The following is a 69596-nucleotide window of genomic DNA, read 5'->3' as shown; positions in this document are numbered from 1 at the left end:
TTGGTTTAAAATCTGCCTTCAGCTCTGCACTGAAAAGATAAACATCTGTGGCAAATTTTTTAAAATGTAAGTTAGGCTAATATTCGTTTCTTGGACGCAAATTTAAAATTTGTAAATTGAAAAATCATTAAAAATTTCAGCTACTTTGCTTGAATTTTATATTTTAAGCAGATAGACTCACTCTTTTTCTCAAATGGAGAAATTAGCGTTCTACCTCACTGATATTCACTTTAAAAGCATCTTAGAAAAAAGAGGAATTATTAGGAGAAATTTTAAAAGTCTCTCTATATTTATTTACAATATATATTAACAATGAGTCCCCTGATTTAAATAACCCTCCTTTTGTTCGTAAAATTATACTACGTAACATTTTGAAAAAAATTCGAATTTTACAATTTAATGGACAAAACCATTTCGAAGTTTGTACAAAACGGGGCATGATATATTTTAATAGAATACGTGGTTGCAAAAGATGCACTTATAACTTTATTTGCAAAACTGAACTATTACAACTTATTATTACAAAACTGAACGGTACAGAAGAGAATATCGAACATTTAAATTATTCAAAAGCCAATCGATGCACACAAAAATAACATATCAAAATGTTAACACATCACACAAATGTTATCACATTAACATATCAAAATGTTTTGTTAAATGTAAAGTCCTCAAAAAAGAAAAAAAAAAAAAAAAGAAATCACCCTGAATAACTTTCTTTCTAATGATCGGATTTTCACGAACTAAGTGTCAATCTTAATGGTTCCTGGGGGTAACCTCAAATATACTAATTAATTAGTGCTAACTATTAATTAAGTTACGAAATCAGACACAAAAACCTACTTTCTCTGAATAAACATACATTTTTTTTTTTTACATATTTGGAATCTAGGCACTTGAATCAGACAAAATTTTAAAAAAATTGGGTCGTAAATTCGGTCGCAATAAAGGTTTATATATTTGGCGATAGTCCAGAAAACCTCCAAAAAAATTCGCCAGCACAAATGAATATTTTAAGGTAACCTATTGACTAATTCAGAAGAGGAATACTTAATTTTACTAGGTTGCTAGGCAACCAAGCTCTGGTTGTAAAAAAATTGAAATAATGTTCTGTGATTGCTCGGAGAGGTTTAATTAATTGTTAATAGAAAATATCTCAAAGTTTCTAGGCAATAGACAATTTTTAAGCTGATTTCTGTCCAAAAAGCAAAAACAAAAAACTTTTTTAATCTCCTTTGAAAAGAAAATTTGAATCGATTTATAAATTATTTATGATTTTCTAAGCTTTTAGAATTTATATACATGAACTTTTTATCTGATATTATTTAGATTATGTTGTTTTTGCTATATCTATTCGAGGATTTCATACTAAAATCAAATTAACATAACTTATTATAGCTATATACAAAATTTTAGGGATAATCATTTTTACAGCTTTAATCGAGTCTTCTAGGCAAGAAAGTTTAAAGGAAAAAAAAGTGCTTGAAAAATAGAATGTAGATTGTATAGTAATTCTAATGCACATTCACAAGGTTTTCTATAATTTACGATATTTCTTTTTTCTATAACTCAAGGAATTGCTGACTGTTTAGAGGCATTTTAAAAACATTGAAATATGTTATGTTTAAGAAAAAGATATTGAAATAATATCTTGCATATTGTATGATTGATTGTTCAAAAAATCGCTTCATTCTGCTAGATATTTAGGTTGCATGGTTTTCTTTGGATAAAGATGATTAGCACAAATAGCATTCTCATATTTCGATACATTCTGAAACTTACGTTCGCAAATTCGCCATAAAATGTCGCACAGCATATTCTTCAATTACAATGAGCTACATTTACCACCAACTACGGGCCGGGATAGCCTGGTCGGTAGGGTGCTGGGCCCATGTCCAACAGTTCGTGGGTTCGAACCCCGCCTACCGAAGACTCTCCGTGTAGAAAAGTGACTGATGCACGTAAAATCTGTCGAATCACAAAATTACTCCATGTTCCCATAACAAATCATTACCTCTGGGGGGTACAGGATTAGAGATCGATCGTTCTCTGATTCAGGTCAAAATTACGATCGGTGGATGGATGTATGAATGGGTCCGCCCTATAAACGGGTGCGACGTATTGGTATGGCAGAAGTCGAATTCTTGGCCATAGATGGCGCCACTGAAAAACAAGAACAATCGCACCCCCTCTGCCTAAACAGGCATACGTCAACAACAACAACAACGACCAAATACTGCTACTATGATTATTTTTGTTTTCTTATATATACCTGATACTCTCTTTTTAAACAGAGCTCGTAAGATCCTAAAGATACTGAAATGGGGGCACTAAAAGATAAAATATTTAATTTCATTAACTCAAATTATCTGGTCTCAAAGTTTTAATTTTTAAGTTAAATATAACTTTTACAATATTGATGCTCAATATTGATGTTTTTAGAGACCACATGAATCCTGTTAAAATATTAAAATGCATACGTTGACTTTAACGAGTGTAAAATCCTTATCAAAATAAAGATCAAGACCCAAATGTAAAACAGTATAATTGACGATAAAAACCCAACTGGCTTCAAAACATATGAAGAGGGAAGTAAAAGTCGACTTGTTTCGAGCGTTCAAATATAATCGCGCATTCTCAAGACTTGTTAGGCTTGAATGACTTGTGACTTTTATTATTGGACGCTCAAAACGTGTCTATTTTTATTATCATCTATTATTTTTTTAAATCAATTAAGTTTTCATGTTTTCGATTCAGTTTCTTGGGATTATCCATTTAGTTACACAACATATTAAATTATTTCACTCGATATTAAAATAAGTTTTACATAAGTTATAGGCACAGGTTCTTAGATTGAAAAAAATAATAATTCACTACTTTGTAAAAAAATAAATGCAGTGAAATTTTTTGAATTTTTTTATAAGTGAATTACAAAGGCGTAATTTTTTTTTTTGTATTTTATTTTGTAACCGTCGCTGAACAGCCGTCCCAATTTTTGGGTTTACGACTACCAATGTTCAATTCCGCAGCCTTGCAATTTTGAACCAATCCAGAAGACAAGGAAACTCCTGGATCAGTACACCCAGAGGTATGACTTGTTATGGGACCATGGAGGACTTTGTGACTCGACAGACTTAACGTGCATCAGTCACCATTTACTACACGGGGAGTTTTCGGTCGGCAGAGATCGAACCCACGAACTCTTATACATGGGCCCAGTGCCCTACCAACCAGGCTATCCCGGCCAAGGGTGAAACAATTTTTTCATTTTTTATTATAACCGTCATTGAACAGCAAACCCAATTTTTGGGTTTACGACTTCTAATGTTCAACTCTGTAGCCTTTTACTTTTGAACTCAATATAGAAAGCAAAGGAGCTCTTGTATCAAGTATCGGGAGAAATTCTGCATTCGTGGAGTACTTTTTCAGTGGAACTAACCCGCATTATATTACATGGATATGAAGGCCACGAGAGCCTCCCACGGTTAGTCTGACGGCAAAGGGACTCTCACCCATGATCCGTCTACTACTGAGGATATTTCACGTCAGCACTGTGGTCTGTGCAAGGCCGGATGCAGATTCGTATTGACCAGCCATTGAATTCGAACCCGGTTCACCTCATTGGAAGGCGAACGCTCTATCCCCTGAGCCATCGCGGCTAGGGTATAGCAATTAAAAAAATTCAAAAGGTATGAATTGTTTCGTCAAACAATTAAAAAGTCAGTTATTATAATATTAATATTTAAGCATCTTTCAATGCACATCAAACATAACAAGTTTAAAAGTTGCCGTCGAATGATTCGAAAAACTTTCAATTATTACTTTAATTAACTATAAATTCTAAACAGAGTTGGTTGTCAAGCATATTTAGTTGTTGTTATAGTTCATTTACGTCACACTGGAGCTGCACAACGGCTATTGGCGACGGTCTGGGTCGAAGACATGCCATCACAATTTTGATCCTCTGATGAGGAGATGGCACCCTTACTTCGGTAGCCCAATGACCTGCACGCGAAGTCGAGCACTTTACGGTACAACAGTTTAACGAGGACCCATACCGCACATCTTCGGTCCCTACGCAGACTGATCCAAGTGGTTACCCGTCCTCACACTGACCGTAGCCAGTGATGCTTGACTTCGGTGATCTCAAGCATATTCAGAGATATTATCACTTAAGGAGTTGAGCACCTAAAAACTTCATTTTAATGAAGAAAAATAGATTTCGGCTGACTTTTTATTTTTCCTACTGATAAACTATTCAAACTATTGGTGTTTGCATGGTAATCAATCACTATTCTTAGAAAAAAATGCGCACTTCTTACACTATTATATATCCCAGAAAGCATGCAACCTTACGGTTACCTTCTGTCAGAATTTTCTTCTCATTGTCGAACGAAAGTGTTGGTACTAAAAACCTTTTTCTAATAAGGCAAAAATATTGCAGTTTATAAACCTTTCATCCTAAAAGGATTATAAATTATTTTTTAAGACTTTTTTTTTAAAATAAGTGTTGTCACTTAAGTAAAATGGTCACTTAGATCCATAATGACGGTTTAGCTGACGTTACACTAACTATAGGATCAAACTGCATTGCTCATTAAAATTTCATGACAAGGTGGGTTTTAGCTGAGCATGCAAGACTTTGTGAAAAGAAACCTTATAATTGCCTAGGTTTAAGAGTATTTCACTTGGTTAAAGGATTTTTTTCACGTTTGAAAACTCTAAGTCATCCTCGATTTAAGGTTTTTATATAGAAGGTTGTTTTCCAAGGTCTTGGACTAGGGTTATGTGCGTAGAATAGAGCAGATTGTCACAGATCTCGTTTTAAGGTTAGAAGATTTACACGTAAGCCGTATAACCAAACCTTTTTAGGTTTACATTGAAAGGTTTTTGCTGAGTGAAAATAAACCATATTTTACTATTTGGGATTTATTTTAAAAATTTTATAATGCAAAGTTGTTTATTCTTAGTTTTTTTTTAATACAATTTATAAAAAGTAAGATTCTCAAGGGCACCCTGAGAGTCTGGGGCCCCTGGGCACTGCCCGGGTGTGCCCATGCGTAAAGACGGTAGAGGTTGGGACGACATTTAAGATACTGAGATATTTTAAAACGCTTAGAAATTTTGGCTACGTATTCGACAGCTTCTTATATTCGGTATCTTATACTTATACTTATAAAACATCAACACTATTTTAGATAATCTATGTTGAAGTCACAAGAAACAAAACAAAAAAAAAAAAATAAACAAAAAAAAAAGACAATCAATAATTTATATTCTTTTTTCGAAAAAAATAGTATGCTTAGTATATAATCAGCTGGTTTGCATTAAATAATTTTAAACAGCGGAATGTTTCTAATTTCTTAACAAGGTTTTATTCTTAGCTAGCAGAAAATAATTCTTTTTTAAAAAAAAATTTGACTATAATTTAAAAAGGAACTTTACTTTAAAGAAAACCTAAATTAAAGTACTAAAAAATTTATTAGTATATTAATGAAGAAATAATAAACGTAAAAGGGTAAAGAATAATACTTTTAAAAATGTTAAAATTTAATTAAATAGTTGGTAAAATAGTTCTGCGAAGCACTTCCGGAAATTTCTTTTAAGATTAAGACGATATAGGGTAAGCCTACCAGTGAAGGAACATTTAATAAATATTTTTTTAAACTAAGATTTTAAACGTTTTAAATTAGATTGATTGATAACAGTAGCTTACTACCCAACAATAGGAAGTCATTTAATAATGCAGTGATTTACCTGGTCTTAGAGTCTTCTGTTGAAAAAGTTTTGAATTTGTTAGTATCTGTTCAACGCCTTGTTTCTTTGACAAAATTATAAGGTCAGTGTTTGTAGTTATCCGTTTAAAGTACAATTAATTGCATGTAATAATGCTTTTTTTTCTCATTGTGAAAAAGAGAATTCAAAATATGGTTATTGAAGTTACGTTTTATTTATTTTAAGCATCATAACATAAGCAAGTACTGAGATTAGGGGAGTGTTTATTAGGTGGATTACCAAACGATGAGAACCCAATGAATGAACAAGTGTTCCTTTACTGGAATTTTTTCAAATTAATGAAAATAAAAGAAATTTTTTAATTTTCGTGTAATTTTAGTTATTCGTGCAATTTTAGTCATAATCTACATCAAAATTATGTTAAAAATACAAAAAAAAAACCTTCTAACCAGTGAAGGAACAGGTATTTTCCTTCACTCGGAATAGATTTCTCAGTGAATGAACAGTATGTGTGAAATATGATTTTTCAAGGATAATTAGTAATTCTGTGATATAGAGGGCACCGAAAAATCAGTTAAATGTTGTATGAATAGTTCCTATAACAATTTCATTTCAGATGCAAATTTAATTGCTAAATTTATTTAAAGAATGATAATAATAATTTATTTATTATTTATCTTTATAAATGTAGTCATTTGTTATTACATCATACCTTAGACACCTTAATAAACTATGTTTACTGATAAAATATAACAACGAATTATAATAATAAAAGCTTGAATAGAAAATTTCTTTGCGGACTTTTGTGACAATAATTAGCTAAATTATTATCTTTTTGCGGTCTTTAACGTCCTGACTGGAACTGGTAGGAAAAATCCATTTAAAGACAATCATCCAGGTGAAAAATGGGTGAAGTTATTTTTTAAGGCGACATCCACCGTTACCTCAGTGCAATGTGAAGATAATTTCAAAAGACAAAGCTTCCCTTAGAGAATAATATTCGAAATACTGGTTTTAAGAACTTTAAAAAAATCTTTAGGACGGAGGTAGCCCTGGCATCCTTTTAGAAAGTGATTGCATTTACAATGCGAACGAAACAAGAGTTGAATACTGCCCTTAAACGGGGAAAAATTTTTGGCCCTAAAAATTATAAGGATTTATATTCTAAAGAACCTAGGAAAGAAAAAGTACCTCCATTGATTGTTTTTCCTTACTGAAGAATTCTTCGAGATATTACAAAATCAACCCCTGCTATATATTTCATTGGAGAAAGCAATTCATGAAATGAAACGATGACCGCAGCAACATTTTACAAATATATTGCAAATGTTTCTACCCATGGCTAATTAAAAATGCTCTCAAATTCCCTATTTTGCTTCTTCTGGATAGGTATAAATCTCATATCGATTTAAAACTGAGCAAGTTTTGTTCATCAAAGCAAAATTTTCTGGTTTAGTTTTCTACCTAATTCATGGAAATCTCCCGTTAGATCTTGAAAACAAAAAAATTGTAAAATAATATGTCGAGAAAATTTTACATCATTTTACAAGTTTTGAGGCATCAACTGATGAAGTTAAAATGCTTTTATGAAATGCGATATTTTTCCATTCGATGTAGAAAACGTTAACAAATGCATGCAAAACAGGCACCAAGACAGCTTATCAACAAAATACATGCCTCGAGAGTAACGATGCACTATTTCTTCAGAAGCTTGAGAAGGAAATCTCACAAGTTATGTTGCAAATTTTTAAAGAAGCATTGACAGAAAAGTTTAATCTCCCAAATATTCAATAGCCTGTGCTTTTCTCAATATGGAAGAATTTATTTCAAAAGAACATTTGGTTAATTAAATTTTGGCACTGAAGCTGATACAACTAACATTGATAATGAAAGTATCTTGAAAACTGATTTTGAGATAATTCCTCTTGAGGCATTGTTAGTTGCATTAACAAAAGTACTGCTGAAGACCCACTAGATATAAGTCAATGAGAGATGGATTTTACTCAAACTTCGAAACTCCTTTTTCTCATTTATTATCCAGTGAGGAATTCTAGAAATGGTACTGGAAAATCAAAAGAAATTTCGAAGATACATTTACATTGGCCAAAAATTTGGAAAAAAGAGGAAGGTTAAATCAAAAGAAATAAATTACTTTTTTGCATTAACTTCAGAAAAAGAACGAAAATTTAAAGAGATTGAAAGAGCTGAAAAAAAAGTTAAAGCAGAAAGTATGACGAAGAGAGAAAAAAAATACTTAAAAAGATTTAAAAAAAAGCTTCAAAAAATATGGGGAAAAGAATAAACAAAAAAGCGATTTAATTATAATAATAATAAAAACATCATCGGATTACACAATGATAAACATTCATAATTTGGAGACTGTGAGAAAAAAAATGAAAAACATTTTTTTTTAAATTATGTATTCAAACGTATTTTACTTTCCATTCCATGACTGAAAAAAAGTAACATTTTCCACGTTAAATGTGGTTATGTGATGTAATTCCAAGAAAAATCTTGTTTTTAGACATTTGTGTGGCCTATGGATTCCTAACGAGCATCAAACATTCTCAAAATTAAGTGCTCATTCACTGGAAAATTTAGTGATTATTCACTGGTAAGAACTGTTCCTTCACTTGGTTATCTTACTACTTATTATTTAAACCACCAAAAGCTTAAAACAATATTATGTAAATTATCTAAATTTCTTTTGCATAATTTAATAACAAATATGTCGACACCATCATTTAGCTAAAATTTCAAATTTTGAAATTTTTTTGATTTTTTTTAAAGGCAAGCTAAGCTTAAGTGTTCCTTCACTGGTTAGTTTACCCTATAAGATGTTGAGAAATTTGCGATGATGTGAAATATGCTTAAATATGTTGACTACGTATTTTTATTAATATTTGTAAAAAATATATTCAAGAAATTGATAAATATTTTATCCCAAATTTATTCATACGTATGTATATAATTGAAATTGTATCAGTTATTGAGAAATAAAAATTAAAATTAATCACATTAAATCAGCACAATCCGTGGTATAATCATATTCTATGAGAAACATGCTTTTATAAAACTCGACATTTATTGAATAATATGTTTTTTATTCAATAAAATGTTTTATTCAAAATTCTTTGCTAAATTGTAAATAGATTTTTAGACGACTAAAAAGAAAACTTCGTATTTTATAGTTTTAAAAAAATAAAAAGATTAGCAAACGATTATTAGTGAAAAAAATATGAATGAAATTTTACGCTGCGCGAGCTAAGTCAAGTTCCTCGTAAGTTTATAACATTTTAATATTAATCGCCCCATTTAATCATTTCTTCATTGTTACCAAATTATTTTTTTTTACATAATTAATTTTAATTTTTCTACTCTTCTAATAAATAAAAACAATTGCAACTTTAGATTTTTCATTTGAAAAATATGTAGATTAATTAGGCTTAAAAAAATCCATTCCTTGTAATTCAAAATTTTTTCATTCTCACTTTAATTAAATAGTAAAAAAAAATAAATAATTATTAAAAATTATTTTTTTCATGAAATTATCTTTGGGTAAATGAGTTTTATGAGTGGGTGCAATTTTTTTTTTTGAATTGCTTCATTAGTTTTTAAAATATGACTGAAAATGCAAAAAGCAAAATTAACATTAAGGGGTCCAAACCTTGAATCGCTCTCCTGACCAAACTATGGAGACCACATTTCCCAGATTGCGGCTACCTCTTATATTTTGAAGATAAGGAATCCAAATATACAAAAAAAAATATATGTTTATTCAGAGAAAGTACATTTATGCGTCTGATTTCGTAACTTAATTAATAGTTAGCACTAATTAATTAGCATGTTTGAGGTCACCCCCAGGAACCATTTAGATTGACGCTTAGTTCGTGAAAATCCGATCATTAGAACGAAAGTGGTATTTTTTTTTTTTTTTTGCTGACTGTACATATGTTAAATTTCAAATCTTTATTATGGAATAATTTTTTGTGTTATAGCGGGTAAGAAGCGGGGAAATTTTTTGCGCTGACTGCGACAACAATTTTTCTTTATTACAGAAGTAATTTTTAAGCTTACGGAAAATTGCACCATAAACTACAAAATAACAGAAAACAAAATGCGATTTACATTAAAATGAATCTGCACATTATGGTATCAAAATTAGTGATTTGGAAAAACTTCAATGGGAAGTCCTACCCCACCCGCCGTATTTACCAAACCTTGCCTCTTCAGATTATCATCTATTCTGGCACATGGTCTGTCTGAGCAGAAATTTACATCATTTGAAGAAAGCAAGGAATGGGTCGATTCGTGGATATTCTTGAAAGATGAAGAGTTCTTCCGACTTGGTATCCGAATGCTCCGAGAAAGAAGGGAAAAAAGTAGTGTCTAGTAATGGAGAATACTTTCAATAAAAGGTTAAGTACCGTTTTTTCTTAATAAACTGCTCATTTTTGATAGAAAACTTTATACTCCCAATAAAAATCACCTGATAATCTTTTCTTAGGTTTAGAAATTCGTTCGGTACTGATACCGGCTAGGTCTCCACAAGGTACCAATTGAGAGCTACTATTGGCTGAAACGGTCGAGATTTTCGATCCATCAGCTAGCTGATTTGCTAAAACTTTCTGGGCTTTCGGAGATTTGATTTTTTCCTCCGTCAACTTTCGGATCCATTGATAGTATGGGGATGTTAGAGGAATTATTGTTTTCAATGAGAATATCATTTAATCTTTGATATTTATTGGACAGAATTAAAACATTTGGAAATCCTCTCCCTTAGGAGCTGCATTTGTTTCGTTTGCATTAGATAGCGTCGTTTGCATTAGATTTGATGTTAAAACTTTTTAAATCATTATAGATTTCATATGAAATACTATTAGCAATCTCAACTTGGTTATTAATGTCAGGGCGAGAGAAGTTTAGACTTCTCATTAAGAAAGCATATCTATTTTGCTTATTTTCTAGTGAATTAATGACATCATGTTGCATACCTGAGAGTAGCAACATTTCTTATTCTAATGCTCTGTATTCTGTTAGAGCGGGCTGCAATCTGGCGATGCATCCAAATAATACATTTTCTGACTCATAGATTTCGTTATTAATCAAGAATTTAAAACCAAACTACCCAGTTGGACTTCTATTTAACGAACTTCCATTTTGCGAATTTCTCCATATTGCAAATTTTTTCGAGGAACTAAGAACATTTGGAAATTTCTTCGTAAAATAACTTTCAACTAGCAAAGTAAATTTTTCTTTTAAGAACTTTTCTTTGAGAACGACTTTCCCAAAATATTTCAAACTTGTTAAAGCATTTTACGGGGGAAATGACCTTGAATTGATTTTCGAAGCCACTTAACTTTTAGAGAAAGCAGTAAAATCCCTTTCTGTTTGCATTTTAAACGAAAAACTCAGACAAAATTAACAGATTTTATGAGTAGCAATTAAACTTAAGAACGCATGCGGTAATGTATGTTTAAAATTACTTTTATAATAAATGCAACTATAATTTAATGTATAAATGTAGCTTTTTTTTTAGTAGAAAATATATGTAGCGTGATAGCGTAACAATGGATAATGTTTTGCTCTATTCTTGCTTTCCATGAAGATTTCTTTTATGATTAATAAAGCTGTATCGATTGCTATTTCAATTATGTCTAGTGTTCATGAATTTAAAACCTATTTTGTGTTGTTTAAGTATTTGAAAAGATGATTTTCTACTTAACGAATTTTCTCTATGACGAACTTATTATCGGGATTTAGCAACTTCGTTAAATAGAGGTCCGATTGTATATATAATTGCAACAAGAATAGGGATACTCTAAATGGGGCAGAGAAATTATCTAACCAAAGCAATTCACCTATTGGGAATTTCTTATGTAACCGAAATTCCTCCGTGTTTAATGAGATAAAATACAATTAAAAGTAGAGAAACAGCACCAAGATGACTGTAGACAATTAGCAGATACTTAGCTGAAATGAAATTCCACTCCAAAAACATCCAAGATGTGTTGAGAAGACTCACTGGCTGAATTATCAGAATGCAGTCTAAACTAGGGAATTTAGTTACGTAAAAATTGTCATTTGAAGAAAGAATCGTTATACTTACTTTGTTAACAATGTACCAACTTCGAAACCTAAATGATAATTTGTAAATGAACTAATCTCGCAGCTCAAAAAATATGCTAAAACTAACGTATGATGGTGCACGACTTGCACCAAGAACAAACAGTAATAAATAAATAAAAAGAAGTCAAATTAGAACTACCAAAAAAGCGAGTTCCTTCTAAATCTAGCAACCATTTCATCTCGTTTAACAATATATCTCTAAATAACTAAAACAAATTTTTACTTCAAACTCACCAGAATTACTTAATATCATTAATATCTTATGAAATACAGGAGATTTGAGCTTAGAAATTATTTCTTTCTTTCATTCAAAACAAAATTATCCGTTTGAAAATATCGCCTCGCCAAATAAGCTGTAGTAAGCAGCTGATGATTTATCTCCCTGTTGATTAGGCAATGCTCAGTTCGCTAGCTCAGGTGATCGAAAATTCGCACTATTCATAAATTGTGAGTGATATTATCCAGACTTTTAATTGAAATAAAATTTTATTATTAGGAGGGGGAAGACACAGAAAGTAATCTCAAGCAAAAATACTACATTTCTTGGCACAAATTTTTTTTATTGAATTATACAACTAATTGAGAAATAAACAATAACTACACACATATTTATTAAATTTTCATGTTGAAGTATTTTTTTCAAATATTGTCTTAGGAACAAAATATTTCGTTTTCAAACTCTTAGAGGTTGCACTACTGTTTTCCATTTCTTGTAATTGCCTTTCAAGCCTTTCTTCTTCAAAGCTTAATTTTTTAGTAGGTGTATATTTATCTGATATTAGTCCCTCAATATTATATCCAATTACTCCAATAATGATTGATACAGGCAAAGTTATATAAGGAGCATAACTCCTCATAAGAGCATAAATTACTGGTAACATCTTCAGCACAACTTGCACCAAGAAAAAACTAAAATGATGAAATAGAAATTTATTTAATTCAAAAAACATAAAACTGCAATTTTAAACTAAATTCAGTAATTTTGTCTCAGGATAAATAATAAGGAAGGATACAAAAGAGTTATAGAATGCAAAACAGTTAGGATTTTCTTTCAGGGTTGGCTAATTTAAAAGTTTTTTTTTTTTTTTTTTTAAAACTAAGCCTGTTTCGTTCTCAGTTTTTCTTTTTTTAATATTTCATATGATTAAATTTTTTATTGTTTATAAAAATTCTTTCAGTTTGATAGTAACAAATCTGCAATTTTTAAATGTTTATGCAGAAATGGTTCCTCTCAAAAATATTTATGTTAAACAGGGTTGGTATTTCATCCAGTTAAAACTTATTTTACTCAGAACATGGAAGAAACTGGAAAAAATCAGAAGAAACTAAAAACGACCAATACAATAGTCTAACGTTAATTGTCATATTATAAGAATTACTCAAATTTAAAGTAATAAAATTTAATATAGTAATAGAAAGCTTAAAGTATTTTATTAACTTTTTTTAATTATTTATTTATTAGTTTTTTGGAAAATTTTGCAAAATACATATCGTATTATTTAAGAGTTGATTATAAAAATCAGTACGCTATTTGTAATTAAGAATTCAATATGTGTTTTTAGTAGCATGTGATTTGAAAATTTAATAATTTAGAAAGTTTGAAAAACAAATCAGGTAAAAAATGAAGAATTTTAAAAATATGCATGTTAGCAAAACAGCACTTCATCAGGGGACACACTGTCTGCCAGGGTTAAAGCTGAGTCTAAAAATTCATTAGCGAAAAAGCTAAAATCTGAAAAAAAGTTTTAGCAAAATGCTAAAATGTCATTAGGCTTATAAAATTACTTTATATCAAACAAGTACTGTAAGTTATCTGACAAAGAATAGCTTAATGTACAAGAATATCAAAAAGAATACCTATAACAAAAAAAAAAAAAAAACATTTATTATTTATCAAAACATTTTGGTTTATAATTAACAATCTTCCTTTCTTTCATGTTTGCCCATTTTACAAATGCTTCTTGAAAGTTAAATGCACTTTCAGAGCCCTCAATATTAATCATTAACAAATTGTTTACATGGTTGATTAACAACCTGTTTCGAATATTAGTTTTAATCAAATTAAGGCAGCTAAAGCTCCTTTCCAAGTCAACAGTGTGCATTGGTATTCTTGCACAATACTCTATAACACGTTTCACGATCACGTTTGATCACGTTTTTTTCGTGAACGCTAGCGTCATGGTTCTTCTTGCGAAAGATATTTAGATTTTTTCTCCTTGTTCGATCAAGTTTTTTTCATGGATGTTAGCGTCATGGTTTTTCGCGGAAGCTTTTTTTTTAAATGGAATTTAGTAAAATCCTTTAGCAAAAATGCGAAAATGCTTTGTTGAATTTTAGCATTTTTTAGGGGTTTTTTCGCATTTTGCGAAAAAAGCTACCGTAGCGGAAACCCTGCTGTCTGCCAACATACAGGAGCCTTTCTGTCGGCAATGGTAATACCAAAATCTGACTGTGCCCCAAGGCCCCATAATGGATTAACAAAATACGAACAAGCATTTAAAAATCAAAAATTGAAATGTAAATGCAATGAAAAATTAATAAAATACAAACACAATTCAAAAGTACATAGAGTCTTTATTTTTCTTATAAGTGGGTATTTCATCATTAGGTCTTACTCTATGTACTTGTATGTATGTATATATTTCTATACATATATATATATATATATATATATATATATATATATATATATATATATATATATATATATATATATATATATATATATATATATATATATATATTGTTTGTGTGCATTGCATTGGTTAATATATTTTGACAAGCATGAAAGTAATTTTAAAGAGGAAAACATTGTTTCAGTTTAACATTTTTTAAGGACATTTATAGGGACTTTTAATTCGGCTCTAATTGTATGTTTATAATGAGTTTGAAATAACTAGACTTCCGCTATTGCTCCATTTTTTATTTTAGGGAAATACACATTTTTTCCATTTAACAGAGCAATGTTATACGAAAAATAACAAAATGAAAAACCTTTTTTTCGTATTTCTAGCCTATCAATACAGAAAAATGAAAAACAGACATAATTTTCTTTTATTATCAAAAAATCCCTTATATCCTTTAAAAATTTCCTTTTATTATCCAGTGTAAGAGCTCTAATTTTATGTTTATAATTGTTGAGGATCAAATTCAGTTATTACATGATATTACACATTTTGATAAATTTTTACTGTGTTATGTGAACTCTTTCAAAACACAAAGGGCCCTTTTCTGTGAGGAAGCATCCTGCCCTTTTTTATTCCTTGGGAGAACTCTGCTAACGTCGACATTGACCTTCCCCATGCTTTGAACTATCTGTATGGCAAACTTCATTGCTTTTAGTTGGATGGTTTAGAATAAAGGGCAAGGCTGGAAAATTTATCTGGTGGCCACTGGCCTCTAGAGGTAAATTCAACAGTGCCCACTTTCTTGTGTTTTAAGTACCTTAATGATTCTGCTTCTAAATTGTTATAAAAGAAGTATTTCTATTAGTTTAAAAAGCTTTTTATAAATATAAGATATTATTATAAAAAATATTATATTATATATGTTACGGTAAATGTGATTAATCCAGTGATTACATATAATGACCGGTAATTATGTATAATCATCACGAAATTTGGTAACTATGATAAATTTTTGAAAATTTATCAAATTAACCGGTTTGTTTGCATAATTGCCAATTCGTGATGGTAAATGTGATAAAAGTCCCTAACTTTACAAAAATTCGTTCAGTTTGTGCAACTGCTTGGCTTGTGAAGAAAATGGAATTTAATAAAATGTAAAAGAATTTGTGAAGAAAAATTTATTTTGCTTGAGGATGTTTCAGATCTAGCAATATCACTTCTAGAATGCGTTAGAAAGACAGCTCTTTTTGGAAGTCAGATACATCAGCGATGTGTTTGTAAGGGACAATGTAAGTCTGATAAGTGCAAATGTAAAAAATCTGTCAAACTTGGTAATTCTAAATGTCATAACAGTCTAATATGCTTAAATAAGTAAACTTAAAATATTTAGTAATTAATAGTAATAGCATTTAACGCTATTCGAAAAAAAAAAAATTCCTACTAGAATATGGGCTTGGTTTGTTTTTTTAATATGTAACTGCAGTTTTTTTTTATGTGCAACTGTTTTGTACAAGTTTATGTAAATTGTATTTTTTTCATTTCACTACAACTGTCAGTCCCTTATTCAAATTTCGTTCAGGCTAAATAAATGTATGTGACTTCAAATAACCATTTATTGACTTTTTAATAGTAAAATATAAATATTGTAATTCGTGGTCTCTTACACCGTAGTGTCCAACAAAAAAAAAATCTTTCTGAGTAGTAACTACTAAAAAAAAACTGCACTCTATTCTACTGGTCCAATCAGTCATGATATTTATCACATTTACCATTACGAGTCGGGAATTATGCAAACAAACTGGTTAATCTGAGAAAATTTTCAAAAATTTTTCTTATTTACCAAATTTAGTGGTGATTATGCATAATTACTGGTTATTAAATATAATCACCAGCTTATTACTTATACCGTAACATATATAATAATATTGTAACATATCATGTTTTAAGGAAAAATAATAACTAAAAAGAAAACGGAAAAAGAATATATGATAGGTTCTATTTTAGACTTCTCATAATCAATTTTAAACTTCTGTATCAGAATGAAATATAATAACCAACTCTGGAAAATTAAACCTCTTAATTAAACATGAAATATTAAGGATAGAATTTCTGCTACTGCTGCTCTCAGCATTATATATACCCGTATCCTTTCATTGTTCATTATTTCTTTAATATTTTTTAATTTTACTTTTGACTTGCCTTTTTTCATTTCTACTTTTTCAGATAAATCTTATCTTTCAATCATTGCCATTTTTTTAATTTCATTTTAGAAATTTTTTGTTTGTTTGGAAATATTACTTTTATATGCTATTTTTATCATTCCCTTTCCCACTTTATTTTCATTGGGCAAAGGTGAGCTAAAGACAAATAGTGCACACGCCTCATTATTCCTGATTCATCTTTTAGCAAAGAAACAAAATTGAGGTGTTTCTATTTGTCAATAATTAATTCTACTTTATGGTCTCAATAAAAAACAAGTTTAGCCATATCAAAAAGAAGGTGAAACAAACTGTGAATAAAAAGGGGTAGAAAAAGAGAAAGAATAATATAGCAGATGATAATGAAGAAATGAAATCCATTCATTAAAATAGATTTAAAATAAAAATCAGTATCCAATCTAACTTAGTACAATATTTTCAATTTCTAAATCTATTTATTTTCAAAAAGGTTAATTAAACATTTTAATGCACAGTAAAATATTAGAAAGATAAAATATAGAAATATGAAATATAGATATTTCAATGTACAGAGTTTGTATTTTATTTTGAAATAAACTAATTAACTAGAGCTGATTTGTTAATAATAAAATGAAATTATGGTAAAACCTATTTGGGTTTTTTCAGATTGAGATATACCACCTTGATACTCAGATTGAGACATACATATCAATCCTGCTTAACATTTAGGAATGCTTCTTTTTTTTAATGGAAAACTAAAGTACAGACCAAAAGAATGCTCTTTTTGTTGACCACATATTTTGACATCTTATTATTGAAATCAATATCCAGTATTATAAATGACATGAAAAACTATAGAACACTCGAATCATTAGAATAATCTAGTCATAATATTAAATAAGTGTATTTGCTTATAACAACAAGCTCATTATGCCCTTAATTTATCTGCTATTAAGCTATTATGAATTGCCACTATAACATTGCTGTGAACTCACCATACTGTGATCTTGTGATATTACATCCATTTTTGTTCACATAACAGGAGTTCCAACAATATTATTCATCTGTATACTTCAAATATATTCCACACAAAAAAATACACGTTATTAAAAGAAAAAAGTATAACACTAAGTTTCTATCATATTATAGGACTAATAAATTTATTTAGAATAAGAAGCCTTATTTTAAAAATACAGAGAACACATAAAAACTCAGGAAAAAAAATTCCTTGAATTTTTCATGCTGATTTTATCAAATTTTCAGTCATGTCTTATTCTTATACATAAAATATATTAAAAAACAATTATTTAAAGTATGAAATCAGTAATTCTTTTTTTAAGAATTATTTAGATCCATTTTTTTTTTTTTTTTGGAAAAAATATTGGAAAAAACTCGAAAGAATTCTTTTTTTCTGATTTGTTTTAGTATTTTCTTTCTTCCTTTTTCCAAACATAAAAAATTCTCTAACTTTTCTCAGTTCAACATTGAATAGGACAGATCATTTAGCTAAGATTGTGTTTACGAGATAAAGGCAAAAAAAATATGAAGATTAGATTTTTATCAAAAGAAAATTTGGATATGACTGTTGTTTTATTTAAAAGCAAAAGGCACTCATATTTTAAAACAGCATACAATTTAAGAGAAGATGTCAGTATTGGTCAAAAAAAAGTTGCCAAATTTAGGAGTCAACCAGATAATGGCAAGCAAAAAAAACAAAATATCACAGAAAGGGATCAATTCGTAGGGTATAACACATAGCTTACCTTGGAGAATCACGATAAACATGTATTATTTTAATAATTGTTGCAACTACAATACTGTATGTGGCATCTTAGGGATATTTCCATATTGTGATCTGCCACGCCAACTACAATCACCAATCTGATTTTATACAGGAATAGTTTAAAAAAAAAATAATAATAAGTAAATGTTTGCCTAAGGGTGACTATGAGTTGGTCCCTTTCTGTAATTTCTTTTTAGTCTCATGGGGGCAGTTGCCCAGAATTTGGGGAGATTTCCGTGTCATGATATGTGGCAGAATAATCGTTAAGTCTTGGCAACTTTTTGGCAGCGGCCCGCAAGAAACTAAAGAAAAAACATCGCAGAAAGGGACCAACTCAAAAATTATAACTCGTAGCCAGCCCCGGGCAAACATCTACAAGTTTTTTTTTTTTTTAAATGTGCAAGTTTAAAATCTATTTGGCACCTTAGTGATTGTAGTTGGCGTGACAGATCATGATAAGGAAATATTCCCGGAAGTTGCCAAGACCTAGAAATTATTCTGCCACAGATCACGATATCGAAATCTCCCCAGCATCTTGGCGATGATAGTTGGCATGAAATTGAAAATATCCTGAAATCAAAATTCCTACAAAGTAGCGAATTACCATGCAAAGAGGATCTTAAACAAAAAAGAAGTGCAAAATTATTGACACATTAATGAAAAACGTATAAGGGTTCGCATTTTAATAGGATGCGCTATAAAAAAAATTTAAGCATATTATGATTTGAATCAACTCATCAACAGTATCTGTGGATTGAATTATCTCATCAACAACAAGCCATATTCTTGTTCACTTTACAAGCTGGTTCATAACAGGTGTGATAAATAATTATTTTTTTAAAATAGTTGGATTAGATAATTTTTACTCCTTCATTTAATTAATTGAGCAAACTAAATCCCCATAGGCTAATTCTTTCAGAAATGTTAAATTAATAAATCAGTTTTAATGCATTGAGGTAAGTAGTGAATTGACAGTAAATTTTTGTATTATTTTATAGTTGGAGTATAAAAAAATTACCTCTCAACTGAAAATGAACAGAAATGAGCAAACTTTCCTAATTTTCTCCAAAGGTTAAAATCATCAAACATGAATTTTAATTGTATTTAATAAATTTAGAAAATATGTCCGGCATAAACATAAAACGACTGGTTTGTTGATTTTTTGAACATTTTTCGGATGAATTATTGATAGAGGGAAGTTGACTATTTCTGTGCAAGTCAAGAACTTTGTCACGTTAGTCCTATGCATATCTATTTACGAACGGCAATAAGCCTCCTTCATGTTTATTAATTGTTCTGATTACTTATATTTTTGGCAACATCATGAGGAATTGAAATTTGTTTCCGGTTTATTATTTTGCTTTTGTAATTTGATAAATGTATTTAAATATATGAGATTTTATTCGTTTTGCTAGAAGTTTACCTGAAGAAAAATCATAGGAAACAACTTCAAACTTTAGCTCAATGGCGGTCTTGCCTCGGCGGATAATTAAGGTAATTTGCTTGTTTGTTTCAAGTTGTGTGATAAACTTTTTAATTCCAGAAGTATATTGTTCTTAATCTGTATGATTTAATAGGACATCAAGAAACTAATTGTTTTTCGTGAGAATTTTTATTCGATTTTGGTATGATTCTATAAAGCGGCATAAATCAGGTTGAGAAAAAGACGGGCTAAGTATCTATTTAATCGGGAAGAATTATCAGCAAAAAAGAATTTTCATATATATTGAAGTTCACTCTAAGTTATAAAAGTTATTTTATTGTGTCTAAGTGAATATGACGCAGAATGATTTCCTTCTTGACTTTATAGCAAATCCGAAACAGGATGCAGAGATTTTGTAAAGACTCTTAAATCCCCTTAATCTCTTGAACTTTGAGCAACCATCTCTTGAGAGCCTATTCCTTCAAGACAGTAAGATCTTAATCTTTTTGACCACCTATGCCTTATAACTTGGGCTTGGATGTGTACATGTATAACACTTTTTGGCAGAATAAATATTTAACAAAATGCCTGATTATTCTTTCAAAAATATTTTTCTATATTTTCTTAAATGTTCATATCAGAAATAAAAATTTAATCCTGAGAAATTAAATTTTATGAAAGTCGTGCATTTAAAATTGGATTTCTTAGGTATGATTTCTTTGAAATTTTGATTTTCGTAAAAGTAATTCTTCTAAATTTTATTTCTGTAAAATTTTGTTATTGAAGAAAAATATAAAATTATTGTTTTTAAATAGATGAAAAAAATTGTATACCTTGCAATTCTAATTTTTTTTTTTACTTGACTGTTACTGGATAAAGTAATAATCAGAAGTTATTTTTGGGGGGAGATTTCTGAAGCGTGATCCGTGGCAGGATAATCGCCAAATCTTGGCAACTTCCTAGCAGGGGCTCACGAGAAACTAAAAAAACATCACAGAAAGGGACCAAGTTGAAAGGTATAACTCAGTCGTTCCCAGAGAAACATCTACATGTTTTTTTTCCTTACGAAAATTTGCAAGTTTAAAATCTATTTGGCGCCTTGTCGATTGTAGTTTGTGCAATGACAGATCGCGATATGGAAATATCCCATTTTTTGCTTGAACAGTCTTTTGATAAGCGAATTTTACAAAGTCCAAATTTTCGATCACTCTCCTATCCTAACTATTGGGACAATATTTTCCATATTGCAGCTACATCCTTTACTTTTAGGGTCCGAAATCTAATGCGTGAGAAAAAAATATATATTTATGTAGAAAAAGTATGTTTTGTGTCTGATTTTGCTATATAAAATATTTTCTGCTTCTGCAGTAAATAATTAGCATTTTTGAGGTCATCTATTTAAACCATTAATCCTTGTTGACACTGACCTAATGTGAAAAATCTAATCCCGAAACCCCAGTTCAAAGTATTGACCACAAGTTGAAGAGTGATATCTTCATAAATTTTTCTTTATCTTTTTTATTGTGCTTTATTGCACCAGCTATTAATTTACACTCTGGTGTGAGATTTTTACAATGTTTTCATAATTCATTCAACCACAATCTATTTAGGCATTCCGTCAGTCCATAGCGTATGAAAGCCCCAATCATTTTACATGTTTCATGAAGTACTTGCGAATCCACATGTGCGTCAACTGGGCTGGTTCCGGTGAGATTATTACACTCTCATATGCAACTTGCTGCATTTATCAAGGTATTCTCAATTTCTGGCTCCATTTTCCACCCTCTGATATTGAACTGAAAAATCTCTCGAGCGTTTTATAATGGCTAATATAATCAAGAATAGAGTTCTTTGTCGGAAACTAGTTATTTTATCATGATCGTGTAAAGTCTTTGAAAATTATTTTGAATTTTGTTAATGTAAATAGTGCTTGAAAAATTTTTTTGAGTGCTTTAAAAGTACTTAAAAGGTGCTTATTTTTTGTTGAAAGATTTGGCCACGCACCCTGTTTTGTTATGTTTTATGAGAAGTAATTAATTAAATGTGTGATTAGAAACTATTGTAATCAAAAAAATGGAATTGTCAAAAAATGGGGGGGGGGGGACATGCTTAAATTTGCTATGAAATCAACATGAATAATGAAATGTAGAGCAATGACTGCCTAAAAAAATGGTTGAAAAATAACTTATTACATTGAGATTAGTATTAACAAAGCACATCAAAAAGTGATTATATTAATGTGTGATTTAAAACTCTCGCATATTAATAATTGGAGGATTCCAGGATTTTAAAATCATGTTGAAAAGCATAGAAATAATTGCCTTAAAAAATAATTTAAATTTATTATAAAATTGGTATGAAAAAAGTAGGTCTAAAAGTGATAAATTAAATGCATTCACGAATCATAATATGATATTAAATGTATGTTAAAATCAGGTTTATAAAAACCGTGTAGAAATTGGTAGTTATAACTGCAAAAGAATTTATCGCAAAAATGATTCTATTTATAATGAAATCGGCAAAAATAATGCAAGTCAAAAAGTGATTACTCAAACTTAAAATGCATATATCATATAAAAATTTTGTATTTTTTAAAATTCATGCAGAATTCAACAGTAATTACTACAAAAAAAAGCTTTTGATAAACAACATAGATATACTATAGAATCTGTGCAAAAGTCACGTGTGACCAGGTTGTGCACCCCTTATTTATTTGACATGAATTAACTAGTTACCTTAGTCTGGAATACTCCCCCAGTACATATCTGGTACTCTGGGGATAAGCTGGGTCGTGCTTTGATCTTCAAGGGTAATAGAGGCGATCAGACCGCATTCACTAGATTCATCAGTGGTCACATAAAGTGCATGAGGTACGAACAACAGCGAAAAGTCTATCCCACCTGCAACAAATGTTTCTCCTGTGCAGCCAGCCCGGCCCACCTCCTTAGCTGTGTGGATTTTATAAAGGAGGATTTTCTGCGCGACCCGGTATTGTTTTGTTATTTCCTGAGGGTGAATGGACTCATGGACCTGGTCTAGCTCCACTAGACCAGTGGGGATGAGAAACAACAACAACAACAGCAGTTACCTTAGTGATCACTTGACCTCTTTGAACAATAAGACAAAAACAACCAATCATCAAAAAAGTTGTGAAAGAAAATGTAAAGAAATTATGCATCCGTGGTTCTTTTAACTCTGGTTCCACGCGGCACACATTTATATTCATGATGAATTTAAATTTTGAAATCTAATCTGGTGTTGCTCCCATAAAACCTATTTTAAACTGCAACACACTGTTAGTTTCCATCTTGAATTCAAGCGTAAGCCTCATGGCTATATCTTGTTCAAATTTTCAAATGTTAATAAAATATTTTTTCAATAAAGTTAATTCAATAAAGAATGGTCCATGTCACCAAATTTATACTTTTATAGTTGTCTGATACCACATGCCTTTTTCCAATTCCTAATATTAGTTCACACTCTCCCTATATATATTTATATATCTTGTTCAAATTTTCAGGTGTTAATAAAATAGTTTTTATTCATCCACTCAAGTTCAATTACATTTTTTTAAACTTTTAGTGAATGACACTTGATGTTAATACAGTTTTTTTTCTTCAAATATTCATTAATTAATTAAACTTAATTAATTTTACTTTTATGTGGACATTTTTAATTATTTAATAAAAAAGTAAGTAAAATAAAAAATTTCTTTTTTGACCTAAGTAGGAAACTTTTTTTATATTATACTTGTTTCTTTTAAATCTTGTTTTGAGTGTAATTATAATTTCTAACCTAATGTACATCAAACAAATTGAAGATGCATTTGTGAAGAAGGATTTAAAGGATACATAAATAAGACCCTAAGAAACAAAATTTCAAAATTTAGCTTAATTTTTGCTTGAGTTCTATTTTCAAGGAAATTAAATTTTTGACATAGTAGGCTTTAATTTTTTAACACATCACTGATGTCCAAACAAATATTATGTTTATTTTTTTCATACTGTAATTAATTTCATACTGTAGTTAATTTATTGACAATGCAATATATATTTAATAACATTTTCAGGAAACTCAACGTTTAATGGCTGAACCTGTTCCTGGAATCAGCGCTATTCCTGATGAAAGCAATGCTCGTTATTTCCATGTTGTTGTTGCGGGGCCTGAAGAAGTATGTACCTTGTTAATTGTTTGTTTTAACCTATTCTAACACCTTTAAGAATTTCGGTGCAAATTTGTTTTAGCATTTTGTCCTTTTTTTAGTTGAAGTATGCCATCCCTTTTTGCCTTAAGAATCAAATGATTCGTTGATCTGAAGCCACTCAGACCATGAAAAAGTAATTCTTATTATCCACAAACATGCAAAATTGTTACTAACCATCTGTGAATGTGCTCACTATTCACCTCTCTTAAATAGCTAAAAAATTTAATTTTTAACCAATGAAATATGCCCATAGAAATTACACTAAAGCACCACTTTTTTGTTATTAATCCGTAATATTTATTTTTTTGAATCTTCATTATTTTTATATGAAAGCTCAGTGGTTGGGCACTTTGTGAAGAACTGGGGGATTTGATTCCCAGCTTCAGATCGATGTATCCCAGCTTGTCCAGGAAGTAAAGGTAGTCCATGCTACATGCTGACCACATTTCCATCATCTGCCATTGATTGTGAAATTATGGAGTCTTGTCTTCTATGACCCCATGGTCTATATGGAGCTGTTACCAAAATGTTTTACGTTTATTATTTTTCTACACCAGATTAATTATAAACAGGGTGCATATCTTTTTTAAAAAGTGCTTATTTTTGATTTACGTTTTTTAAGAGCTCTTAAAGGTGCTTTTTTTATTCAGGGTTTCTATAAAGTGCTTAATTTTTTATCTTTTAGAAGGAGAATTTTTTTTTTTTTTTTTTTTTGCTGTGTTGATTGCCATTTTAAATTACAAAAACTGTATAATTTTCACAATTTTCTCTGCTATATTTTTCAGAAACAAGCTATTTTATCATGATATGTAAAGTTCTTGAAAATGTTTTTTAATTTTATTGATTTTGTGTTTTTAAATGATTGGAAAAAATAATTTTTATTACTGCAGAGATCCTTATTATGATTTTTTTTTTTTTTTTGGAAAGTGATTAAAAATAGTTTTTTGTGCTTAAAATGTACTTAAAAGATGCTTATTTTTTCTTGAAAAATCTGGCTATGCACCCTGATAAATATTGAAGTTTGCTTCAGAGGGAACAACCCAGTAGAAAAGTAAGAACATTGTGATGATTTTTTTTTTATATCCGTTGTTGAACAGCTGACCCTATTTTTTGGGTTTACGACTACTTATGTTCAACTCCGTAGCCTTGTAATTTTGAACCAATCCAGAAGACAAGGAAACTCCTGGATCAGTACCCCCAGAGATATTGATTTGTTATGGAAATATGGAAGACTTTGTGACTCAACAGATTTAACCTGCATCAGTCACCATTTAATACATGGGGAGTCTTCGGCCGATGGGGATTGAACCCACGATCTCTTGGCCACGTCACGGTCCCAGTGCCCTACCAACCAGACTATCCCGGCACATTGCAATGATTGTAATTAACTTAATAAATTTTATTTTATTGTACATATTTTAATCTTCATTTTTTTATGTTGCAAATACAAGAATTTAAAAAAGTACCACTTATATAATGCAATTTTTATCACTTATCTCTTAAATTACCCTTACCTTGCTATATTTAGAAGTTTAAAAAAAAATCATCCAACTTTGATTCTGCTTCATTTTTTTTTTTTAAATGCATGAATGTAGTTTTCATTGCACATAGGATTTTTAGATAATAATTTTTTTCACAAAATGGCTATGTCTTGAAAAAACTTTAAAAAAGGACATAAATAAGTTATAATTTCATAACACCCAATTAAATAAATCCCTATGTGCAAAGAAAATCATGTTTATTGTGAACGTTGTGTCAAAATTTGAAGTAAATCAGTTGAAAATTGTACTAGTTAGAGATACAGCATAGTTTTGAGTTAATCGCATTTAAATTTTTGTGATCAATAATCTATGTAGACACATAAAATTTTGCTACTATTTATGTTTAAATACCATTAATTCTTTTTCTTACATAATTTAAACAAATTTCATTAAAATAGTTTAAATAATAATTTTCTAAAATGTTTTGATAGGAGTGAGCAAATCTATTGATCAACATAGCTCACTAGTTCACTTGATCATGCTTGTCACAGTATGTCTTGCGTGATGCACTTTACTCAACAATTATTGATCTTATATTTTTAAGGAAATCAATTCAATATTTTGATACAATAATCTTAACCTTTTCACGTGAGCTCAAAAATTAGAAATCTAGATCCTCTGGTGGGCTCTTTCTGAGACTGGGGGATGAACTCATGAAAGGGAACCACTAATCCTTAAGGCAAGTCAAGTGATGAGTGTTAAACATCCCCGAGAGTTTTATTCTCCCTTTGTTATTCTAAACGTCATTTGCTATCTTTTACACCACCACAGTGTGGGATAATAGAAATACCAATGGTGGAGGATTCTCATTTTTTTTTTAAGACAACTGAAAAAGCGCGGGAAAACTTCTTTGGTAGTTTTGTACGATTCAGTACAAAAAACTACATACTGACACACTGACATGCTGACTATTTATAGTGTTTTACAAACATTCAGAATTAGTGTGGTGTGTCACAATTTCCTCATTTTATTTATTTTTTTAAAATTCTATATTTTCTTCTTTTTTTTATTTAACGGCTGGTACTGAACTTTCGTTCTTCACCTCGGAAGATGCCGAAAGTGTTGCTCATGTAACGTTACACTCAGTGGGCACCTGTGAACCTAAGTCATGAAGGCGAGCAACATTACCCACGCCACACTGCCACAAATAACCGTTCATAGGGTTGGCCACATCACACACAACAGAGGACACATAAGGAGAAACATCCACACCCATAGCGGGATTCGAACCTGCAGTCAGGCATGCTAACATTCTATTTTAAATTCTATAAACAACACATAATCCTAACCATAGTTTCGAAAAACTATTCATTACGCTAGCTATTAAAAATTATGCACGCACAAATAAAAAAAAAAAAGAAAACTATAGATTACAATGACAATATCTATTCTAAACTATATTAACAATTAAAATCTTCATCATGTGAGTAATTTTATTGAATTTTTTATCCTTCTCACATTTGATTTCTATTAAAGATTATTTAAAAAGTTTTTTTTTTCTCAATCTATCGTCATCATCTATCATATCGTATTTTTCATTATATATTTAATTTAAAATTATTGTAATTGTGGTATGTCCTTGCTCACTGTTTTACATTAATACTTTCAATGTATTATTATGAAACATTTAAACTTTTTACTGTTTAAAATGTAGAAATATTATTGCACAATTGAGGAATAGTTAAAAAAAACTTTGTTCTTTGGGATATTGTTTCAACAGGTAATTTAGTTTTTGAAAATCTCAGTTTGGTTTCACGATCGATATTTATATCAGTTATTAAAGTTATATCTATTTTTATAAGCTTTTTGATGCCATATTAAAACGATTGGTTATTTATATGTTTCCACAAAAAATAAAAAAGCTAATGAGGTGTACAGTGATCATAAACAATCTTTTATTGATTTAAAAAACGTCAGAAATTTCGAAGATCAAAGGGGAAAGCTCGGTTTATATCCATTTTTCACATAAATAACGCATAGATTGTCCTCTCTTGCATTTTGAGGATTACTATGTTTTAAGTGTGAAATCAGTTCTTCTTGAGAGTTATTATGCATTGAAATTGGATCATAATGTGGAAAAACCCTTTTGTTCGTGAGTAAAATCGATTTTTCTTTGAATAAATTTTTATATGCATAAAGAGTTATTTTTCGTGGTCTTAATTTAGTTAATTATAAATATCTATATTATATATTATAATTATCAATATTTTACATTATAAATATTTGTAACATCGCTGAAAATTTAACATCTCATCGAAAGATTATACATATTGGGAAAGATCATAATTAGTTATTATGTCTTATTTTTGTAGACAGCTCTCTTGAGGGCATTTCACAGATACACAACATTAGCATAACAATTTCTTTCTCAAAATTTTATTGTAAGTTTTTATATTATCTTCAAAATGTAATTTGGTGTATTTAACGCAAATGTGAAATATAACAAAGCAGGATATTAAGTTTCATCAAAGTTTTGAGAAACAAATATTTAGTTTTATGTTTCGCACAACTTTGTTTTAAATTTGCTTTCAATAAATTTCTTTATTCTTTGAAAAGCTTTTTTTTTTTTTAGAATATATCTGACTTTCTAGTGTCTAACTTCTAATGGCTATTAAGCTTATGTTATAAAGAAAAATCATGTTAAGTCACCAAGACCAACGAAAAAAATATAATTTTGAGGCGAGAATCTAAGGGCACTGAATTATGAACAACCCGTATAACAAGAATTATGTTGCAAATCTTACAAAACAAATATAAGAGTATCGAAAATTCAAAAGTATTCTCAAAAATATTGATGAACATTACATTAAAAAAAAAAACAATACTTCTTCCTTCATTAATAATTTTAAAGTAACAATGACTTCGTTATTCAAAACAGAAATTGAAATCAAAGTTTTAAAAAAGTTCCTATTTATTTAGAAGATAGGTGGGAAATGTAAAGAAACTTTTCGAAGGTAGGTGGGAAAAGTAAAGAAACTTTTCTTCCCTTAACTTAAAAAGGAGAGACCTCCCGTAGTGACTGAAACAATAAAACACACACCCCTGTAACTTGATCCTTTCTCTTAGCTGTGGAGGAGATTCCTTCCCCTATTCTACTCTGAAAGTGTCACATGCCCACCGGAGGACCCCAAGGTCAGATGTGACAACTGCTGTCACAGCCCACGGGAAAAGGTTAAAAGGATAAATTTTCAAAAACATTCTATACTTTTGTTTTAAAAAAATTTCTGTGTTGTTCCCTTTTAAACCATTAAAATGAAGTCTGTATATTAACCTAATTTTATTATGCGTATTTGAAAATAAATCTCTTGCGTTGACCCTATTTCCATTAAGACTTCAATAACAGTTCTTAAATTGCAAAATTTTGATATATTGAATTGATGGACAGTTAAAAAATTATTCAAAAGTGATTAAAGTACAGCTATTTTATCTATTCTACTCATTTTCATGAGTAATCTTATGAAGAAAAAGGAACTTGATCTAAATTTTTTATAATTACATTTGCTAAGTGCCATATTTTATTATTTATTTACTATTTTAAATTAAATGAAATTTTGTATGATGGAGATAAGTTGTTAAAAAATTTTTTTAGTTGCTCAAAAATCTGGATTGTTCTGGGGTTTAAAAAGTTTGGAGAATTGTAGATTTTAGGTATTTAAGTTATTTGTGAAGTTGAAGTTATAGACCCAAAACTATTTTATAAAAAATGCACAACTCTATCCTAAACCAAATTGGCCTATAGCTTGTTTTTTCAGAAGTTGTTTTACCAATTTCCACATGGTTTTTAAAGTTTTGATATTTCAATCCATTATTACGACCCGTGAATATCAAGAAGTGCTATTAAGTAATTTTTTTTCTGACAATTAAATTTTCAATTCGCTTTGTTTTGTCATTAACTTTTTTTATAATCATTATGACAAATTTCTATTTGGTTTTTAAATTGTTGATATTTTTAATAGAATTCTATAACAACATGTGAAATTTGAATCATGCCAGGGCTCGAAAAACTGCCCGTCCTCGGCGGTCAAAAATTCCCTGCGGACAACAATTTCTCTAATCTGACGTCCGCGCGGACGGCCATTTTCCCGTTTATGTTCGTGATACATTTTCAATTTTTGTTATCTTACAAGAGTTTAGCGCCTCACATCTAAAATGACCCTCTAATCTAGAAATACAGCAACATACTGCGTATGGTAGAATTGATGTTTTCTCTGTCTGGGAGTACTGTAGCGGTTGAAAGGGGATTTTCAGCAATGAACTTACAAAAAAACACATTACGTACAGGTCTTAAACAAGAGGCATTAAACGCAATTTTGAACATCTACCTAAATGCATAACCCCTTTCAGATTTCTGTGCAAAAACCTCTGTAAATCATTGGCTTGATTGTGGAACTGGCAAACGTCATATTTAATTCATTTAAAAAAAACGCAGTACCCTCAGATAAATTGACTTTTGTCATTTAAATTATTTCATAGAAATAAATACTAGGTTACTATTAGTAAACTAGTATTTCTCTTATTACTGTATAATGTAATCCTAGTAACTACTAATTCATTCTGCAATTTATATAAATGTTTGTAATAAATAAGAGGAAATTATGTTTTTATTTATTCAGAAGAAACGGGTTAGTTTCAAAAGAGGACGGATACATTGTTGGACATGCCGTCCTCGGGGACAGGTAAAATTTCTGAGTTTTTTGGAGCCCTGAATCATGCACTTCAATACTTGACATACTCAATATTTCAAAATTTTTAAATACATAATTACTGGATTTTGAATCACACAGTTAAGTCATTTCTTTCTTAAGAGGCGCTATATTCTGGAAGATTTTTCCGTAAATTCATGTTGTCTTATCAACATCAATTTACTTTAGCTAAAATATTATAAATATTTACTCTACATGAGATCTCACATAACTGAAGAATCTTGCTGGCAATGTGTCAGCAGAAGAAAGAAAAAATTATCAAATGAAATTTTTGTAGATCAACTAAAATCAGTGATTACAAAAATGACTGATTTTTCAGCTCCTGAGAGTAACAAAAAATTCTCAATATTTCCTATATTCTAACCATTGTTAAATATCTTTGAACTTCAAAAAAATGTAGCACTATGTCACCCCATTTTATTCAATGCCTCCCAATTCACAAATCTGTATTTATGCCAAACATTTTAAAATTGGCTAATTTTTTTATAAAACTCTAATAGATTTATTGTGTGTCTTATGAAAAATATTTGTTTATTTTTTAGTCTCCTTTTGAAGGTGGAGTTTTTAAATTAGAATTATTTTTACCTGAGGAATATCCTATGTCAGCTCCGAAAGTAAGGTTTATGACCAAAATATATCATCCTAATATTGATAAATTAGGCCGTATATGTCTAGATATTTTAAAAGGTAAGATTTAGAAGGTAATGTTTATTTTAATAATAAAAACTATGTGAACACTTTTTGTATTAAATTATAAACATGTATGTGCACAGTCAAATCCTGATATCTCAAACTTGAAAGGAGAGAAAAAAATTCAAAATATATAAAATTCAAGCTCTCGAAAGACATTATTAACAGTAAGATAAAGATAATTATTTTTTTACATACCTTTTTAAGAAGTAATATATTTGTTTTAAAAAAATATATACACTACGCACAAAGAAATAGTATTGGGAAAAAGGATTCCAAAGTTGTTAGCTTTAGAGAAGATGTTATTTCATCAATTATACTTAAGTGAACAATTGCTTTAAATTTGTTCTCTGATTGTATTTTGATCAATAGTATATGTATTTAAATTTTGTTTGTTAGTCACTATGAGCAGATGGCTCTTAAAAATTTCCACTTTTACAAATGTTTTAGAATAATTTAGGACATTTTCAGTAATGATTTAAGATAACTCAATTGCAAAACAGTACTGGCATACTTCCGCATTTCGTTTCATTGTTCTCTTGTTGCAATAGTAAAGATTAGAAATTATTTTTTCGAAGCCACTCAAGATCGATCCCTTTTTACCAATATTTTATCAATCAATTTAAATCTACTCGCCTTATTCTGATTCTTACCTTAATTTTCTCTTTGTTCAAGCCCAATCACCCTAAAACATCAGTGATTCCATTTAAATGCTATGGCTTGACAAATATGCCAAAGATCATGAGCTGAACACTTCAACACTTAAGAAAAGTTATAACCTGTCCCCCGGAATGGGTAATTTTTCTTCACAAAAATAAAAAATGAGAGTCAGCAATCTTAAATTGTCTTGTTAATAAAGAGCTATTTCATTTTCACTAAGTTTCAATTGTCTCGCAGTGGATTGTAAAGGCTTGGTTCCCAGTAGAACACCGAAGTCAAGCATCACTGACTGCCGACAGTAAACGGGTGGGTGACAACTTTGATCAGCCTGCGTATGGACTGAGGATGTGCAGTATTGGCCCACCTTATACCAGGGTTTGAAAAAACCAGGATATTTTAGAAGAAACCTAACCCGCCTGGGTTTTATTTAAAAAACCCGGTTGAAATCGGGTTTTATTTGATAAACTCAGGGGAAATTGGGTTTTTCATTTAGTGGTCATAAACTTTAAGTTTTACTGTGTAAATATTTTTATTTATTAAAAAGTTTAGTATAAGCTTGGAAATAGAAATAAATCTAAAATGTTATTTTAATTTTGTTTTATGTATTTTATATTAAGTTTAAATAATGCATTATCACTAATACGTATTTGAATCTTTATTGTTAAATACATAACGTTTCACAATTTTTAACCCAAGCATTACAAAATATAAATGCAGTAATATAAAAGGAACAACTTTATTAATCTTTTTTTTTTCACACACATTTATTTACTACATTTATTAAACATATATATATATATATATATATATATATATATATATATATATATATATATATATATATATATATATATATATATATATATATATATCAGGGTTCATTCTAGACTAAAAAAAGGGCAGGGTGCTAAAAATTGAAAAGGGCACTATACTTTTAAAAAAAAGGGCAGCAAGTTCAAAAAAGGACATTGTATTTTATAAAAAGGGCAAATATCTTACCCTTCTTTGCATAGTTAAAATGAATAATTGTATATAAGTTTATTTTTATCACTAATCACAATTATAATTATCAAATGTATAACTACAATTTTCCAAGGAAAAAAGGCTACAGTTTGAATTGAAAAATTTAAAAAAAAATTCAAACGAGGTTTTTTTCCTTTATCTCAATATTTCTTAGTTCACTAAAAATATATTTAAAATTTTACACATACCTTTGAAAGACCTGGGGAAACAACTGAAATTTTTCAGATATGATTTTCTTTCTCGAGTTGATGATTAGAATAACTATTTTCTGATAAAATATGAATATTAATCTTGAAAATAAACTTATTATGTATCTGGCTCTCCCTTATAAAAAAATAAAATAAACTGCGTTTTTAAGCTTAACTGTTGAAAACGAAGTTCTGAAGTATATACATAAAAAACAATATTTACAAAAAAAATTGCAAAATAAAATTCATACTTCCAGTCATTTTAAATAAAAAATACTGGAAGTTTTATACTTGAATTCAGTCGCAGCAATAATATCAAACTTACACGTTAATGGCAAATGTAGTAATATTTCTTTTAACATTAGTGTTCTAGTTTTTTTTATCAATAAACCTAATAATATATTTGTTGAAAATTAAAGTCGTTCAATTATTAGAATTCATTTGAAAATAAAAAAAACTAATACTTTTAAAAAAAGAAAAAATGCCATTTTTATCAAATCATGCAATACAAAAATTCATTTTAAAGATAAATTCTAATAAAAAAAAAACTTCAATGCTCGCAGAATGAAAGTAAGAAAAAAATTTGTGTTGAATTAAGTAATATAAATTCAAATTAAATATTTTAATTGAAGAAAACTTATAAGTTTTCAACAAAAACCTAAAATAAAAACAAAACTTATAGTTCAAAATAAAATTCAATACTTATTTGGTAATGTACTTTATTATTTCATTTTATTAATTCTTCGATTTTTTTTATATAGTAAACGTTATCTTTTTTTTTAATTTTTTTTATCGAAAATGATTACTTAAGCAACAAACAGTGAGCAGTTTAAAAATTCACGTTTTCCACCACTTATGAATTTCTCAGGTTGCTATCATATTGCATTTAAATTAAGGATTTAATGAGCATTTGGCACTTTAGTCAAAAATTCAGTTGGTTAAATGAGCAGTCAAATATTCCTCAGAATATTTCTTTAAAAATATATTTTTCTGAGTTTTTTTTTTTCTTCTTTTGAATTTGTATAGATATGATAAAAAATATAAAATTGTATTTTGACTATATTATAGTATTGTTTATTATAAGAAATAGTTTTAACATAAATTTCAAACATTTTAAAATCCATGTTTCTGCACATGGCTTGCAAATTTATCTTCTAGAAGACTAAGGGAAAAAAGAAAGTTGGAAAACTAGATTACTTTATTCTGAACCACAAGTTTTTGAATTACTGCTTTTTTTTTAAAAAAAAAAATTTTTTTTTTTAATCAGACAAATCTATTTCGTTATTTTTTCGATACTTCTAATTCTGAGAATTGAGAACGATTTTTTTTTTTTTTTTCATTTTTGCTTTTTTCTATTCTGCTTCAGAGCATTTCTGTTGACTTAGTTCTTTTTTCTTGACTTTTTCTGCTGCTTTTATTATAACGCAGCATTTTAACAGAACGTCTCATACTATTAATTTATTATCACTCTTTCCCTGTACTGTTATATGAATAACTGGAAATATAGAAAACTGATTTTCAGTGTTAAAAGTTTGTTTTAGGAACCAAGAACAATTTGTTTTTTCTGTTTTTCTTTTTCATTAACTTTTCTTTTTATAGGTATTTTTATTATGACACAGCATTTTTTTCAATGAACGTTATTAATAAACTTTTCTTAAAAAAAAAAAAATTCCTTTTTGCGTGTTGTAATAACATCGTAGTTACAAAATTTATTTTTACAAAATTAAATTTATGCTTAACTCAGCAAGAATAAAGTTTGTCGAATGTGAGATTTAAAATTCGCATATCGTAATGAAATTATAGGAATTTTTTATAGTACGTGGGAATGCATAGCAATAACTACCGAAAAAAAAATAGCTTAAAAGAAGAAAGAAAAGCAAAAAAAAGAAGGAAAAAAATTACTTAGATTTAAGATTAAATTGTCACAAATAAATTGCACCAAAAAGTGCTTATTGAAATTAATAAAAAATTCAGGATTTTCGAAATCACGTTACAAAGTGGAAATAAGTGTTTAACAAAATAATTTATATTTACGATGAATTCGAATTAAAGAAAGCGCGTTTACTATTGAATCTATTAAAATTGAACATGTCAAAACGCGATGACTCAAAAGTGCGATTAAAATTTTTTATTGTGATCAGTAGCTCTCGCGGACCGCACTTCAGTAATAGGCGGGCCGCAGGTTATGCACCCCTATGATAATTAATTGCAAGGAAAGGGTAAATAAGACTAAAGGAATTTACAGAGAAACAATAAAAAAATAATAGAAAATAAACTTTTTTATAGTTACGAAGTTGTTTAAAAAATTTATACAAATAAATTTGTGTGAAATCAAAATTAAATCCAAATTAATGTAAGAACATTTTTGAACACAAAAGCGCTACCGAAAGCTAGAAACGCTACCGTTGTTTTTTAACACAAAAACGCAATAAACAGTTAAAATATCCAATACATGAGCATCAATTAAAATGTTGATTATAGGAAAATAAGATTGCAATAAAGTGTTACAATAAAAATAAATTATGCAAAAAAGAAAAAAAAAACATTAAAAAAGGCATATTTTTAATATCAAATCACCCTAAAAAGAAACTAACAAATCAAAGTACAAGCAAAAAAAAAAAAAATAAAAAAAAAAATAAAGGATAAAATCGCATATTTTTGTCTGCTAAAAAATAAAATAAATTATCCTAAAATATGAAACAAAGCTGCAAGACAACGAAAAATAAACGGAGAAATTATTAATAAAAAATAAACAAACTAATAAATAAAAGAACTTCTCAAAAACTAAGTCATTCTAAAAAAATTTAATAAAAATACTACCCAATAATCTGCATTGAAGCGAAGTAAAATCGTACTTCATCAATTCATGAACTTTTGCAAGAAGAGAAGGAAAAAAAACCCGAAAAAAAAATAATAAAAATGCACTTAGTCAAGATTTTCTCTTACAAAAAAAAATTATTATAAATAAGATGGATAAATAGATAAAAAAAGAAGTATAAATTAAGATGTTAAAGAAACGAAATTAATAATAAATAACTAAAAAAAAGAAAATTGCTTTCATGATAAATACTAAATCAGCACAAAAAGTAATACTATATATTAAAAAAAAAAAAGAAATGTATATAACTTATCTGAAGTGTAAGAAACTAACGCTGGCACTGTTCAATTTTCTTAACCATTGAATGACCATGGAACAGCCTAAGTGATTCTCTCTTATAAATCACTGTCACTGTACTAATTATGCCCTGCCTAAAGGCGACGCCCCCTGAGTGGAGACTTACCACTGATTTTGCCAATTCAGATTTTTTTTATCTGGGTATGGATGCACCTAATAAAGATCGGTGTGGAAAAAAACTTTTTTTCCTTCTTAAATTTCAATTTCGAAAGGGGAAATGTCGCAAATTACGTTATCAAAAACGTACAAGTACGTTACAAGTAAAATTACGTTTTTCTATGACAATTCCATGACTTATCAAGTCTGGCGCGTACGGACCCTGTGATTAAGAGAAATAAAATAAAACAATTAAAGCAATTACAAATTATCATAAAGTAAATAAATAAGTTATTAAAAAAGATTCATTTGCGACCGCAGCACTTTTTATTGTATTTAAATTAACATTTTAAGTTTTAAGAAGAATCAAAATAAAAATTTGCTCATTATATTAAAATAAATTCAATTTACAATATTTACGACGCACGATCTTACAAACGCAGAGTTAGTAAAGCGATAACATTGATATTAAGAATAAATTAATAAATAAATAAAAAGCTGAAAAATATTAAATGAAAAAAGTTTGGTATTTAAATTAATCTATCTAATATTACTATGCATTGTCAAACCATGGTATGTGATATAGATCATAGCCGAAATTGCAATAAGCGCAAAAATAAAGACCAAATTTCTATAATAACGAGAAAAAAATAATTTAAGTAACAGTATAGAAGTGTCATATTTAAATATATGGAAAATACAACATAGAGTTATCGATCGGCTTGGTAATTGTGATAGTGTCGAATCAAACACCTCATTTGAAAAATATCGTCAAACAAACGAGTTACTATTAAAGAAAGAAAACCATTTCTTAATTTATCAATTTATTTAGTTCTATTTAAAATGGGCGGCCAAATTAAAGCTGCATTGTGATCATTCAGAAAAAGAAAAGAAAAAAAAATTTGCGCATAACACATGTTGTATCTTCAAATAAATTTCCTTTTTTAATATTTTTGAGGTACAAGCATACAGCTATAAATAAATTTAATACTTTTAAATAAAGGAAAGTTACGTATTTAAATTTACCGATATAATTACATCACTCGTAATGTCTGTTCAGTTATGAGTAAAAAATTCTAAATGCATGAAAGGGGGAAAAAAACGATTAATTGAATTAAATATGCTTCATCTACAAATAAATTGTGTGCTTGATTCAACTTTTATGAGGAGCAGTCATACCTTTGCACACACTAATAATAACATAAATAAACAAATTAATAAAAAGGTCGACTGCTAGGATAAATTCTAATGAAAACGAGAAAGTTAGAGGTTTTATAGCGCTAAACAATATTTTAAAAGAGTAAAAAAAAAAAAAGAACGGATATGTTTATACTCCTGGCAGCGTGCCAACGAAGAATGAGAAAAATATTTAAAAAAAAAAAAAAAAAAACGGAATAAAAATTATCGTTTGCTAATATCTTAAAATAACTTGTAATGTAACATAACTTGAAACTTATTATTGTAAGAATTGTATTGCGTCATTGTAAAAAAAAGTTTATTTTAAAATTAGAATTTTTTTTCTTTTTTTTTTTTGGATAAAAAAGCTTTTTTATTTCGTAGTTAATTGTCTAAGTCCCTCCACTTTTGAAATCAAAAGTAAAAATTTCTTTCTTCCTTCAAAAGAATAAAGCTGGACAGAGGGGTCCAGAAGCTACATGAGAATGTATCTTTTATCTATATGACCTAGTCTGACCCCTAAAATTGTCTACAGGCCTTGTGAACAAGATTTCTTCCCTTAAAAAATTCTTTCCAGGAAAACTCTTGCCAGGCCTACTGACCATCATCATAGCAGTATGGTTTCTTAAAATAAGCAATACGTCCATTTCTAAGAAAAAGAAATTTTTCTAAAAAGAAAATAGGAACCCACACAGCTGCAGGAGGGGTTGCATTCCCCGAGGAACTTCTTGGAAGATCACTTCAAGAGGAAATAGTAAAGAGGGGGGGGAGCTTTTCGGAATCTCATTTACCCATAGCTTTTGAGCTAGAGGGAAGACAAGTTGATTACAAGAAAAGTATTACTAAGCGCGGGGGGGGGGGGGAGACAGGACAAAGAAATCCTCTCTTACAGGAAAGTGGTATCTTTTTGGAGGGGACACAACAGGGCGCATTTAATTATATCAGGGCAGGATAAAAGGAGTAAAGGGCAATAGGGCGGATATTTTATATCAAAAGGGCATACGGGGCGGGCCGCCCCGTAAACCCCGCTTAGAATGAACTCTGTATATATTACCCATATTTATAATCAGTAAAAATTAAAATTTCATCTGACTTTTGACTTTATTGAAAAACTGAAATAAATATTTAATGGTCTTCCATGTTTTTATAATAAGATTAATATAAAGTGAAATTAAAATTACGTATAATTATAAAGAGTATCAGTTACTTTATTTTTTTTTTCCAAATAATTTACCTTAGGAAAATGATTTCATTTTTAGATAAATAATTTTAAAAAGTTCTTGTATAAAAAGTTTTAGCTTATTTTTTTAAAGCCAGAAAATAAAACTGTTTAAATTTGTTAATGTATAACTTAGTAATTAAAAAGAATGTTTCTTTTTAATTTTTTTAAACATATGAATTAATAATAATAACCTGTCTATTAATAAAGCATGCTATATTCAGTAATATATAAAGCATGCTATATTCAGACTATATTATTTAAATTTCTATTTGATTTAATTTTATTAAAATATTACTTTTTGAAAGCACTCACTTAAAGTTTTCAATAGTACCTACTATAAAATTATAGATTCGAGCTTCTTTTACTTTACAAATATTAAGAACTTAATCATATAATTTCTGCAACTCTATTTGACAAATTCATGCTGTACAATAAATTATATAAAATTAAATGTGCAACAATAAGTTTTAACAAAAAATGTTTTTTTTTTTTTTTTTTGAGAAAACCTATTTAAAGTTCCAAGTGGGTTTTTTCAAGGTGGGCCGACCCAATAAAACCCGGGTGGGTTTTTTCAAAGTAGGCCCACTTGGCGAACCCTGCCTTAAACTGTTATATCGTAAAGTGCTCAACTTCGCACACATTTTGTCTGGCTACCAAAGCGGGGGAGCCATTCCCTCTGAAGAGGATCGAAATTATGATGGCATGTCTTCGGATCATCCTCAGGAATGCCTCCCATACCGTCGCCAATAGCCCATTGTGCAGCTTCAGTGCAATATGAATAAAATACCTGCCTACCTACATGTCTTTGAAATGAAATATAATTATATGGTGTGGATTTAGGTGATGTCTCCCGGATAACCTCTCGTCCATCAAAAGTCATACAACATACAAACCCAAGAGAACTACATTGCAGTAAATAAGATGGAAATATTTCATTGTTTCGTGGGCTGCCCAATACCATTCGATTCTTGGGCCAATACCAGTCTGCTGCCCTCGGTTTGGAGAGCACTCACTGCTGTAGAGCATTTCGCAGATCCTATAAAGAATTCATCTCTGAGAAAAGTTTTCACACAAGACGTTTTAAAGCTAGATCAGAATTCACCGCAGTTTATGAATTCATTTGAAGAGAGAGTTTTTAAATAGATATTTTCAACTTTCCAGGAAGCTTTTTCTTTTAACTCCCATGGATTTTTGAAACTCTCACTCTTTTCAGGGTATCCGCGCACCTGGAAAGTCATGAGAAATCATGGAAAGTCATGAATTTCAGTATTGAACAAAATTTGTCATGAAATGTCACGATTTTTACTATTTTTTTTTTTAAAAAAATCATGGAACGTCATGGATTTAGGTCTCCGAAAAATCTTAATTTTTAAAATGGATTCCTCCTGCCCCCCCCCCCCATCCCAATTTCATTCTGTTCCAAATATCTGAATTCCTAACAAAATCACCACTCAGGCATATTTTATTAGAATATAAAATGATTTTATCATGTTCTTTAAAAATTATGGTGTTCTTACAAAAAATGAAAGAAAAAACATAATTTCTAGAGCGAATTATCTTTTAAACTCTTCTGTGATTTAAGAATTTTTATTATTTATTTTTTTTAATTTTATCAATTTAAAATTCTAGTTGAAGCAAACCAGTCATTGGCGAATTTTTTTAAATTCCGAAATGAGAACAGAAAAATCAGGAGTATTTCTTTCCTTTCTGATGAACAAAAAAATATCTTTAGAATATAATTTTGCATTGTATTTTCTTCAGCTATTTTACTGTTTCAACTCTTTCTTTACTTTGTTTTTTAAATTTAAAATCTATAAATAAGGTGATTCCACAGTATTGTGTACGTTGCGAACATGACGTTTTCAAAGTTCGATACTTCATATTTCAACAAATATTTAAGATAGAGTGAATTTTTTTTTACAAAAGCTTTATATATTGTTCTTTCTTAAATAAAGAAGATTTTTGGATAAAATTTAAATAAAAGTATTTTAATAAAAAAAATTGAAGTGTTGCAGACATGACGCAGAAAAACTTTATTTTTCACTAGTCTTCAATATATACCTCAACTTCTCTGAATTTTTCAAAATAAGTAAACACATTTGGCATGAAAAGGTTAAAATATATGTAGATATAAAGGAAATTACAATTTTTTTTCAGAATTTAAAATGATTTAATTAAAATTTACATAATTTAAAATGTAAGTGGTGCGGACATGACGAAAAGTTTACATCTCTATTTATTTGTTAGAATTACTGTTATTTGAAATTTTTGCATATTATTTTTCATATGTACAGCTTAAATATTTATTAAGTAAAAATTTTACATATTTTATTTAATTTTTATTAATAATTAAATAAATAAATTTATTATAGACAAATTGCAATGCAATTTTACTTTATAATTTATTGATTATAATTTTGACATGCAATGCAACCTTAGAATCATATAAAAAATAACATGCAGATGGATCAGGTGCTGGGTCACCTGGTAAAGAAGATAAATATGTATTAATTGAAATGGTTTCAAACATTGGTTTCTCCAAATACTTGAATTTATTAGTTGCTACAGGCTTGAAATGGTGTTTTAGTGTCATAGTGTGTTTATCAATTGAAATAATTAGGCCAGGCCATCAGTTATCGTCAAACAGTACGGCAATCCATGGCCCTTCTTCTAATTCATTTTCTGTTCTTGATGTGGCAGCTAACTGATGATCATGATGATGGAATCGTTGATTTTGATTCAGGAAATAATGTTGCCTGGTACATAGTTTGTGCACTTGAAAAAGGAGAAGTTATAGAATATTCTACTGAGTTGAATGATATAGGGCGAATGAAATGCAAACCTCTTGTATTTGCTATTGATTTGCATTGACTGAAACGGTCTGTAAGCATCATTGCCTTACGGTCAACAGGTTCTTTGCTTATAAAAATTTTTTTGATTTTACCATCCATAATTCTAGAAGCAACCTCGTAAAAGGACTTTGCATCAACAGCAACTTCTTTACCTTGTAGTACTGCTCGCCAGACCTTATTCTTTACAGATCCCCCTACGCCATCTACAGCACCTTTTCCGTGTGCCATTTAAAAAAACAACCAATCTGCATCTATTTTAACATCATCTTTGTGACAAACTAAATTGGAAAACATGAATCTGTTTTTGAATTGGCTTGCAGCCCCATCAGACCAATCGTGCACTTTTTTTATCTTACCACATTTAATTTCTTTTAAATGGGCCACAATTTCTTCATTGAAAATTTTTACAGAATTTTTGTTATGTGATAAATCATCAGACACTATAGCATAAGACTGATGAGCCAAAGAATTTGTTTCATCTTTGTAATATGTAACACAAGTGTACAGGGTAACACTATCAGTTTCCCAGTGAGCACTCATGATCTCACGATCATGCTTTATGGAATAATTTTCGGCAAAATCTACATGCATGATAACTTCATCATTAGAAAGATTTTCTTTTGAATACCTAAATTCAAAATGTTGCTTAGAAGCATTGTAAGTATGTCTAGAAAGTAGGTGCAATTGCGAACCAATTTCTTCTTTAGCAGATCCTAAAACCGTAACTATTTCCCTTTTAACAGTGAATCCCACTTCATTCTGTTGCCCCTGATAGTACTTCACTGTGCAATCCAGATTTTCAAATGGTACTTTATCATCCAAGTATTTTTCAACACCACATATTGAACACAGTCTATCAATACAGCTAATATGTTTTTCATCAAAACCACAAACAGTTTCTTTTGCGATTGCTTCTGAATTACTTGGAAGATCTGGAGAGAGAGCTCCTATTCCCGAAAGAATCATGTCAATATTTTCGTGGTATACACACATGCATACTTCTTGATCCTTTTTTCCAGATGGTAACACAAATTTTGGTCGCATTTCATGAAATTTTGATTTTTCAATACTAAAATCAGGATTTTCACTCAAGAAAAGCTGGTGTGCTTCTCCAATACTCATTATAAGAAAACGTTTTTGGTGTATTTCTCGCCCTACATCTGTTTTTAAGGATATTACGTCCTTTTTTCCAGGACACATTCGGCTTATATCATCTCTTATGAAAAATTCATTTACTTTTTTCTCTGTTTCTTCAGAAAGTTTGTCACATCTTTTTTTTCTCGATCAATTTCAGATAGCAGCAGCCTTTTAATTTTGATTGAATTTTTAATTATTTGTTTTCTTTTCAAAGGGGATATTTTGGATATTACATCTGTCAATGCATGAATTTTCTTATTTGGTGATCTTGGTAGTGAATTAATGATTTTTTTTAACAGCTTTACCCAATGATTGTCTGCTTGTGTAGCCAGGTGAATCTGTTATTATTTCTGCATCTTTCTTTTTTTCCTTGCATCTTTTTTGTGCTTCCTTATTTTTTGCCCTTATGTTGATCTTCTGCTATTCAGTAAGTATTTTGGAATGTCTGTATTCCTTCTTTTTTCTGCTTGCTTCAGTTTGCATTGCTTCATATTTTTTGGGATCAGCTTTCAATTTTTGTCTTATAAAACGAGATCTTTCAGTACTAGTTAAAGACATGGCTTATGCTTACCTTGTTTTAAGTTGCAAAAATTTTTACACAACATTTTTAATTTATACAAATGCTAAAATAAAGTAAACAATTTTAATTTAAAATATTTTTCTTAAAGCTATGAGAAGGTAAACTTTGCATAATAAAACGAGAATATGCAAGTAAACAATAGTCATGTGCTTAAAATATCCAAAACTGTCTACAAACACAAATTAAAAGATATTTAAGTGTTGCCATATTATGCTATTTAAACTTTTATTTTAAATATTTTTTTACATTGTTAACTATTTTGTTACATCAGTTAGGTACTAATAAGCAGTCATGTCTGCAACGTTGCAGACATGACAAATTTAATTTTTTTTAAAAGATATTAAATAATAAAATCATCAGGTTTTTTTGACTGATATAAATTAAGCATAGTAAATAAACAGAGGAAAATAAAATTTTAAATTAAACTTGTAAATAAAATCTGTATAAAAAAAATTGGAAATTTTTTAATAAAAAAAACTGCAGTTTAAACCTATAAACACCTTTAATAATCTATCAAAGGCAAAAATGAATTTTTTTAGCTCCTAAATTGTTTGAATCTAATATGGCTTTAAAAACTTCATGTTAAATTAAAAATTTTGAGTGGTTTAGTAACCTAAAAAACTAACTTTTTGTTTGTCATGTCCGCAACTTTCAAACTCATTTTTTAACATATTTCTTGAATTCTTTAAAAAAATATCAAATTTTAGTTAAAAAGAATTTTATATTCATGAACTATGTTTAATTATCTTTAATTTGATATACAACACATTGTATCAAATAAAAAAAAAATTTTGACACATCAGGCTACAAATACTGTGAAATCGCCCAATATGAAGATGCAGAGTATAGCAGTTTTGGTTATACCTATCATTTCAATTAATGTTATTATAATGCTTTTTTAAATTTATTGTTGCGTTTTAGTAACTTCATTAATTGTAAAATAGTAACTTTGTTAAGTCATGAAAAATTCTTGGAATTAGTCTTGGAAAATCATGAAAAGTCATGAATTTGAAAATCTAAAATGTAGCAGATGCCCTGTCTTTTGAAACTTATAACTCTTATGGATGATTGTGCAGCTCTAGTGCGACATAAATAAAGTACCTACTTACCTACCTAAGTTTCAATCCTTTATTTTTAATCTTTTACATTTATAAATTTTTAAAAAAAAATCATTAAAGCTGAAATAAAACAATTTTATACATAGCAATTATTTCAAATATATATTTATCATTTGTTTCTAATAGTGTTTCATCTTCAATTATATCTATAAAACTTAAACGCAGTGAAACTTCTGTTTATTTGAAGAAAAGAAATTCTCTTAAATTTTCTTATCAATTTCGGAAATGATTGTCCGTAAAAATCTGGAATTTTCGCTAACTGCGATCTGGAAATCCCCGGTCCAAAAGTTTAAAAAAATCATTGATCACATTTATGTGTAAAAATTCTTGATATATTATTTAAAAACATTAGAAATAGAATTTATACTTGGCATCTCTGTTATTTGTAAATATTTTTCTGGTAGAATAATAAATGTGATTAGAGATAAAAATAAACATATACATAATTATTAATTTAAATTATGCTGTTTATAATTTATTTAGAATTTCATGTTTTTAAAATATCAATGATTTAAATTTATAAGGGCATTAATTTGTTGAAATGCATCATTAATGATTTTACTCGAGGAATTTTCAGGATTTTTGAGATGGGCTCACAATCACCCCTGATACTTAAATGTTAAAAAAAAAAAAACTTTGTTTTAACGATTTTCTTTTTCCTTCCCTCAATAATTCGAACTTTTTCCCACAAATACAATGTTTTTTTGTAAATGTGTAAAGAAGAAAAAAAGAAATCCAGAAATCATAAAATTACTAAACATGCTGAAGCTTTTTAGCAAATATGCTGGAAAACCATGCATAAACTTTTAAATTAATAGATGTACTGTCTGTTAACATCACAATAAAAACTAAATACTATTGATTTATGAAGAGAAGTGTTAAAAAAAAAAACCTTTTTTTTTTATTGTTTCCTTATCTTTTCTCAGTCAGTTGCAATGCATACACAGTGACCACCAAGTTTCTGGAGGGGATGGTATGGCTATAACAGAATTGATAATAAAGACATTTACGGGAATGAGATGGGTGTCTTTGAATTGACCAATTGAATGTTTGTTAAAGGGGATTATCCTGAGTAGTTTTAAATAAGAATGCAGTAAGTGGTGAAAGAAACATGTGAATACATGCCTATGCTGCCTCATATTTAAGCTATCTAAAACTGCATTTTAATAAGTTAAGAGATAATTCTTTGAACTTATGAGATCATCTGTAAGTCATCATTTCAAAATAGTTGGCAAGTGGAAATTGAACAATCTTACCATTGAGGTGAAGAGGCAAATTATCCAAAAATGTACTTGGAAAAATTTTAAAATAGTTCAAACTTTCAAGCAACACATTGTCATCAATTCTAAAAAAATTAAGTGATATCCTTGCACAAAATAAAGCTTCTTGTGCATTTTTAGAAAATAAGGATGAAAAAAAAAACCCATCAAATCTTATTAACAAAAAATATTTGCTGTGGGTATTTTCGGAAAATATGTAAAAAGTCAACCCAATATATCCTTGATCGCATTTTAAGTTAGTGCCAACTAAGGAAGGGAAATTGATAAATTGTCCTACTCTACTCTTAAGAAAATTATCTAATCTTCTTTTTTTAGTTAACAATTTATTTACTCTATATTACGGTAAAAGAATAAATTAGTTTCTAAAAAAAGTATGTAAAAAAGCTTTTTTTTCTTCTTTATTCTACTATTGATATTTGATAACTCATATTTTTGATAATTCAAATTTTTTCTTTGAGATATTGAGGTTTGTCTGCAATTGCAAATAAAAAATTCTTAAATTCTGCTAGTAGTGATTTTACATTAGTTTATATAATTCTCTATTTATTAATCACGTGGGTTAGCCACAGCTCTGTTGGGAGGTACATAAAAAGATTTTGAGTTTTTATGTAAAATGAATGTGTATAATTTTCAATCAACATAATTTAGATAAATGAAGGTAAGTATGTTTTAATTCAGGAATTATTTTGTTTTGTAAAGTTAGATCACAGTTATGAACTTCGTTTTACAAATACATTTTTTATTTGTTTAACACCAGACAGTCTTGACTTTTCTTTTATTCTGATGTAACGATAACAAATGTTTATTTAAATGAGCCTAATACTCTTTTTTTTCTATTTCTCTGTTCTTTTAAAAAATATGTTTTTTTTTTATAAAGTTATCTTCTTAAACTCTATAACTGCTTTCAATAGAAACTTATTTCCGTCGAACAAATATTTATATTCTTGAAAATAGCTACTATATTTTCATACCTTGCAAGTGAACTTTTTTTTTTCATTAGCGCAACATACAATAATAACGCATTTCATTAGCTAAGAAGGTGACTACTCTGAATCTCACACCCACCTAGTGTTTCAAAACTTTAAAAATGTAAAATGAACTAATGAAAATGCCACCAAGTGAAATGGACTAATTGTATGCTATCATACAACATATTTTTATGAAAGAGGACTAAATATTTTTTCAAATTTTTATACTGAAAATACAATTAGAAGGCAATTTTGAAATTTGACTCACTTTTGCAAAATGGTTTAACTACAAAAGATGGCTTATGTGTTACTGATGTCTAATGCTCACCAACCCTGATAATTGCTGTTTTTTGATATAAAACGGATGAAATCGTTCAACTAAAAATATATGTAGTAAAAAGAACACTTTTGCCTCCATTTCCCATGTCCAAATATTTCCCTTATGATACTATTAGGATCTATAAGTAAACGTAAGTTAGTTTTTTTAAGTAATCACATTTTGAAATAACATTTACAATTTAAACTATATTGTTATAAGAAATTTGGTGAGTTCACAACTGTAATTTAATATTTATACCTACCAAACAGACGGATGTATTTTAAATATAATTTTTGCTTTTCTCACTTTGTACATGAAGCTGAAATTTAAGTTTTAAATCATTTAATGAATCTCTTAAACGTAATTCATAATAGTACATTAATGTAATTTGCACCAAAAAATAATAATTGTAAAACGGTTAATAAAATCAGAAACTGATTTAAATAACTTAAAATGTAACGTAGAATTACATTATTCTATAATAATAAATATAATCCTCCTATACTTAAAAATTTCGTATGCCTAGCTTAAATATTTATGGAACTATTGATTGGTTTTTAAATTTTATGTTACGGATTTTTAAAAAGGAAATGAGGACAACTCTCTACTGGACAAAATTCTCCATATGTTCAGTATTGCAAAAAAAAATAAATCAATAAACAAATTATGAAACCAATTGAGGAAAAGGGCTCAGATAAATTTTTAAATCTTTTTCCCCAAACTATAACTTACTTGCAAATAATTTAATTCAATGTGCCAGTTCTTCTAGATATGGCACGGTGAAAAAATTTCTAGTAGAAAATCAAATGGAGATTGCCAATATTTTTGTTTCACTTGATGAATGAGAATTTAAATGAAGTGTCTGCTTAAAATAAAAAAAGCAAATTGTTCTGCCAATAATATTGTTTTTTAATCCTTTTCACGAAAATAAAAATAATTCACAAAATGAAAAATGAAATTTCACAAAAATCGAAGTTATGTCACAAAAATAGGACCCTAGAAGAAGAAAAAAAACCTAGACAGACCCCTGGATGCTAAAGATATAAACATAGTTAACTTATGAACCACCCTCAATGATTACGCCATTTTGTTAAATTGAGGCAAATTTTGATCGAACCCTTATCGTAGTCTTGCTCCAAGACATTTGAAGTTATATTTCAGTCTTTTTTCAGCAAGTACTTTTTTGCAAAAAATTTCTTAAAAATCTGTGATGTCCCATTAGTATATTTCATCTAATTTCATCGCTTTATGTTTCAGTGTTAAATTGTTTTTAAAATTAGCCCATTAAAATTTAACTTTTTTAGTTCAAGTATTTAATTTATTAGTTTTTTTCAAGCATTTTCAATCTATTTTTTTTTTACACCAAGACTTAAAACACGAAATAAAGCAGTTAAAATATATTTAAAAAATGACATTTTTCAGATAAATGGAGTCCAGCATTACAAATACGAACTGTGTTGCTTTCCATTCAGGCTTTACTTAGTGCTCCTAATCCAGATGATCCACTGGCAAATGATGTTGCAGAACAATGGAAAATAAATGAAGCAGAAGCAATAAAAACGGGTAATTAATAAGTTTTTATTAGTGTCCATGATTTTATGAGTTCCTAAGTTATGTTACATTTAAAAAATTGCCCAGCACTTGACTGCAGGCAGTGCACTAGCTTTTCTGCAAGTAAATTTTCCTCTTCCTTATTTTTGTTATCACATTTCATTTATTTTTGCTTCGTGCATTTTTTTTTTTTTTTTAACCTTTAGCACATTTTAAAAGCCACTGAACTAAGCTCTGCTAATAAATTAAACATTTAATTCATTAAAGAAACTTATATATATAAAAAATACTTCCTATGGACGTGGTTCATTTAGTAGGATGTTGAAAACAAAAGTCTCTACTATAAAAAAGATTTGTTTCTAATGATTTTTCAGTTGAATAATGTTTCTTTTTTCAAATATATATCCTTATTTCAGGAGTAAACTCTGTTGTGAAAGGTAATACAAATTTGGGTGCAGTCTTTCAAATCCTTCTAGATGTGCATATTTTTCTTTTCTACAGGTGCTTCCCAAAATGCTTTTAAATGTTGATTCAATAAGTAATTAGTTTTGAAATTTTTCAAAAATTTTTTCATACAATTTTTTTTAATTTCAATTAAACCAGTAGCAGTAAGTAGGTGCAGGCCTGATGCCATCCTTATAATCAAACCCCACAAGTACCCTGAGTCTATGATCTCCACTCCTGCTAAACCTTATAATTTTTAAATACAGGTTTCTGTATTAAACTGAAACCATTATTTTTCTGTTTAAACCTGCTTATCAATGTGAGTTCTTGTGTACTCTTTCTCCTGTAATGTGATAACTGACAAAAAAAAAATGGAAATAAGTTCTTTTATAATTTTATTTCTAAACTTAATACACAACTACACATATAGGGAAATATAAATTTCTCAACTGAAAACATACTTCTATTTTCTTAGCAGTTACATTTTTTTCAATAAGATATTTTTAATACGATATTGTTCTAGCATGTCAATTCCAAGTTTGGGAAATAACTTTTCAATTTGCTATATTTGCAACTATGCCTTTATAAATCAGAGCAATTTTCTAATCTTGTTTTAGGGCACCAATGGCACACCCAGAAAATCATTCTAGGGAGGGAATTTAAAAATGATAATCTCTGTTTTACCTTTCATGAATGTTGAACACTAAAATATTTTAAATATTATTGTAATGTATAAAAATTCTTTTAACTAAAAATTATTTTTCATCAAAAAATAAAATTTTTTACACAGTGAATAAATTGTTTATTAATTTACATTGAGGAAATAAAAACATGGATTGAGTAAAAATGAAGGGAAAAAAAATTCTTTTTTCACTTTAGTCCATTTTCCTAGATCTTTCAATGAAGTGATTTTAGAACTTTCTCTTCAGAAAATATAATTTCTTCTTTATACTTAAGAACTTTATACAACCTTGAATAACTTAAAATCTAATGATCAGATTTTCCACATACTGTAGAACTCAAACTTAATTTTTCTTGGGGATGACCTCAAATATGCTAATTAATTAGTACAAATGATATTTTAAGATAAAATATTTGAAGTATCTGCTGGCTAGAAAATATGGTGCCACTAGTTTGATCAGGAGTGCTTACGAAAGTTTAGACCCCTTGCTGTTAATTTTACATTCTGAGTTTCTTGCCATATCTCAAGAACTTTTTAAGCGAATTGAAAATTTTTTGCACATAATTATAAAATTAGTTTATCAAAAAATAATTCCATAAAAAATTTGAATTTTTTATTATTATTGCTCTTAATAATAAAAAAAAATGTGAATTGTAAGGTACATAAATTCTTAAATCATTTTAAAGAATTTTATATCGCAAAGTATTAAATTTGATCCAAATCGGTTGAAAGGTTTGTGAGAAATTTAATTTTAATCATTCAACTTTTCTAAAATTCAATTTCTCAGAAACTATTTGACCGATTTTGTACAAATTTTGCATTTTGCCATATAAAATTACTTTCTCCAAAATGATGTAAAAGGTTGTATACCTTACAATTCAAAACTTTTCTTCTATTTTTAATTTAAATATTTTTTGCATTGAATCGTTTCAAATTGCTTAAAAAGTTCTTGAGATAAGGCAAAATATGCAAAAAAGTAAAATCAACATTAAGGAGTCCAAACTTTGAACCGCTCTTCTAAGTTATGACCATATTTTTTGGAATTGCAGCTATGACCCCATTCTTTTTCTTCTAATTATATTGTAGAAAAAAATATATTCTAAATATATTTCTCTAATATTGCAGGAAGTTGAAATAAAAAATGCATTAAGCTAAGACTTGTTTGTTTTACCACTTGAGGCTTGCATGTACAAGCAAATTGCATTTCACTTAATAATGAAAGAAACTGATGAATACTAGTGTGGACAATGGGTAGCTGTATAAATCCTATTCATCATACCAAAGAAGTCTCTTTATCTGCATTTGTTAGGTTTTCAAAATATATCATTTCCCTCCCAGATAGTTCAATCTCTTTCTGGGACACAAAAAGAGTTAAAGAAAGTGAAAAAAAAAAGCCTGTCGAATTATTCTAATAATATATTATGTTAGGAGACTCTTTGCTCAGAAAAATACTCGACTTCCTTTCTCAAATAAAATTTATCTTTAAGAAAGTTTTTTGTGTAGATGAATTTCGGAAACTCGAAATGAATTTAAAAGAACCCACTTTTCTTGCAGTTCCTAGGGGGGGGGGGGTTAAACCCTGAAAACCCTACTGGGTGTGCCACTGATGGGGACTCATTTCAGTTATTTTTTCAGACTTTTCCACACTGTATTTTTAAATATGGTATTTTTACAGCTGATGAAAAGCATTGATAAAGCTGTTGCTTTTAATTATAAACTATTCAACTCTATATACTTTCTCCTGGATAATAAACAGTATTGTATATATGTTATAATTTGTAATCAGTCTTGATAGTTAGAGATAATTTTTCCTTATTCCTGAAAATAAGACAGTAATGAAATGGCTTTGCTACCAGTTTTTCTCTTGTCCGAGATACAAACAGCCCTGTTGTAATTTTAATTTGCCATTTCTTTAAATAATTGTTGTAATAATACAGACATTATTTAAAAAAAAAAAAACAAGTTTTTTCCATTGACCTTTTTTTTTTACTGATTTTTACAGTACATGAAATTTTTCTTTCTAAAAGAAAAGAAGAAAATAAAGACAAGAACTTGCAGTTTAACATAGAAAGAAAAGTACTGTGCTGGTACATGTATAATGAGTTAGAAGAAAAGCGTCAAAAATGTTTTTGACTGCTTTATTGTCTTATTTGTTTTAACAAAACATAGATTATAACTTAGTATTTAAAAGTTTTCATAATAAAAAAAAATAAAGCATGCAAAAAAATCTAAAAAATAAAAACTATCAGAAAATAACATTGCTTTAAGATACAAATTCTAAATATAATATAATAATATGCTTTAAGATGCAAATTCTTATGTCATAATAATATTATATTAAAAACATCAAAATTTTCGAAAGCATGTGTGAATGGCCAAAAAAGTATGGATAGTAGCAAAAAAGAAATAGAATTATACCTTTTTAATTATTTTTTTATTATTATTTAGAAATTTAGTTTAAAGGAAGTTTTATTTTCTAACGTAAGAAATCCGAAAAAACTCAGTCAGAAATTGTCTCAAAGAAAAAAAAATTCAAGAGTTTCAAATTTTTGAACTAGCAGAAAGTAATTGATGAACAGAGTAATTTGGAAAACAATAACAGTGTAAATGAAAAGTTAAATGAAACTTAATGTTCTGTGTATTTTACTCCGAACTCTTAGTAAAGAGAATAAAACCTTAACTGAGAAACAATTGGAAAATCAGAAGCTGTTTATTTTTTCAGCACAAAGCAAAATATAAAATTTTGAATTTGCAATAATAAGCAATACAATATATTTCTATGTAAATAATTCCATGAATTTTTTATTGTGAGAAAGGCTGAAGAAGAGATGATAATTTAAAACTTTTAGATAACGAATTTATTTTTGGACTTTAATTTTCATTGCCAAATTGCCCTGTGCGGAAAGTCAAATTGCATAGAAAAATAACAGTACTTGAAATACAGTATTATTCCATTTGTCTATTTGAATAATGTATTCAGAAAAGCATGTCGTCAACATTTCATCCAATAAAAACTCAGTATACCTGGTTAATAGTTATTGAAAAATTTCTGCTGTTTTTTATATTTTACTAATCAGATGAATGTAAAATGCATTCACTGACATTTGCATAAATTGAATAATTTCTGTAAAAAAAAAAAAATTAAAGTAAAATGCCGCGAAAAAAAGGCCATGATTTTTTTTTTTTTTGCTGGGACCTAGTAGACACCCTGTAAATTTTTCCCTAATAATTTATTCGCTGCTAAAGAATTCTTCCTTTTATCTTTTGATTTAAAACCATTTGAAATTAACGATACTACAGTCTCCGATTTATTAAATATAAGGAATATGGGAACCATACAATAATATTTAGCTGCAATACTCACTGAATTAATTTTTATTCCTAAATTATTGAAGCTATTTTTAATCATTTGATTTAAAGAAGTAATGAACAAAATTACAAATTGAAATTGAAGTTTAATAGGGGTCATTCAATAAGTTACCTTTATAATATGAATTTACTTAAGTCGTCTTTGTTTGCTTTGTCTACCTCATCTTTAGCAATTCAGTATGATAATGTTTTTAGATTTTAAAATAATAGTCACTAACAGTAATTTTAAGAAGAAATTATTTTTACATAATTTAATAATGTAATGTAAAGAATAAAGTGACCAACTCCATATTAAATATATATCTATAAATTTTTGTATTAAATGTTTTTATGATTTCAAATAAAATCAAGAATACTGTGCCAAAAATAAGCTATTTATTTTTCTTGATTATTTAAACATTTTGAAAATGTCTTTGCAATTTGATATTTTTAAATTCGTTAAATAATTAGAAAGACTTTCAATAATAGGTAGAAAAAATTTCAATGTTGCACATTTTTTTAAAGTGCTTAAAAGCTGCTTGTTTTTTGTTGAAAATTTTGTTTGAAAAAGGGGACACACAATAAATTGTGCCCTGAGGCTGGTTAGACCATTGTTCTGTCTTGGTAGTAGTTATCTTTTTTCACTACTCTATGGCTTTTGTTGGCCTATCATAGACTCACATCAAGGGGAGATTACAACTAGGTAGTACCCAATCTTACCCCGTAAACAGATGTTATCGAAACATAACAGAATAGTGCTATTATAGGACTGAATCCTTATTGTTTGATAAGGTATGAATCTTTAGAATTGTATCTTTAGAATTGTAATAGTGTGCGATTTTCTGCAATTATAAAATGTATTTAGTTATTATTTGAATAATTTTCTAAAAGATAGGTAAGTCTTGTTAAATTTTTTAGTATTTAAAGATCTATCTAAATTTTAATTCATTCAAAGATTTTAGATTGCACAATGGTGAAGATTTGTTCATGCGATTATTACTCATTCGTGATCTGCTTATTTCTCAACAGGATAATACTTATAAATATGCGTTAAAAGACTTAATTCCATAGTAAAATATGTTAATTATAGAAAATAATTAAAATTTGATAATTTTTTTGTATACATTTTGTGTAAATAAATCAATCTTATAAAATATTCCAATAAATATCATAATTTATTAAAATAATTATTTTCTTTTAAACTAGTTCATAAGAATGCAGATTTAATTGAATGCAAATTTAATTATCATACTATCATAATAAATTTTGTTTTTTCAATTTGTGGCACTTAAGCATCACCATTTTGAATATTGAATTTCTAACATTACATTCTTAATCAGCAACCTCAGAAGCCCATATGTTGATAATTTTTAGAAAATACAGTTGAAATATCAGCTTTTGACAATTTTTTTATTGAGTTTTGAACCACTATGCATTGTTTTAAAAGTATTGTTTAATGAGTATTTTATCTCAGAAATTCTAAGAAAAAGTAAAAATTTATTCTATTTAATTTATATATTTTTATTTTCAATAGAAGCAATGAAAAGATCATATTTAATTTTTTAATAATAATTGTCACATTAAAAATTAGGAAAAAATTACTTATGAGCAAATGAATTTTCTCAGTTTGGGCTAGCTCTATAAGTCCATGCACAGATGTGTGGTTAGGGAGCATAGTGTGGAGGTCAGTTAGTGTGCTTAGGTGCAAATATTGTCTTTGGATCATCTTGAAGAATGAATCCCAGACTCTCCAAAAACCCGAACAAATAAAAAAAATTATTTGAATTTTAAGTAGATGAGAGAAGGCATGTTGACATTATACTCTTTTTTTTTTTTTCACTGAAAGCTAGTAGTATTACTGTTTAACAATCTAAGGACACTTCATCTATTGTTGTTTCTATGTGTTAATAGCTTCCAAAGAGTATTTGGAGCAAATATGATTTTCTACAAGCGAAGTTCTGTCAATCACCTAAAGCTTTTGTTGTTCTGTGACATCTTAAAATATTTCATGGCATTTTTAACAGTTTGAATAAGTAGATTAGGTGATAAGAATTACATATTTAGTCGCAGTGTTTTCACTACAGCGCGAGAACGCGAGAATCTCGCATATTTTTTTCTTTTCTCGCATTAAAAAATGATTACCGCGAGAAATTCGCGCATTCTATAAACCAATTTCAAAATTCGCGAATTTCTCGCATTTTGAAAAAAATTTCTCATTGCGCCATTTAGAATAAAATCCGTTTCACTTTTCTTCCTGGATCTTTCATTATTTTCAACATCTGCCCCATTATCTAGCTTCCCTGTTTACCAGTATTGTTAAAATCTTTAAGAACTACAGAACACCATCCCTCCGAACCTCTTTCAGAACGCATTTCTCTGCAACCACGTGTTTACTGTAGGTAAGGTTTCTTCATGTAAGACGTTCAAATTTTTTGCGCATTAATGCAAGATGGACAAATACCTTGTAAAGGCAATATCTTCTACTCCGAAACGGACAAATGAAAATGAAACAAATGTGGGTAGAAACGATCAAAACGAAATAAATACGCATTTGAGTTACCTAATGAGAATAGCTGATGAAAAAGTAGATATAGAACATTTTCCATATGATGATGCAGCAAAAATATTCAATACTTTAAAGATTAGAAGATATTAAAAATTTATTATAATTAAAGAAATGATTTTTTTCATGTCTCTTTGTGTTTTTGCTTTTTAATTTTTAGAAATCTCACTTAACTTTTTGAAATCTCACCCTGTTTTTGAGAAAGGGTGAGAAATTCTCACCCATTTTTTTTCTGCGATGAAAACACTGTAGTGTAAGTATCAGAGACAAAAAAATGAAAAATGCTAAAACTATAAACTGTGCTAACTAGCTTGTTACCTCCTATTTTAAAAAAAATAATTAAAAATTATTTATTTTAAGACTTAATTTGTCTTATACTGGTGGCTTAATTTGTTGACTTCAATTTAGGGTTTTTAAAAAAATTAATTTTTTCTATTTTTAATTAATTCTAATGAGTATATTTTCATTTTAGCTAAGGAATGGACTCGTCTATATGCTATGAATAATTAAAAAAATTGACTGTGGCATAACTGTTTTAGTCTAACTTGGACTTCTATAAACACATGTTGACTCCTGAAATTGGTTGTCCTGTGTCTTGGCTTGACTAAAATATCTGCTTACCACTTATGTAATACAGGGGTTCTTTCTTGCATCATACAGTTTCAATTGTTGGCATATGCACTTAAAACTTGAACAATTTATTTTTGAATTTGGCATCTTGTGAAACAAGTAAAATTTTTCTTGTCATTGTTATTCACTTACCTATTATTCTAAAAAGAAAAGGTCAAAAGATGTGTAATTTCTCTCCTAAATTGTAATTACTATTTTTGATTGTTAATAACTCGAAATTTGAATTTATTGTGGGTTGTAAATTTTTTTCTGAAATATAAATGTTTGTAATTATTTTTTACTACTTGCATATATATATATATTTTTACATAATCATTAAGGCATTGCATCTAACTCTTACCAAGTCTTTTTGAAATTAGAAATCAGCAAACCGAAGGACATAACTATATTGCTTTTAAATATAATATTTTGTGACCATAATAAGAAACTTTTTTTAAATAAAAATAATAATAAAAAATAAAAAACGCTCTCTATCATTCAACATGAAAGTTTAATACTTAATGGAATTGCAAGGCCAATATTAATATTTTAGAATCCATTTTGTTTGAAGCTCTTTTATGAGTAGTTATCAAAAGTTATTTTATTACAGTGATTTTTTTTTTGATGTCTTATATTATATTATTTATAAAATTATACAGTTAATAATATTTTTTGTAAAGTGAAAGATTTTCTATTTCGTCAATAAAATCTTTTTGATTAATAAATTTTAAGTTTTCTTGAGTCATTGAAGTTTTTTTAGCTAGTTAATTTAGCTAATTAAAATTAATATTTCAACTATTGTCATTAAAAAGATTTTTATATCAGATATGTGAAAAATATTAAAACCCATACCAGAGCAAAATATTAAAGAAGACAAAAACTTATATTTTTTGTAACACTAAATTCCAAGCTCTCAAAAGTAATAAATGTAAAGACAGAATAACATTTTTGATGGTTTTATCTTGATCATTCTAACCTTCAAGCATGAGAGCCTTTAAGCAAGCATTTTGAGCACTGATGTGTTTTTATTGGTCCAAAAATTTTTTGAAAGTTCAATTATCATGTGTCTAACAAATATTTTGAAGTTTATACTAAAAAATTCTAAATCCTAACATCCAATACCTGAAAGAACATTTCATAAATAAACATTCTACCTTGAAAATGTAAGACACAAAGATTTACTTTTAAAATTTCAAAATATTCAGGAAAAAGTAAAAATGTTTCAGGTGTCATTTGAAAAAATGACATTAAAATAATGCTAAAACAAGCTTGAAAAGTGTGAAGTAATCTTCTAAAAAAGTTTGATGGCACCATCCTATACAGGGTGTCCAAAAATTATGAAAACATTGAAGTCAAGTTTGGTAGTATTGAAGTCATCAATTGAAAGTAACTAGTTTGTATTTTTATATCTGATTAATATTTCCTAATATATTTGAGAGTTTCTTTGGAGTTTGGACACACTATATGTAATTTCTTATACATTATGACTGATAACATGTGAGAACATATATTAACTAATGAAAATTTGTTTTCTTTTTTCTCATTCTCATTTTTTTTTAAATTTGAATTCAATTTTTTCCATAAAGAAATGTATATAAATTTTCAGATTTTTAGATGCTCCATAAAAAATTTAGGTATTTTTCTTGTCTAAAAACAGTTTTATGGAAGTGACTTATGACAAACAAAAAAAAATTCCTATGAAGTTTAAATAAAAATATGCCCACAAAGTTTTCAATTTCGATAAATTCACCTTACTGTTTCTAAGTGGTATTAATATAAAAGTTCTTCCACTTCATTGCAGTTTTAAAGCTTCTTTCTCTTTTTTTTATTTGAAATAATATAAACCTTTGAGTATTGGTGAAATATTGTTTAACGTTAAATTTTAATTACTTAACATATTTACTTTTCTTAAAGTACAGGTGGTAATGCAATAGTTAACTGTAATGAGTAGCAAAATATTTGTCATTCAACTAGGAAAAATGTTTTAGTTTGCTGTCATTTCAGTTTTGAAAGTTAACTTATGCCTACTTCTTATATAAATTATTTTTTTTGAATATTCAGCCTAATGTTTCAAAAATTTATTTATTTTTTATGTATGATTTGATAAAAAATGTACTTCTGCAACTACATAATCTGTTATGTTTCAGTATAAGCTCCATCATTCTTTGGTGTGTCTGTGATCACTAATTATTCTTTATTATTTGGGATTAAAATATCCAGACTATTTTGCTAAGCTATATTTTTTGAATATATATTATTTTGAAATATATAATATTTGTAGAGCTGCCAACTTCCTACGCCTTTTGAGAAAAAAAAAATTTCTAGTGGTAGCTAAGTTTATGTATTGATGTATTTATTTTTATATTTGATTTAAAGTTATTTTTCACACCACTGAGTGTAAATGATTCAAAATTTTATATGAAATACCACTTAATTCAAGCACTTTTGTGGGGAGGCTTTTAAAAGATTGGCATCATTACCAAAAGTTCTAAAAGCTTTAGTTTTTAATTGTCCCCCACTCAGTAAAATCTTTTGAAAAAAAGGGTAGTACTTGGCAGCCTCATATTTGTTTTTCACTGTAAAGATAAAGAAATTATTTTCATTTTATATGTATTAATTCATTCTCATCAGCTTTCATCTATCATTTATGATAATGTACTATCATTCCAATATTTTATTTTGAAACTTTTAATTTTAAAAGAAGCAAATATTAGTTTCATTTGTGCCAATTTCTCAAATTAGTTATTTTTTGCACTAATTCAGAATTGATAAAAAATTCAGCATATTAATATACTATTTTTCCTTTCTAAATTTTTCCTATTCAGTTTAATTAAATTTCGTATTTTTCTTTCTTCTCAGAATTATAGTAAATAAGTTCATTGGAACCCCCTTCAACATAATTATGCTGATAGGGTTTAAGATGCAATGCCCCATTTTCTTTAATATCATCTGATTTATCTACTATGGAAAGCCAAGAGTAAAACGTGATAAGCCATTTAAAGTGCCTGTAGTTTGACTTGTGCTCATTTTAAAATATATCAAAAATTTGTTTTCCCTTATTTTATATTATATTTTTTCTTCTTTCCTTACAGATTTATGTAAGTTTTGTTGCTATCTATTTCATTTGTTTTTTCTTAAATATAAAAAATTGCTGTATTATATTTAATAAAAAAATTAAATTCTATGACAATTCTTCAGTAATGAATAATTTCAAAAATTTAGAAAAAAACATTCTTTGTTCTGTTGAAAATAATTTATGTACTTATAAATTATCTTATTAACTGTCTAAGTGTTAGTTCTTGTTTTTGTGTCCTAAATAATTCTAAAATTATGTAATACTCATAAAATTACCCAATTATCTTATAAGCCATATCTCTCTCTCTCTAACCACCTGAGCGCTAGTCCCTTCATTTTTTAGATTTTAAACCAACAGTTTTCCTGTAACAAAGAACCAATTTTCCCCATGTTATTCAACAGAAAAGTATTACAGAATAAGAAAAATCATAATAATTTTCCCGGGAGCTCAATACTTGAAGAGTTTATAGATTTTATTTCTTGCTTCTTTCTTATATCTTATATTCTTTCACTAATAGATCTAGGTAGAAAATAATTTTTTTTTCCTATAAAGATAAATGCAATTTATTCCTTTTTTTTTTAAAAAAAAAAAAGTATTTGTATTAGCTAAGTTATGTAAAATACATTTAGAAAAAAGGTTATCAATAGAACCTCAGTTTCATTAATTGTTCTTTAGAAAATTTAAATAGTGCTAATTGTTTCTGTCTATTAAACTTTTAAGCCTTTGGGGTAAAATTTTATTTTTATATTTAAAGTGCTAGTAAATATATATATTTTTTTCTTTTATAAACTTAATTTTTAAATGATTTTGATCACCACTATTCTTAAAAAATTAAGCATATATATTAATATGTGTTACTATCATGGTTGTCAGCAAGATTTTTCAAAAAGAGTAAAACCTCGCTACAACAATATTTTGCAGACCAAATAAGGATATTGTTGTAGAGGGATATATTGTTATATCGAGGGCCCACATAATTCTGAGACGCAATAAGATTTTTTTAAATTTAATGTTATATATTCATTAACTATAAATATATTTATATATTATAGAAAAAATTAATTTGCAGAGTGTTTATTATGGTTAAGCATTAAAAACAATGGATATAAATACAGAAAATAAAATCGCAAACTTACCTTAAAAAAAACATTTTTATTGAAAAAAATCCGATATTTTTGTTTGTTTATTCATTTTTTTGACTGTTAAGTCAACAAAGTATGCATTGAGTCCAATGCTCAAAAATGATTTTCATTTGGGAGTGGAAGACTTGAGAAAAATGTCCTTACAGATTTTACCGATTGAAGTGTTTCATGGGGTGACAATACGGACTGTGATTCACATGGGTTATCATCACCATCCTGTTCTACATCATTATTTTCCATTTCATCTGTAATTTCAGAGACAATCGCTTCATCACTAACTCCTGCGAAAATTGTGAGTTCGTCATCCGCTCTTAAATAGTCCTCCACGTTAACACCATATGTTTTGCCCATTTTTTCCTCAAGTTGGGATAAAGGTTTTTGAAGATTCGAAACACATTCTTGATCATCTGAAAGATCACTGTCTATGGAATTTTCATCACTATCAGAAACAATTTTATCTTCCAAGACACATAAACCGGCCTTTTTCCAACAATTTTGAATGGTTTTCTCTGTGACTTCCCACCAACTACCAGCAATAATGTCACAGATGTGACGCATATGCGTCTTTAACATTCACAGTTTTAAACGGGTCTTCTACTTTATTTTCGATGTTGACAAGTATCGATTCAACCAAACGCTTCCTGTAGTATCCTTTGAAACACTTAATTATGCCCATATCGAGTGGCTGCAAAATCGAAGTGCAGTTGGCTGGGAAATAAACAATTTCGACATTGTGTAGTTTTGGAATTGAAGTGTGAGCGGTGCAGTTATCAATTAATAAAGCAATTTTTTTCTTCCTCTTCTTCATTTCTTTATCTAACTTCAACAACCATTCAGAAAAAAACTTAGAAGTCATCCAAGCTTTTTATTGACTTTATATTCCACTGGAAGACTTTTCACATTTTTGAAGCACCTCAGCTTCAATGATTTGCCGATAACAAGAGGTTGAATTTTGTGTGTCCCTGTGCTATTGGCACTCAGAAGAACAGTCAATCTTTGCTTTGATTTTTTACCGACGTAACATTTTTCACCCTTAAATGCCAATGTCGATCAGGTAGGAGCTGAAAAAACAGTCCAGCTTCATCTGCGTTATAAACATTTTCTGGTTTATACTTTTGAAGAATATCTGTATTTTTCTCTTGCTTCCATTCATTTGCTTCGTTAATCGGAGCAGATTTTTTCTCTCCGTGAACTTCTTGGAAAGTTATTCCATGACACTCCCGAAAACGCATTAGCCAACCATTACTAGCTTTAAAAGTTTCGTTCCCTGACATTACTTTAATAACATTAAGTTTATCTTGAAATGAAAGTTGCTTTCTCCCTGCCATCTTATGCTAAATTTCACTAGTAAAAAACATCCAATACACTGAAGACTCACCAAGCTAAATGTGAAAAGTTCTGATCGTAGAATTTGCGCTGGCTCATGACAACACCAGTTATAGTTTAAATTAGGGATTAAGTGACAGTGATGAACGATGACCAATGGTCAGTGTACATTTTTTTCTCCTCCCCAATTTCAATAAATGTGCTCCACCCACCTTCTACAGAAACAGTACCCTCTCAGGTGTTGCTGTGATGTGTGTGGTCATTTGTGACTCATGATCAGCTTTTAACATGAAGGAAATGAAATCAGAGGGGAATGTTACAACTGTGACTTCTTAAGAACTGAGGGAGGCATTTCTAAAACTTGAAGTTCTTAGGGTGGTCTAAGTATCTCAACAGTGGGGGATTGAAATCTGAATACAAAAGCCATTCTCTGAGGTGAAAAGAAATAACAGTGGGGTGAAAGATCATAACCAGCAGTGACCCTTCTATCATCAGAAAAGATGAAAAAGATGCCAAAAAGACTTTTTACATTATTTGAAAAACAATAATAAATTTAGGAAATAATGTTGAAATTTGAAGAAAAAAAATCATTTTTCAGGGGTTTACTGCTTTAGAGAATCTCGTTATATTGAGAGGAGGATAACATTAACTCTTATGCAAGTTTGACGGGACAACGAAACATTATCGTAGTAGAGGGAGTTATTGTTGTATCAGATATCGTAGTAGCAAGAGTTCACTGTACTACGTATTTTTTTGCTTAATATTGAAATTTTAATACCGCTGAGAAAAATCATAATGGAAGGGATTAAAAGTAGGCAGGTATGTAAAGGGGAAGTTTGATTGAGCTACATTTCAAAGCGTTCGAGTTTCATTTTAATCTTAATATAAGAATTATTAGGAAAACTTGTTCTTATTGCTTTCTTTATGTTGAAAAGAACATTATTGTATATTAGTTAAATTTTGCATTCCTATTCTTATATACTTTAAAGTTACACAGTTAAATTTTATGTTTAGTAGAATCCAGTGATTTCCAAATTGCAAGAAAGCTGTGTCTTCTTTACAGAAGTGCTTTCACTTTTACAAACATTAAATGTTGCACTTTTATTTGCTATTTGATAACAGTTGTCATTTCAAATAAGCATCTTGAGCAAGCCAAAGTTCAAAAAGGTACCAATAATTAAAAAAGTTTGTAAACAACTGCTCACGCTTGTTTGTTTTCCAAAAGTTAATTTCGTAGTATTCCTCAAGAAATGAATTTTTTGTTAAATTGTTTTGATGTTATATTTTGATAAATCTAATGCATATTTAATTTGCAATCAAAGAGTCGCAAACAATAGTAGCAAAATTATTTTGTACTTTCGATTATCATTTTATATTCCTATTCAGTTTAGCAGGGTTCATAAGGCTAAGGTAAAGATTTCATAAGGCTACCAATTTTCTTTTAAAACCAATGAAACTAAAAAATACAGTTTTCCCAAAATTTCAAATATAAAATTAAAATGGCATAAGATAAAGCCAAATTAATTAAATTTTAATTTAAAATATCAGATTGGTCTAATTTGAACTTGTACATGTTTATATCTGCCACGTCTCCTGTTTTCTAACGATGACTCCTGTATTTTAAGACTATCTCCTGTTTACCCTTATATTCTGAATATATATTTGTTGAAGAAATTTAAACAAAAAAAGAAATTGGCAATAAAAATATTCACTGATGTCTAAAATACTTCTGATTCCTCAACAGCTGGTGCTATTGCCAGTACTTATGTTGAGTGTTAATAGTTTATGTAATTATAAATAATGGCTTAAAAAATCTTTTTTAGATTAAGATTTATATGCATATTTTTTACTTCTCTAAATGTAAGTGTTTATATTATTTCCAATTTTGAATTTCTCTTTTTCACTTACATGATTATGCATGATGTATGAGAACACTACTCGTAGCCTAAAAAATGCTAGTAAAATTTCCATTATTTTATTTCTCCAATGTTGGCAGGTATGCATGTTAATTACAAAGAAAGACTTATGATTATTAAAAGATTTTAGCCCTCTGTTAAATTGTGCTTTTGTTGTAAATTTTCCTTAAATCAACCTGCATTACTACAAAAAAAAATACTGATTGTGCATGCTTATCACTGAAACTAGTGGAACATGCTCCCAATTATTGAAGCCATAGCATGAAATTTTCTCATGACTGGATATTTAGGGCTGACTAGTATGTTTTGCCTTTTAAAATATTATGTTTCAAATCTAAACTACCATTTTTTAAAGGCAGCAGTGTATAAATATAATAGTTAAAAGTATGGCAATAAATTTCTTATTTTTAATGCCTTTTGATTTATGGTTGATATAGGAACCATTGAAACCTTATTGCAATCACATTTTTAAGTAAATATTACTATTTTTTGTTGTTGCAATAATTATGTTTCAATTTGTGAGAGTTTTTTTATAGTTTCGGTTACCAAAAAGTTCTTTATACTGCACCTGTTAACATTTTAAACATTTAGAATTGAAACTTCATGCCCTGATTTATACCAATTGTACTTTTTCAACTGTAGCAAAACACATTGTTCTTGAAGGTTTAGAGCTTGCTGTTCTTCACTGACTGTATTGTTTAGGATGAATTCAGTTTTTCTATCACTCTACAATTAGAACTGGCTTTTCTCAAGTCTGTTGTCGTTTATGTTGGTCTTTTATTTTAAATTTCCAATTACAAATTTCTAATGGAAAAAAACTATATAATTTCTAGCTGATTGAGAGTAATAAAGATAAAAATTAATTCATAAAAATCAAGAAATGCATTGAAACATGTAGAATTTGCTGCAATTTTCTATACCTGATGTTTTTATCCCTGTTAGAACTGTTGAATTTGTCTCAAGGAAATGCAGAACAAAAACTACAATTATGTTACCTATTGCGGAGCATTGATTCCTAAACAATATTTTAACACCCAAACTGTTCAAACTAACTAAATTTGCAAGTTTTCTTAGAAAATGGATATTTTAAACTATTATTTTTTATGCGTATGTATATAATATTTTCTAAATATTTTTTTTTTATAGTTCTTTCACTTTGATTCATTTTGAATATTTTCAGTGCTGAAATTCTTCTGACTTTATTTGACAAAAATTTTAAAAATATTTCCCTTGCTCCTTTTTTAGTTATAGAAAAATAAATTTATAATGATACAACTTATAAAGGGTGTTTATCTATCTATACATTCTACCCCATTCTGTCTCATGTCACTTTCAATCCTGAATATGTTCTTTCTACTTCAGTGACCAGCAAAATAACTTTTGCATTTATTTATTTCAAGTAGAAATCATAATAGAATATAGTTCCAAGCTACCAATTTATGTTAATTCTATAATTTAGAAAAATCAGCATGTTAAATCATGGTTAAGGTATATTCCGCATGATTCTTTGAATATATTTATATTTACTCATTTTAATATTAAATCGTGGAGTTCTAAATGTATTAAAAACATCTTTTGCTAAATAATTTATTTAGATTAAAGCAAAATTTTTGTGAAAAAAGTGCAAAATGTCAAGGGTTCAAGTAATGTTTTTCAAGCTGACCCTGTACTTTTATGGAAAATAAATTTTTTTTTTCATTCTACTTATTTGCTACCAGTAGTAGAATTATAATAGCTATTATATTGCAACTGTTGGATGTTAGTGATTTTATGAAAAACATTGAGTAAGTATAGTTATATCTCATATGAAAAAAAAGAGTTATACATTATGCCACTTCAATCGTGGTAGACTTATTGGCATGCCATTTATTCTACCGTCCAGGCTTATTCTTAAAGCCTTATAAAATAATCTCAGAGTAATAATAGGACCTCTTCACTGCTGCTGTATTATTTTTAATGGTATATTTGCTACAAAAATTTTATAAGCAAGACATTTTTTTAAACTGGTTGAAATATATTGTATTTGCTTTAAAGTCAATTTTGAAAAATAAAATTTCTGCAGGGTTACCTTTATTGGAATTTAGGAAGAAAAATAATATTATAACTTTTGTACCAAGCATTACAAATTCACTGGCTATGCAATTTCATGTTAATAATATGCTGCACTAAGTAAATGTTATCTTCCCTTTTCATTTTTTTTAAAATTTTCATCGAAACATATTTGAATAAAAGTATACTTGTTTTCATATTTTGTTATTTTATTAATAGTTTTTTTTTGTATTCATAGCTCTAATTGTAATTTTTGTTGGTTTTTCATGTACTTTATTAGTGTTTTTCAACCTTTACTTCATAATAGCATGTTTTTTTAGAACAATGCAACTAAATTTTAGTTTTAAAAATTTATTTTAATCACATAGTCTTACACACAGTTAAAATATTCCATTTTTTATCACAGAAACTTGACATTTTTTCCAGTACTTATTAGAAAAATTCTTGTTTTATGTCCAATCTTTCTAATTTTTATTTTCTACATGTTATTTTTATGGTATGCATAATTAGAGGAAAAATATTGTTACTTATTTAGAATTTCATGAATATAAAACATATACATTGAAGTGTTTAAATCACGTTAATGACGTGTTTAGAATTTTCAATATTCAAGTTGGGAAGGTATTTTTTTAAACACTTCTGAGCAAATTTAGCAATGGAGTGATTTGAAAATACTGGGTTTAAACAGTAAATTCTTTTTATGAAACCTTAAAACCCATCTAAATTTTATTAGTTTTTGCCTGTTTCTCTTGTATAAATCCATCATCTGGACAATCATATCTTGTGTGCAATAAAATCAATGTTTTTAAATAGGTGCTGAAATATTCATTATTCTTTTCGATTTATGAAATGTTTATTTATTTTTTGTTTAGCAGCAGCTTTTATATTTAAAGGAATACTTATCTGATGTAGCATTATAAGGTATACTTAATTTAATCTTCTTGTGGAATCAAATTGGTGAACCGAAACTTTGACAATATTGATATAAAAATTATGCAGAAAATTGAAGGAATTTTATCATGGAAAAAACACTTTATTAATCTTGTGATGTCCATTTTTTTTAAAGCAATTATACGTTTTCAATAAATTTTAAAATTTTTATTAATTTTTTAATTAATAAGGGAGAAGTACCTCAAAGGGTAAAGAAATTCTCTCTGTTTATGTAATATATAAAAATTGAAAATAAAAGATATGTTAATCTATAAGAAAATAGAAGCTGATCTATATGAATCATTATGCTTTGTAAGATAACCTTTCTGGAAAAGGAATATATTTTAATGAATTGGCTCTCCCTTTACAGAAGGTCTTTACAGTGTATATGTAAACAAGGTTTTTGTGATTTTCCCTTATTGACTGATTGCTTATTAGCATACAGTTTTCATTCTTAGAGCTATCTTTAAACATATTTCAACAAAAGAAATGTATTAAAATAACATTCAGTTATCTTGAATCATCAAAATAAAAATTTTAGCAAGAGTAAACTTTCTTTCTTAAACATGGTGCGTAGCATTTTAAAAAAGTAAATATAATTAAATTTTCATTGAGTGTTTTTAAAAAGTGCTTAATTTTTCCTTTTCGAAAATCAGATTTTTTTCTTTACCATGTAGATTTTCGCCACGTATTATGCAAAAACGTGCTTCTCACATTGTTCTATTCAACATTTTAACAATTCATTCAACCACAATCTATATCGGTAAACCATCGGTCCATAGCGTATGAAAGCGTCAATCATTTTACAAGTTTGATTAAATACTTGGGAGTCTGCATGTCGAGTTGGTTTGGTTGGGATTAGTGAGATTATTGCACTCTTATGTGCAACTCTGCTGCAGTTTGCAAGATAGTCTCAATTTCTTTCTTCATTTTCCATCCTCTGATATCGAACCGAAAAATCTCTTGAGAATTTTATAATGGTTAATATAATCAAGAAAAGAGTTCTTTGTCAGAAACTAGTTATTTTATCATGATCATGCAAAGTCCTTGAAAATTATTCTGCATTTTGTTAGTATATATAGTGCTTAAAAATATTTTCTGAGTGCTTATAAAAAGTACTGAAAAGTTGCTTATTTTTTTGTTGAAAGATTTGGCTGTGCACCCTGTTAAAGCATTTGTAAGGTTTTAAGCAAGTAAAAGTTTTATTTATATGGATGTATAATTAAACATTTGTATAATCCTATTCCTAGTTTTCATTATGAAATTAACATCTAACTTGACATTACAGAATTTTTCAGTATTTAATGCAAAGGTATAATTTTATTATTGCTTTCATCTTTGACTCAAAATATTGCAAGTTTTGATTATTATCTAAAATGTTTCCTATATCAACTATTGTTCCTCTTATAATTTCAAATTATATCATCGTTGATAAAATTAATATTAAATTAATCTCTCTATACATTTAATAGTTATAAAATTTATTCTGAGACAATTAGGGCTATATTGTTTATATTATGTCACAATTCATTGTTATTCTAAGGAAACAAAAATAATATACTGCAACGCTGAATTAGAATTTTTATGTTTTTCAAATTGATTAGTGTAATCTAATTTTTTCCTTTTTAAATAATTTTCATTGAATTGATCAGTGTAATCTAATTTGTTCTTTTTTAAATAATTTTCATTGTAATTAAAGATTGAAATATTCAGAAAAATCTCTGATAATGTCCTATTTTTATTTAAAATTTTACTTATTCAGGAATAGACTATTATGAAAAGTTTAACTATGTGTTAACTAGGTGTTTAAAAAAAAATCAATTGTGATTTTACTATTAAAAAAAATATTTTTTTTTTAGTTTGTCAGATTAGTTTTTTAAATACCATAAAATGAAGCTACTTTGGGAAACTCCTGTTAAACAGCTTCCAGTGATATGAAAAATGATTTTTTTGGAATGTTTTGTTGGGCTTAGAAGCAGTATTAAGTTTTGAAACAAATCGAATATCGCTTAAAATTGTTGATCTATAATAATTGTCATTTGACTGTGTTTCTTTTGCTACCTGCAATGGACTATGACAAATCTCATCTGAAGTGTATATTTATGGTATTATTTATTTATAATCTAAGCTAACATTCAATATTCCTATATATCCTTTGTTTAATGAACATATTTTATTAACCTTTTCTTTACGGCTGCTACAACAAATCAACATGAATAACAGACTTTACCATGCTAAGCTTTATAAGCAAATTGTTGATAATTAAACATAGTGTGTAGCATTTTTAAAAAGTGCTTAAATGTGCTTATTTTCACTTTTTGCTCTTAAAAGCCTTTAAAGGTGCTTTTTTCTATTGGGTGTTTTTAAAAAGTGCTTAATTTTCCATTTTCGAAAATAAGAAAATTAAATTTTCTCCACGTATTATGGAAACGTGTGGTTTTCGCATTGTTCTATTCAACATTTTCACAATTCATTCAAACACATTGCGACATACCAGCTGTCTGTAGCTTATGAAGGTGCCAATCATTTTACATGGGATGAAATACTTGCGATCCACATGTGGGTGTACTGAGCAAGGTTCGGTGAGTTTCTTGCACTCTCATGTAGAACTCGGCTGTATTTTGCAAGGCATTCTCAATTTCCGGCTTCATTTTCCTCACATTGAAATCGAACCAAAAAATCTCTTGATCTTTTTATGATGGCTAATATAATTAAGAAAAGAGTTCTTAGTCAGAAACTAGTTATTTTATCATGATCTTTGAAAATTATTTTGTATTTTGTTAAAAATATATAGTGGTTAAAAAGTACTTAAAAGGTGCTTATTTTTTGTTAAAAAATTTGGCTACGCACCCTGTTAAATGCTTGTTTGACTTTTATTTTATTTTGTATGTCATGGTAGCCAACAATATCCTTCTTTTTGGGTGGTCACTTTTTGTCAATTTTTGTTTGTGATGATTAATAATGAGATCAGTAATCAAGACTGTGAAGACAGCACTAATATAGACAATGTTTATTCTTATTTATAATACCAGTGCAAGATGTTAAGATAATTGAAATAGAATGATCCAATCATGAAACATGAACTAATGCTTGATGTTGTACTCTGTTGTTCGGTGTTTCAGCAATCTGTATTCCTAAGAGGATGTTAATGAA

The 69596-nt window shown here is 28.4% G+C and overlaps 2 protein-coding genes across 2 annotated transcripts; one reads left to right on the top strand and one right to left on the bottom strand.

Annotated features, from left to right (window-relative positions):
* Positions 1-12404: 12404 nt before the first annotated feature.
* On the bottom strand, positions 12405-19652 carry LOC107439863 (small integral membrane protein 12). Its single transcript, XM_087154777.1, has 2 exons — positions 19471-19652; positions 12405-12774 (listed from the first exon to the last, which is right to left on the bottom strand). The coding sequence occupies exons 1-2, from the start codon at positions 19539-19541 to the stop codon at positions 12486-12488; spliced, it is 360 nt and encodes a 119-aa protein (XP_087010903.1). The 5' UTR covers positions 19542-19652; the 3' UTR covers positions 12405-12485.
* Positions 19653-19761: 109 nt separating this feature from the next.
* On the top strand, positions 19762-59188 carry LOC107439853 (ubiquitin-conjugating enzyme E2 N). The gene is made up of 5 exons (XM_016052588.4): positions 19762-19946; positions 23945-24046; positions 30866-31010; positions 48230-48370; positions 55868-59188. Exons 1-5 carry the CDS (start codon positions 19917-19919, stop codon positions 55903-55905), a joined length of 456 nt encoding a protein of 151 aa, XP_015908074.1. The 5' UTR covers positions 19762-19916; the 3' UTR covers positions 55906-59188.
* Positions 59189-69596: the final 10408 nt, after the last annotated feature.

Source organism: Parasteatoda tepidariorum, chromosome 11 (genome assembly GCF_982258835.1).
Source record: "Parasteatoda tepidariorum strain Cologne lab strain chromosome 11, Ptep-v5.0, whole genome shotgun sequence".
NCBI lineage: Eukaryota > Metazoa > Arthropoda > Arachnida > Araneae > Theridiidae > Parasteatoda > Parasteatoda tepidariorum.
This window is presented reverse-complemented; position numbering and strand designations above follow the sequence as displayed.

Coding starts and splice junctions, on each gene's coding strand:
- LOC107439853 (XM_016052588.4), top strand. CDS start 19,917: ATGGCGGTCTTGCCTCGGCGGATAATTAAG. Junction 19,947..23,944: donor TGCCTCGGCGGATAATTAAG/GTAATTTGCTTG, acceptor TAACATTTTCAG/GAAACTCAACGTTTAATGGC. Junction 31,011..48,229: donor ATGTCTAGATATTTTAAAAG/GTAAGATTTAGA, acceptor GACATTTTTCAG/ATAAATGGAGTCCAGCATTA.
- LOC107439863 (XM_087154777.1), bottom strand. CDS start 19,541: ATGTTTGATGATTTTAACCTTTGGAGAAAATTAGGAAAGTTTGCTCAT. Junction 12,775..19,470: donor TGTTCATTTTCAGTTGAGAG/GTAATTTTTTTA, acceptor TCATCATTTTAG/TTTTTTCTTGGTGCAAGTTG.